This window comes from Muntiacus reevesi, chromosome 5, assembly GCF_963930625.1.
Source record: "Muntiacus reevesi chromosome 5, mMunRee1.1, whole genome shotgun sequence".
Taxonomy (NCBI): Eukaryota; Metazoa; Chordata; class Mammalia; order Artiodactyla; family Cervidae; genus Muntiacus; species Muntiacus reevesi.
Window position 1 is genome coordinate 25,944,864 of NC_089253.1, and position 72,089 is coordinate 26,016,952.

Genomic DNA, 72,089 nt, shown 5'->3' on the forward strand with positions numbered 1-72,089 from the left:
AAGAGAAGTAGGAATTTTTTACAGTGTGAAGTGAGGAAGAGATGATGCTTGTAATTTAATGCAAAATATTGTTGAGATCAAGATTGTTATTATTTTTTGAGCAATGACTTACCAACATGGGAGAAACAAGGTTCTCTGCTCTTAGCAAAGCCCATGAAAATGATCTTATCTCCAGACAATGTGGCTTGAGCTACAATAAAGCTATATTTTTCAAATAAGAGGATAAATAACATAGGTTTATCTTAATCACCTATACGGATATCAGAACTTGAAAAATGGAAATTTTTGCTGTACTAGTGGGATTCCACTATGAGAATACATCAGATTTAGATGAGATAAAGTATGAGAATTTTGTCAGGTGAATTGCAAGGTAACCTGAGATAGGAGTATCAATGAAAGGTATCAGTGTTTGACTTGTCTGTTCATGTAATAGCAACTTAGTCCCTCTTCATAGGTCCTTATTACAGACAGTATATATATATATATATATATATATATATACATATATATATATATATATGTATATATATATGTATTTATGTTGTATATATAGTTGACTTTTGAACAATGCATGGCTTAGTGGCATCAACTTCTCACTCAGCTTCTTCACAGTCAAAAATCCATATATAACTTTTTTACTCCCCAGAAACTTCTCTACTAACAGCCTACTGTTGACCAGAAGCCTTATAGATAACATAGCTGTCAGTTAACACGTATTTTGTATATTTTATGCATTATATACTATATTCTTATAATAGAGTAAGCTAAACAAAAGAATATGTTATAAAGAAAATCATAAGGATGAGAAAATACACTTACTGTACTGTGTTTATGGGGACTGTATGTGCATGTCAACTGTTTACAAAGAGAATCATCTGTGTGTCACCATGTACATCAACATTGTCTTATAGAATAGAACGCACTGTAGATGTTATACATATTACTAACGCTAGATCTCAAAAATGAAAAGATAAAGTGAAAAGATTCATATTTATTTACAGCTATAACAACTCATGACTTCCCTCGTGGCTCCACAGTAAAGAATCCACCTGCTAATGCAGGGGATGTGAGTTCAATCACCAGGTTGGGAAGATCCCCTGGAGGAGGAAATGGCAACCCACTCCAGTGTTCTTGCCTGGAAAATCTCATGGACAGAGGAGCCTGGCAGGCTACAGTCCATGGGGTTATAAAGGAGTAAGACTCAACTTAGTGACTAAAACAACAAACAAAACAGTTACAATTCATGCATTAATAAGAAAGAAGCAGCTATATGATTGCTTCAAGGTAGCCTGGCCCATATATTAATGAATGGATTCTTAGAAAATTCTTGTCATACAGTATTATAGTTATATCCCTTACACAGTATTAAAAACATTATTACTTCTTTTTTTTTTAAACCCCTTATCTGTGATGATAGGCTAATATAGTTTCTTCCATGATGATGGAAAGAGGCATTCTGTATGGTAATGTAAGTCTTTGAAAACAAAGTTATGATATGGTTCAAAAACTAACAGGCTTCCACGATGTTAGCTTTATATTAAATATCTCTCACCTTATGCCTTTTCCCACCTTATATGAAAAGTGAAATATCTTTCACTTATATTATATTTCACTAAATATCTTTCACCTTATATGAAAATGAAAGTAAAAGTGTTAATCGCTCAGTTGTGTCTGATTCTTTGCAATCCCTCAGACTATAGTCCACCAAGCTCCTCTGTCCGTGGTATTCTCTAGGCTACAATACTGGAGTGGGTTGCCATCCCTTCTCCAGGGGATCTTCCTGACCCAGGAATTGAACCTGAGTCTCCCACATTGCAGGCAGATTCTTTACCATTGAGCCACCAGTGTATGCCTGTATATGAATATCTACATATAATTTATGCATTTATAACATGCCTGTATACAAATATTTACATATAATTTATGCATTTGTAACATATCTTTTTCTTATTTTTTTCAATGTTTCTAGGCTATACTACTTGTGATTTTTTTTTAATTGTTGAAAAGCTCCAAAAATATTTCCAATATATTTATTGGAAAAGTCTGCATGTAAGTAGATCACAGTGTTCAAACCTGTGTTATCGAAATGTCGACTATATATATATACATAAGAGAGAGAGAGACTTGATAGATGTATTTAGGTGGAAATATAACAATTCCCAAGTAACTTATCTCTGAATGAAAGTTTAAGAAGGAAAATAAGGGGAAGCAAGAGAAATCTACCTTTCTAAGAAATTACCTTCCAGTATGTGATGTCTTTCAACATAAAACTCATGTCCCTTTTTAGTTCTTTTTTAACCAAAATTTTAAGCTTTCTATATGCTATGTTGAGGTATTTGTTTGCAGGTTACTAATAAAAGAACAGGTACTGTTCTGTCTACTTGGTGAGAGAGTGGTTACTCTCTGTTCAAGGCCCCAACTAGTTTATGTGCAGAGAATGGAAACTAACACAGCTAGATGAGTGGGAGGTTAACTTGATTTAGTGTCTCAGGGGATAGAATTACTCTTGGGTCTTCAGGTTCCCCTGATGAGAAGAAAAACAAAAGAAACAGATTAATAAAAGGTTTTTAATAATCATACTTTTATTTCCTATGTGTTTGTTATTTGAACTCTCTTGAGAAGAGTTCATGTCATTCTGGAACTAATATTTATATCTAATAAGAAAGGTGATGCAAGTAGACTCATAACAGATTCCTCTCAACTTAAAATGGCCCAGCATCTATAATATTCATTGTCAGGGGACGTTCAACTTTAAGGGATCAAATATGTTTTCTTCCTTTGTGTGCCATTTCTCAAGGAGTCTCTATTCCTTATCAGTTCCTGGAAAACAGGAACGAGCAGAGCTGCATGCAGTTCTCAGGACTGAGATCGTGGGAAAGAGCAGCTGCTTGGATTCCTTTCAGTGACCTCCTTCAGTGATTCCCTTCAGTGACCTTTTACTTAAGGTAATCTATTCGGTTATGCCCCTCTTACTCAGGATATGGAATGCTTTCTGGCCCTTTGAAGATTGTTATCTGTTTGACTTTGTTTTTGCTCAAGTTTTTTACTGCCTAAAACTGCCTTGTGTGAAGATATAGAAACACGCATTTCTGCAAATAAAGCACCCTTGTTTCACTCGAGACTTGGGTCCCCTGCATCCCTCTTCTCATCGACTCCAGTCCCCAGGTCTACAAAGACTGCGACAATTCATCACCAGCTGGCACCCTCCATCTCACTGTCACTCTCTTCCACCATCTTCAGGTGTTTCAAAACATCTTCCAAATTTCTTTTTTTAATATATAGAATTTTAGTTTGGCTTTTCCTAAAGAAACCTAAAGAAGCATAATTATTTCCAAGTTTACAATTAATAATCAGATTCTATTTCTGTCATTTCATTGCTTTTACAAGCACGACTAAAACACGTGATACTCTTTAAGTGTATCTTATTTTGCAAATTAGCTTTTCATGAATTTTCTTTTAGAGTAATAATCATTTTATTAATTCATCTGAACTTTTTCAAATTAAAAGTATTAATTCAAGTTTTAAATATCAATATCTTACTGACTTAGATGAAAGAAACGTTTCATCTGGCATCTGTTTGTAGGTTATTCTTTGGAAAAAATATGATGATGATTTTCAAATTTAAATATATTTATATACACTCTCAAATCCAGTAATTCCACACCAGAAATCTATCTCATGAAAACAAAAGCAGTAGTACATAAGTAGATATATTCAAACTCCCGTCTTAACACATGATTTATGATGACAAGACAACTGAAAATCTAGTGAATATTCCCAAAGAGAAATGGGTGAATAAAATATGGTACTGCTACATCATGAAATATAAAGCAGTTATTTAAAATACTGAAATATACTTATAGCAGTTAACTTTTAGTGGTTTTCAGGAGATACCATGATATTTTCTTTGGGGAGGGGATGTGATGTACAGAAGTGGAGTTAGCATTGTGCCATGTTTGTGAAGCAAGAAAGACAATTTGTGTGTTGTCGAAGCATAGAGAAAGAAGCATAAGGATATATTATTTGCTTTATTGGAATATAGTTTCTTTATAATGTTGTTTGAGTTTCTGCTGTTAAGCAAAGTGAATTAGCTATACGTATACATATATCCCCTCTTCCTTGGATTTTCTTCCCATTTAGATCACCACAGAGTGTTGAGTACAGTTCCCTAAGTAAGAACTGACTAGTTATCTATTTTATACACAGTGTTGATAGTGTATATATCAACTGAGTGTATATATCAATTGAGTTAATCCCAATCTCCCAATTCTTTACACTCTCCCTTCTCCCCTTGGTATCCACATGTTTGTTCTCTATGTCAGGAGCAGAAGGATATAAATGACCTTGTTAAACTAATCTGGGGTTGAGGTTGTGTGAGTGATTAAAAACAGTTTAAACATACAAAAATAATAATATAATATTAATGAGATAATTACTTTTACATCATGTGCATTGTTGTGTGCATAAAGAAATCAGAAAATATAAGAATTGTTGTATATTGATCTACTGATTTGGAGGGTAGTCCATGATACAGAATTTAAGTGAAAAAAGTAAACTAAACAAAATCTCATATTTCAGTTAAAACATACTCTTTCACACACACAGACACCCACATAACAAACAAAACAATTCGGAAAAGCCAAAGACCAAACTTGTAAAAGGAAAAGGAATCAGGTAGAATTATTGCAAAATCACCCCTAATGAATATCTGGTGAGGGTCCACCGCTGTCTCTGTGCGGCTCAGCCCCACAGAGGGCCACTGTCACCACAAACATAAATCCCCTAAAGCCCTGTTGTCATGAAGTCAGCCCTGCCTTTCAAAACTGTGTTGCCAATGCTGTCATTGCCGTCAGCTGATTTCATCCTCTCTTGGACTCCCAACCACTGGACCAGCAAGGAAGCACCTGTAGTTTTATTAATTTAGAATGTTGCCTTTGTGTTGTGTCATTTTATTCACTAAGACTGCTGTTTATGTTTCACTGAATTTTGAAAACACGGTAAAGTTTGTATATATTTTTTAAACTTTATACATTTAGAATCAAAATACTCAAGTCTCAGCTCTACCACTTATAAATTGTAATTTGGAACAAGCATGAACATCTCTGAGCCTCAGTTCATCATCCATGAGATGGGAACTAGGATCCCATTCCCTAATTCCCTCACTGTTCTTCCCTGAGGAACACACAGCCTGACAGACTCAACAGTACAGAGAAAACTGCAACATGACCTCTAAGAGCAATTGTGACACCCGGCAAGTTCGCTCTATTAATGTGTGAGATGGGTCTACTGAACCTCATGCCACAAGGGGACTTCAAACATCCCAGGTGATTCCACCGGTCTCCCACTTATTGAGGAAGAGGGAGTCTCTGCCTTAGAATGTATAACTTCTCTACTGAGTGAGCTTTTAATATTAAAGGTGTCTATTTTGATGGACTTGAGTTTGAGCAAGCTCTGGGTGTTGGTGATGGACAGGGAAGCCCGGCGTGCTGCAGTCCATGGGGTCACAAAGAGTTGGACATGACTAAGTGACTGAACTGAACTGAACTGACTTCATATGCCAAACCCAGCATGTAAAGCAGCAACTTCACCTGGTGCCAGGCTGACGATACAGGTAAATTGTGCCAGATTTGGGGAAACACTGTATCTGTCCTCAACAGGGACATCAATTCACCAGAGTCAAATTTCAGTTAATGGGTGCTTTGCTTGTTGTAGCTAGTGCACAATTAAATGCATGATTGAATCAATAGCCATTTCTTATTGTTGGAGTCAATGAATATTTCCTGCTCGGTCTTGCCCCTCAGGTGGTGAAACCAAGAACCATGTACTTGAATGTACTTGCAAAAATTAAAAGTGGGTTGTGTGTTCTCTTTGACATAAATCACAGCAAGATCCTCTTCGAGTAGTGAAAATAAAAACAAAAAAACAAATGGGACCTTGAAACGTAAAAGATTTTGTATAGCAAAGGAAACAATAAACAAGATTAAAAGATAACCCTTGAAATGGGGGAAAATACTTGCAAATGAAACAACCGATAACAGATTAATCTTCAAAATATAAGAGCAGCTCATATAGCTCAATAACAGAAAAAAAAATCAATCAAAAAATGGGAGAAACATATTTCTCCAAAGAAGACATAGAGATAGCTAATAAACATATGAAAAGAGGCTCAGCATCATTAATTATTGGAGAAACGTAAATCAAAACTACAATGAAGTATCACCTCACACCAGTCAGAATGGCCATCATCAAAACATCTACAAAAAATAAATGCTGGAGAGGATGTGGAGAGAAGGGAACTCTCTTGCACTGTTGGTGGGAATATAAATTAATACAGCCACTATGGAGAATAGTATGGAGGTTCCTTAAAAAACCAGGAATAAAGCTACCACCTGACTCAGCAACTGCACTACTGGGCATATATACTGAGGAAACCATAACTGAAAAAGACACAGGCCCCGATGTCCATAGCAGCACTCTTTACAATAGCCAGGATATGGAAGCAACCTAGGTGTACATCAAGAGATGAATGGATCAAGAAGATGTGGTCCATATAGACAATGGAGTATTAATCAGCCATAAAAAGAACAAATTTGAGTCAGTTCTAGTGAGGTGGATGAAACTAGAGCCTGTAATACAGAGTGAAGTAAGTCAGAAAGAGAAGAACAAATATTGTTTATTAATATGTATGTCTATGGAATCTAGAAAAATGGTGCTGATGAACCTTTTTGCAGGGCAGCAATGGAGATGCAGACATCGAGAACAGACTTGAGGGCACAGTGGTGGTAGCAGAGAGTGGGACGAATGGAGAAAGTAGTATGGACATGTGCACACTATCCTGTGTTAAACAGAGAGCAGGTGAGAAGTTGTCGTGTTACACAGGGAGCCCAGCCAGGAGCTCTGTGACGACCTACAGCGGTGGGGTAGGGAGGAGGGGGGAAGCTCGAGAGGGAGCGGATGTATATATGACTGATGTGTATTGTCATCTGGCAGAAACCAACACCACATTGTAAAGCAATTTTCCTCCAATTAAAATATAAGTTTTAATAAAGGGGAAAAAGTGGGCTGTGTGTCATGCAATTGAAGTTAGGCAGTGATCTAATAAAATATAAGGCTTGAGGACACTGTAAGTGTGTTTGTGTGTGTGTATGTGTGTGTTGGAAGGCAGAATAAGGAGGAGTGTATAATGGGGTTCCATACAGTCAGGGGTTCAGGAACTAAAGGGACACAGAACTCAGAATGCCTTTTACTTCTGGTTGTCTTCAGCCCTTAGCCACAGTGCACTCTGGTCATACTCATTCTAAAGCTGATCCTAACAACAACAGTAGCTCACTTAGACCTACTGAACATTAAACACATTCAGAATATCCTCGAGGAACTTTCTGGCCCTTAACGAGGAGGAAGACTTTGTTATGTCTTGAAAACCAGAGCTTTCTAATTGACCAGGCTGGTATATAGACACAGGAGGATCCTATGGCATAACTGTTTGATTCTCTGCTGTGCCAACTTTGACAGAATCATATTTTCCCTCATAGCTCCTTTTATCCCATTCCATAATAGAGCAAAAAAACCACAACCCTCTACAACTGACAATTCTATGCTGTGCATGTAAAACAACTGACCTATTTTTTCTAACACACCCCTCCCTTTTGAAAGAAGTCCAAATAGCCATATAGTAGTTATATGCACTAAAAAATCAAACTGTCTCTCTGAAACTTTGCCATCCCTTACCTTTTAATCTGTATGCATGTCTGTTATTCTGATTAATCTTATGCGAAATAATCCAAAATAATGAAACCTAATTTTAAAGAAAGGATTTTTTTTCTGAGATTAAACAGGGTTCATTTGTATTTTGAGCCTCATCAAATAAAAGATCAATGACAACTTCAACCCACACTTTGGGCCACTTCTAATACTAATGAAATATATGACAGGTTGAACACACTCTGTGATGTCTACCAAGGTTCCCAAACAGCACAGATACTGTTTGCTTATTGAGATTTATTTTTCTTTCAATTTGGAAAACAATTTTCTCAGAACAGTTACTAAAAGAAAAGCAAAAAGAAAAACTCCAACCAAGATCAACTATTTCATATACCTAGGACTAGTTAAGTGGAAATCAAGCATATTAATATTGGAGTCAGGGAATGAGATATGAGTGGTCATTTAGAACCCAAAGTCAAGGATTTAGCAGTGCTGAATATCTAAAAACAAGCAAGCAAGCCAACAATCCAGATATGCTAAATTTATAAATATCTAAATGTTGAGTGGAGACTAGAAAAACAGCAAAGTAATAAATGTTATTACGTTCTCTAGTTGTTCAGTTGTCAAGTCGTGTCTTACTCTTTGTGACCCCCATGGACTGCAGCAGGCCATGCTTCCCTATTCTTTACCATCTCCCAGAATTTGCTCAGGTGAAGTTGTTCAGTCATGTCTGGCTCTTTGCGACCCCATGGACTGTAGCCCACCAGGCTCCTTTGTCCATGGGATTTTCCAGGCAGGAATACTGGAGTGGGTTGCTATTTCCTTCTCCAAGGGATCTTCCTGACCCAGGGATCGAACCTGGGTCTCTTGCACTGCAGGCAAACTCTTTGCCATCTGAGCCGCCAGCAAAGACCTGGAGTTTGCACAAACTCATGTTCATTGGGTTGGTGATGCCATCCAACTGTCTCATTCCCTATTATCCCTTCTCCTGCTGCCCTCAATCTTTCCCAGCATTAGGATCTTTTCCAACGAGTCGGCTCTTCACATCAGGTGGCCAAAGTATTGGAGCTTCAGCTTTACACCCACCCTTCCAATGAAAATTCAGTGTTGTTTTCCTACATGTTTAAATTCTCTCTTGGTATCATAATAAGGATTTTTGAGTGATCATCTTTTTGCCTGTTTTCTCAAAAGAAAAAAAAACAACAACATCTAATTCTAAAAAAGATATGGTAATAATTAGCTTATTCATTAACTACTTCTTTCAAATTGCCTTTGCTCTTCCAGGTGCCATCTGTGGACTTTGTACTAAAAAAATCCATATAAGAGTAGCATAAAGAAGCCAACAAAACAAGGAGTGGTTTTGTTTGTTTTCCTGAAAGGAGTCCTTTCAGTTTAACTTTTTAATATTAAATAACTTAAGCTTTAATGACCCTCATAATATTTTGAGTATCTTCCAGAAAGAAGAGAGTCATAGAAAAAGTTTGTTTTTTCCTTACCATTTACATTTTATTCATTCCTCCTAATTTGAGTTTTGATTAACAGTAACTCTGTTATCTTTTTAAGAGGTCATCCTTTCTCTTCCTGGTTCCCCACGAATTGGTCTTCATTCTAAAATCACTGTTAATGTGTGGTCATTGTGTATTATAAGTTTTAATGGAATCTTTATGGATAGTGGAGGATAATTACAGTATTCTACAGCTCAAGATACAGATTCAGAATGAAATACAATTTCTAAATCTCATTGTCCATTCTCTTGAGGGACTTCTTACTTACTGACTGTGTCTCTTTGGACCATGGACAAATGACACATTCATGAAAAATTTTCCTCCCATGCTCTGTTGTATAAATTACAAGATCCTGAAAATATTTCATTTTTTATATAAAAAGTCAACTTTCAAAGGAAATGTTTTTTCATATGTGTTATGCAAAGAGTATAATAGAAAGAGTAGACTTAAAATATGAGACTTATAGTCTATTCTAGACTTTCTTTTATAATAAAACAGTTGTGTGGTTTTAACTAAATGAATAATATTTCTTTCAGTATTCTATCCATATGTTAAATATATATTGAAAATCTGTTGTGCTTCTTTGACTGTAGAAGGTAAGTATGAAATCTCTGAGGTAAATATGAAACCAGGTTAATGAATGATGTTCACAGCTACAAAGTGGGGTATATTACATAGTTTTTATGGAACCTGCTATAATTGTGAAACTGGCATTTGAGTCATAGTCCTGACCACAGTAGGGAGAAAGAAAAGAGGACAGATTATCTGATTCATGCTTCCAGTGGCACTAGTGGCATTTAAGAAATCCCCCAATGTGCAAGGTGTTACTTTATTGATCATTCAAAATCAGGCTTTAAACAGACTTTAAACTCACACTAGTGCTACTTTATTGATTGTTAGCAGTACCGTTCATCTTCCAAGTGAAAAAATCCATAATGATAATTTTAAAATAAAAGAGAATAATTTATTTCTTAATGCTTCTCTTAAATGAAAAACATAAAGAAAACATAAGAAAATTGTGAAAATGGCGACGAAAAGACCTAAAAATTGGAACAATTTGAGAGAAGACTCAGATTTCCTTCTCCGTGGTGAGAAATAGGATGAGAAAGCTGCCACTAAAACTGTTAAAAATAAACACATGGAATCTCCTGTCCTATGACAACCTGCACAGAGACATTGATTCTAATCAAAATTTTCTCCTTCCCAGGGTTTTCCTCAGAGCAAGTTTAACATCTTTGTTCCTCAAGCTGTAGATTAAGGGATTCATCATGGGAACCACATTGGTGTAAAAGACAGAAGAGATTTTCCCCACATGCATGGACCCAGCAGATGATGGTTTAAGATACATGATTGCCCCTGAACCAAAAAACAGAGAAACAGCAATTATGTGGGAACTGCAGGTGCTGAAGGCTTTGGACCTGCCCTCTGTGGAGCATATTTGGATGATGTTGGAGAGGATGAGACCATAAGAGACAAAGATCATGAGACTGGGCACAATAATATTGATACCCACCACAATGAAAACCACCAGTTCATTCACGTAAGTACTTGTGCAGGAGAGCTGGAGCAGTGGGAGGATGTCACAGAAATAGTGGTTGATGGAGTTTGCATCACAGAAGGTCAGTCTCAGCATGCATCCAGTGTGAGCCATGGCACCAGAAAATGCCATCAAGTATGAACCAAACATAAGGCTGGAACACACTTTAGGGGACATGGCAACATTATACAAAAGTGGCTTACAGATGGCCACATAGCGGTCATAGGCCATTGATGTCAACACATAGCATTCAGAAACGACAAAAAAACAGAAAAAGTAGAGCTGAGTCATGCACTCCATATAAGAGATCATATTCTTCTTTGACAAAAAATCTACCAGCATTTTGGGTGTAAATACAGAAGAATAACACAGGTCTATGAAGGACAAGTTAAAGAGGAAAAAGTACATGGCAGTGTGTAGGTGTGAACTCAGCACAATTAGTGTTAACAAGCCAAAATTTCCCAACACAGTGACCATGTATATTACTAGAAACAGGAAGAACAAGAGAAGTTGAAGATCTGGTTGGTCTGTTAACCCCACCAGAATGAATTCAGCCACAAAAGAACCATTTCCAGGAGCCATTCTTCGCTAAGGGAATCTGTGGACACAGGAGAAAAGGGTAACATTAGAGAACAACTCAGGCCTTCTGACAATTATCTCATCTTACATGAAAGTGTATATACTGAGCATGTCTGAGACTAGCCAACCTGGACCCATAGAATCTGCCTTTACCGTTATCATGATAATCAGTGACATAGACATTCCCTCACCAGAGGCTTGAGATGTAAATTACACAAAGAACATCGCAAACAGCCTACAGAGAGAGTGAAGTGCTGCCATATGCAAAATATGCCAGAGAAAACTAAAGAGAAGAGACACGGATGTGCCAGGACAGAATCTTCCTTCTCACATCTCATCGTTTCTTCATTCACTTAAGCCCTCCCCTCACCAGTAAAATTACACCTGATCTTAGCCAAAAGGCCAAGAAGCGATCGCCAGTAAAATTAGAAGGCAGATACCCTAGCTCCCTGGTGCTGACCTCTAATACATTATAGACATGGTGGAGTGGGAACCACGGTGTCTCTAAACAAAAACTAAGGAACAAAAGGCTAGAGGAGGTTAAGTTAGTGTTCCATTTCACAGAATAAAATCCATAAATGTAGAAAAGTGAGAGTCCATTCAGGTAGAAGGAACTTACTGACTGAGATACTGCATTTTCTGAGCCTCTTAATCTCTGAACCCTCTTTGATCGCCTGTGAACATACTCCCCTGACAGTTTCACTTAAATCTCAGGACTGCACACAAGGGAAATGAAAGTGGCAGATCTTGTACCTCTGGTCTTCCATCTCAAAACAGGACAGACATTAAATCAACAGAATTCAGAAACTCACCCTCTTTGGTGCTAACTCTGTAGTTCTGGAAAAGCAGTTTCAGGTTTGAGGGTCCTTAAATTCTAAAAGGATGCAGCGCAGACTGAATTTCAGATATGCCCTGGAAATCTTTCTGACCTACACACAACACACACAAATGTTAATTTCAGATTATGACTTCAAGTCTTCTTAAGAAGCAGGGGAAAATTAACAGCATTGTTATCAGGTTTGCTACTTGATAAGACACAGAAGACTGTGATTTAATGATGCAGCATGCTTGATTATAAACAGGGTGGAAGCTTACTCAGTCTCTCCCCAGGGAATACAGTCTATGTGTGTGCAAAGAAATAAGGGAGTTGGGTTTACAGTTTGGACCATGTTCTCTGTTTAGTTCTCTAGGGACCCAGTATTTGAATCCAGTTTACACATCACTCCAGGGACTGTACATTCCCCAAGGCAGAGATAAAAGTAGACTCCCATCTTCCTATCATCTTCATCACTTTAGAAAAATCTATTTACAGTTTCTTACTCTGTGTCTTTCCACATCCTAAGTGGAAAATTTCCAGAGAGTACTTATAGGTTTCTTCATATCTTTACTATAAATTTTGCAAAGACCCTAGTAACTGATTTCTGTTACTATCTTTCAAGAGTTATCTCAAAATTTTTTGAGTTACTTTCTCCATTCTAAAGTTTTTATGTTTAAACCCCTACTGGAAATTTCTAACTGAGGATCTAGCTGAGTCCTTAAATGTATTGTTATTTCATTAACTGAGGTCATCAATTCCTTCTCATCATATGGCTTTGAGTCCTACCACCATGCTTACTAACTTGGGCACAGTGCTTAAACTGCATGCCTCAAGTTCATGATTTCTAAAATAATGATGATAATGATAGCATCTTTTTCATTGTACTCTCTTGATGATGAAATTAAAAACTGTACAAAAATTGGTTATAATAGTACCAGTCAAGTGGTATATAGTCAAACAATATCAGCTATTATAATATATGTTGTCAAAACTTCCAATAGGTCCTCTGTCATAACACTCACCAGGCATTCATTTTCCCCTTTAATTCCTGTGTCCCCCTAGACACTATAAGATCTATAAGGACAAACATGTCTTCTGTCTTATTACTTTTCTCACAGTGCTGTGTATAGTGCAGAGTCCATAGCAGGCCCTGCATAAATAACTCTGTAAGTTACATTGTTCTTTGGTGAAAGCCTTCTGAGTATTTCTCACATTTCTCACATGCTCAGCATTAGGGTCTACAGCCACACTGACTTTAGTTTTTTATTGAACTATTGAACTACATGCTGAAATATGGTGTCCCCAGCTCTAGGTTTTCCCACAAACTCCCTCTTATTTGGCTATGGACGCAGATGTTAGAATAAGTTCTGAAAGCACAGATCTGTTCCTTCCTAGTTTAAAATGTTCCATGATCTTAAGCTACCCAATGGGCAGTTGAAATACTGTAATAAAGGCACACTGGAACACTGCAATAAAAACACAACTATCAAAACTATGATTCAGTTTTGGATAAAAGTAAAGAAAAAGTCAAGTGAGATACTATAAAGTCAAGTGAGAAGGTTTCCTTCTTAGTCTGAAAGTGCCAGTCTCTTTAACTTTTCACACTGCTCAAAATATGAGTGCCTCCAAAACACATCATCAAGATGGTTAAAAAAAAAAAAGACAAAAACAACAGCAAATAGAATGAGAGAAATATGTTTGATAAGGACCTAGTATCCAAATGGGCTTCCCTGGTAGTTTAGTTGATAAAGAATCTGCCTGCAGTGCAGGAGACCTGGGTTCGATCCCTGGGTCAGGAAGATCCCCTGGAGAGGGGAATGGCAACTCACTCCAGTATTACTGCTTGGAAAGTCTTATTGACAAAGGGACCTGGTGGGCTACAGTCCATGAGGTCACAAGAGTTGGACACGACTTAGTTACTAAACCACCACGATATCCAAAATACTTCGGCAGGCAAATTCTTTACCTCTACTGTCACCTGGGAAACACTTTTTTTTTTTTTTTTTTTTTTAAAGCAGACACAGGTTCAATCTCTGGGACATGAAGAGCCCCTGGAGGAGAAAATGGCATCCCCTTCAAGTATTCCTGCCTGGAGAATCCCATGAACAGAGGAGCCTGGCGGGCTGTAGTCTATGGGGTTGCAAAGAGTGGGACACAACTGGGCAGGCATGCACATGTTTTTAGCATCCAAAATGCATAGACCACTCTTTCACTCAATAATAAAAAAATACAATAGTCCAAAGAATGCATAGTTCCATGGATTGAAATACAGAGTCCAGAAATAGACGCACATACATCAGAAACAATAATTTTGACAAAAAGACAAAGGCAATCTAAAGAAGTAATGACAGGCTTTTTACACAGTGAAGCAGGAATAATTAGATACACAAAAAGCAAATAAATACACAAAGAAACTCAATGTGTACCTCACAACATTAACAAAATTGTCACAAAATGAGTCATAGGTACTCATGTAAAATATAAAATTAAGAAGTTTAAAATAGAAAAAAGGACAAGATGGTGACAGAGTGTCCACTGACAGACAAATGAATAAATATTGGTATGGAGTACTGCAGCGTCGCTTAGTCATAAAAAAGAATGAAATATTGCCGTTTATGTTATGGATACCTCTAATTGAAATAAGTCAGAGAAAGACAATAATGTATGATCTCATATGTGAACGCTAAAAAACAAAACAAAAATTAGACTCACACATACAGAGAACAAATGAGCAGTTGCCAGAGGAGATGGTGTGGGGGATGAGAGAAATAGGTGAAGGGAATTAAGAGGTGCAAACATCCAATTATAAAATAAATGTCATGGGAATATACAACATAAGAAAAACGGTCAATAAAACTATAATAATTTTGTATGAGGACAGATGGTAACCAGACTGATCATGGTGACACTTTCATAATGTGTTCAAATATTGAATCACTATGCTGTACACCAGAAAATAACATAATATTTACATCAAGTATATTTCAACAAAACAAAACAGCAACAACAACAACAAAATCTTAAAGAAGCCAAGGGCGAGAAGTGTTTTACCCATAAGGATCAGAGACAAGAATTACAGAGGGACTCTCACGGGAAACTATGCAGTCAAAAAGAATGGAGTGAAACATTTAAAGTGTTGAAAAAATCACCAATCTGTAATTTTAAATCCAATAATATTATCCTTCAACTGGAAAGTGAAATGATGACCTTCTCAGACAAACAAAATCTGAGAGAGTCTGTTGTCAACAGAACTACCTTGCAGAAAATACTAAAATAAGTTTTTTAGGCAAATGAAAAGGAATATATGTCAGAAGCTTGAACTGACATTTAAAAAAGAGCATCAGAGGGAAAAAGTAGTCTTAAAAAGTTTATCTTATTCTTCTTAATTTATCTAACAGATAATTGTGTGTTTAAAATAACAGTAGCAACAATGCATTAGTAATTACAACATGGTTCTGTGAAATGAATAACCTCAATGTCATAGGAGCACAGAGGGAAATAAGTAGAAACCGTCCAAGCTCCCTGCACTACAGATGATGTTGTATAGAGTTATTAGAAAGTGGATTCGATTAAATTAAAACATGTATTGTAAACTTTAGGATAACCAGTGTAAATATTTTAAAAGAAGGATAATTGATATATTAGGATAGGAGATAAAATGGAATAACAGAAGATACTCAATTAAATCTGGAGAATAAGAAAACAAAGGGGAAGATTAAGAAACAAAGAACGCATCATGTGCACAAGTAGGAAACACTTATAAGCATGATATTAACTCAGGTTTATTAATGCAGATGGTCCCCGACTTAGGACTGTTTGATTTACGATTTTTCAACTTCACCATGGGTCTAAAGCAAATATGGGTCAAATGCCACAAGCTGCAATTCTCCATCAATCATTCGACCATGAGGGTAAACAATCCATACTCTTCCAATTGCAAAGCCTTTGACTTTCAGCACAGTATTCAATAAATTACATGAGCTATGCAACACTTTATTATAAATAGCTTTTTTTCTTTGCATATTTTAATCAAAACAACATTCTAGCTTTATGTTAGATGATTTTGCCCAACTGTAGGCTAATGTAAGTATGCTGAACACATTGAAGGGAGGCTAGGCTAAGCCATGACACAGACCCAGAACCCCATCGTGAGTTGAGAAAGCTTTGCAGTCACTTTAAATGTATGTCGTACAGATACACCGATAAAAAGGCAAATTTCCATAGTGGATAATGAAAGAAACACCAAATATGCACTGTCTAGAAGAAACTCATTTTAAATGTAAAGATTTAAGTTAAGAGTAAGAAGATGGAGAAATACATACCATGGTAACACTCGAAAGAAATCTGGGGTCGCTATATTAATTTCAGAAAACATACTTTAAGGACATAGGAAGCTTACCAGGGACATTTAATCTTTAATAAAGAAGAGGCATTACAGAATGATAATAATTAAGCAGGTAGAAACACTGTAAGGATCCAATTGAAATTGGGAGATGAAATAGCATCCGGCAACAGTAGTATGTACATTTTTCTCAAGCTCACATTGAACAATGAACGGGTTTCTCTTTCACCCACAGCCTGGATGCTTGTGGTAGCTAAGAACAGCAGAAAGAGGAAAGCAGTTGCTGCAGCCTGCTGGCTCTGAGACTGGCCTTCCTGCGACTTCCCCCCAGGAAATCGGGGGCAGAGAGGAGCTTGCCTCCTCCATCCTGACCTTTCCAAGACTTGTCCTATGACCTGAATTCCAGGAAAATTTGCTCTGAAAGTACTAACTGCACAAACATAAAACTATTCACTTCCTGACATTTTGATGAATATCATTTTTAATACAGTCTTGAAATTCAGTGAATTAATGAAGAAACTCAAGTAAAGAGAGCCTAGTCTTTCAGTAAAAGTAAGTTTGTTAGGGACGGCTTTTTGACCATTAAATTTGATGTGACTATATTTAGCATTAAAAAAAGATGTTTATATCATAAGCCCCAACTCTTTTAAAAATATTTCATAGTGTTCAGTAAATAGTCCATGCATTAGTTTGTTAGGGCTATTATAAAGAAATGCTATACTAGGCGGCTTAAAAAATAGGAATTTATTTGTCACAGTTCTGGAAGCTTTAAGTTCAGGATCAAGGTGTTGGCAGGTTTGTTTTCTCCTTGGCCTGCAGATAACCACTCTGTCCCAGTGTCCCCATGTGGATTTTCCCCTGTGAAGAATATTCTTATCTCTCTGTGTGTCCAATTTTCCTCTTCTCAGTTAAAATGTCTTCTTCTCAGAAAAATCCTTCCTGAACACCCAGTCTGCAGTAACCATGGTTACTTCCTGTACCATCTCCTTAATTCAAGTCTTTGCGTGTCCTTTCCCATCTATACAGGTGTATCTGTTTATTTGCTCATAATCTGACTCCTCCTGCTGCCCGCTTGCACCCCACCTCCACCTTCCCGTAGACAATTAGCCTTACGGGAGCACAAACATTGCCTTGTTCACAGTGGTATCTCTGCTGTTTAAAAACACAAACTGAGACAGAATAGGTGCTCAGTTTCAATTTGTTGATTAAGTAAACTATATTATTTGTACCTGATGTCCCCGGGGACACCTAAAGAGAAACTTTTGAAATCTTTATTTAAAATTTTATTTCATTTTATTTATTTTTTAAAATGGGAGTATAAATGCTTTACAATGTTGTGTTAGCTTCTGCTGTACAATATCACAAATCAGCTATGTGTATACATATATCCCCTCCCTCTCGAGCCTCCCTTCCACCATATACCCCACCCCTCTAGGTCATCACAGAACATCAAGCTGAGCTCCCTGTGCCATACGGCAGCTTCCGACTAGCCATCCATTTTACACACAGTAGTGTATATATGTCAATGCCACTCTCTCAATTCTCCCTACCCTCTTCTTCTCTACCCCCCATGAGAAATCTGACAATCTTACCATTACTTGATATATTACCATTCAACTTTCTCAATTTAAAACCTTATAGGCTCTGAAAATAAGTTGAACAATGACAACTTCCCCTATTTCCTATGAAAGGATGAAGAGCTGATCCTCCTTTTCCTTATAGTGATTTTTCTTATGAAGTGATTTATATAATGAGCTTAATTTATGCTATGATTTAAATCATTTGCATTTCTACTTTAATTTCTATGTTTTCCATGTCTTTATACATTGTCTGTCCATACTAAGATGTGGCATCAATAACTAACAAAATTTTCATTCAGAATACTCTTTTCTTCAAGGTCTTTCTCAATGCAATTTGGACATCTTTGTTCCTCAAACTGTAGATGAAAGGATTCACCATTGGCCCCACAATGGTGTAAAAAATTGTGGACACTTTATCTTCATCCGGAGACCGAGCAGGAAAAGGCTTAAGATACATGAATGCAGATGATCCGAAGAAAAGAGAAACCACAATTATGTGGGAGCTGCAGGTACTGAAGGCTTTGGACCTACCCTCTGCAGAACGGATATGAAGGATGTTCAAGAGGATCAAGGTGTAAGAAATGGAGATGGTGACACTGGGCACTATGACATTGAGACCCACCACAATGAAAATCTCCAACTCATTGATGGAGGTGGTTGTGCAGGAGAGCTGGAGGAGAGGAGGAATGTCACACATGTAGTGATTGATGATGTTTCCATCGCAGAAGGAGAGTCGCAGCATGCACCCAGTATTGGCCATGGCACCCACAAGCCCCATCGTGTATACACCCACCATCAGCATGAGGCAGACCTGATGGGACATGGAGACCTTGTAGAGCAGGGGCTTACAGATGGCCACGTATCGGTCATAGGCCATTGATGTCAAGATATAGCATTCATCAATAACAAAGAAGGAGAAGAAACACAGCTGAGTCATGCACTCTGCATAAGAGATGATGGTTTGGCTCACAAAACTCATCAGCATTTTAGGGGTAATGACAGAGGAGTGGCAGAGATCAATGAAGGAAAGGTTGAAGAGAAAGTAGTACATGGGAGTGTGTAGGTGAGGGTTCAGAGCAATAAGAATAATCAAGCCAACATTCCCCACCACAGTGACCACATAAATTGCTAAGAAAATGAAAAAGAGAGGCAGCTGGAGTTCTGGCTTCTGTGTTAAACCCAGCAGGATAAACTCAGTCACTGAAGAGTCATTCTCTGGGGCCATTCTTCCCTAGGGCACACCTGGAGAACAGGACAGAGGGTAACGTTAAAATGAGTACCCCGCTCTCTCCACCCAGCCCCACTCTAATGAGAGAGACCCAGAATGCGAGAAGGAACCCCAGCCCACCCTTCTGTGTGCCTTTGTTTTCTCCTCTGTATAAAGGCTGAGGAAACTTTTAAAGAAGTGTATCAAAAACACTAATGGGCAAGTTTTACAGGGATAAGATTCAGTGACCCTGAACCTCATGACAGCAGCCTCTCTGCTCTGCTTCTGCTCTGACAGTTACCAGGCCCACCAGATGATCAGTGGTCATCTCAGCAAAGAGGAAGCTGTCATTTCAGGGAATCCTTGGCTTCCACAGATGAGGTTTAGAAGATGAGTAACAGGACAGATAAAATTCAACACTCACCCTTCTGTATGGAGACTTCAGTGTTGGGACTTGCTACCTCTGCTTCCTTATTTTCAAGGAAGAGCAAGTGGCTCTGATGAATTTTAGAGATGAACATCCCAGAACATAAATTCTTCTTCTTTGCTATTGTTTCTGTTTTGAGTGCGTTTTGGACTGAGAGAGTCAGAGCACAGACCTCGGTACCTCAGGCTCTGAAGTGCCATGAGTTACAGGTCGTGGTTTCTGATGGTGGCTCTGCAGAGTGTCCACTCCAGTCTATCGGGTCGAAATAGCATCTGCTGGTGCCCTGGGAGCCACCTGCTAATATGACCCAGGGGTTATTGTGAATTGGGAAATCCTAGGGACCTGATTAAAACTTAAAAGTCTTAGGTTTTCATTGTGTTTTCCCTAGAGATCATGATTTGTAGCAAAGAGAAACTACCTACTCTGCATTTCAGCTGAGTTCACTATAACAGTGATGTATTGGAAGTAAACCATTTTGCGCACATTTTTGTTTGTTGACAAATGGGGCACATTCTTAAATAGAAAAGCAGGTGACCTTTCCTGAATGCACAGCACCTACCCATCTATGAAATACTAGTCACTTATTTGTTCAATTAGTTTGTTTTCTCACAACACATACACACACATTGATATGCTCAGGTGCATTGGAATCTAAGTTACATATGGGCAGTGATTTTGTCTATTTAGTTCAGTGCTATTTTTGTAACAACTTAGAGTAACACCAGGCATATACAGTAGGTATTGAATAAATATTTACTTAATAAACACTGAAGGAATGAAAATCCCTTTTCCCCGTGTTTCTTGGGACCAATTTTAGATGTTACAATAGAATTATTACCCCACAGGCAATTAAGTCAATGTTTTTCTTTGTAGACCTGAGTGTAGGGCAGGGAAAACATCAGTAAGTTATGCTCGGGGGCCTCAGTTCTTAGGGCCTACACTTTGGTGGGTTTCTGATAGGTACTATTTCAGATGCTGAGGAATTATTAGGGGACAATCCTATGCCTTCTAGGAGCTTATGGTTTAAGAAAAGTACACATATATAAAGAAACACTTTAGTATTTGTTACAAATAAGAAGCCTGAGTGTGGAAGAATTGATGCTTTCGAGTTGTGGTGCTGGAGAAGACTCTTGAGAGTCTCTTGGACTGCAAGAAGGTCAAATGAGTCAATCCTAAAGGAATTCAACCCTGAATATTCATTGGAAGAACTGATGCTGGAGCTGAAGCTCAATACTTTGGCTACCTGATGTGAAGAACCAACTCATTGGACAAGACCGTGATGCTGGGAAAGATTGAAGGCAAAAGGATAAGGAAGCAGCAGAAGATGAGATGGTTAGAGAGCGTCACTGACTCAATGGACATGAGTTTGAGCAAACTGTGGGAGATAGTGAAGTACAGGGTATCCTGGTGTGCTGCAGTCCATGGGGTTGCAAAGAGTCAGACACAACAGCAAATGAACAACAATAACACAGGTAGTTATCATATTGAACACACTCTCTGAAACAGCTGGTCTAGTCCTAAACACCCAAGAGAAACTCTAGCTCATGGTAAGAGAGAACTCATGGCACTTCATATAATAATATTCACATCAGCACTATTTTTAACAGAATAAAGAAAATAAGGCTGCCCTGGTGGCTCAGTGGTGAAGAATCTGCCTACCAATGCAGGAAACATGGGTTCAATTCCTGGGTCAGGAAGATCCCATAGAAAAGGGAATGGCAACCTACTCCAATATTCTTTCCTGGAGAATCCCATGGCTAGAGGAGACTGGTGGACTACCGTCCATGGGGTCACAAAAGAGTCGCATACAACTTAGCGACAAAACAACATCAAAAAAAACTGCTAGTTTTTCATCAACTGGAAAATGAGTATTTCACATTATATCCCTAAAGGGGAAAACTTAACAGTAGTCTGAATGGATGAAGTAGAACAAAACTTATCAATGAATCACAAAACCATAGAGTCAAGTGAAAAAAGCGAGTTGCTAAAAATGATCTGTACAGTACAATATTTAATGATCTTTGAATGCTTGCATAGCTACTCTCTACAATTTTTATAGATGCATAAAGTTGTAGGAAAGATGACATGAATGTAAAATTATCAACAATGCATCATTAAAGGTGTTTTACAGTAAAACAAATGAGGGAATTAAGATTAAAAAAACAATTAGGGGAATATCAGTTATGTCTATAATGTGAGAGTTGGGTGATGTATACACAGGTATTTATCATGTTGTTTTGTGTTTTTTCTGAAGGGTTGAAATATTTTACAATAAACTCAATGAGACTAAAGGTAATATACATTATTCCAAATCGTCGTGATATATAAAGTTAAAAATACAGCAAGTATCAGTTATATGATGATATTTATTATATTAGTAACAGATGCTATTAAATGGTGAGAACAAATAAAACCTGGTCAGGGTAAAACAATTTTTTAAAGAAGATCTTTAAAGATCTTGTGGATCTTCTTATAGACCCCAATCCAGTTATAGTCATTTACACAATTCCAAACCAGACCATACAGCTGGACCTTCACACACCACATATGCACAAGCTGTTGCCATTAAGATGCACATATACTAATAGATAAATTGTCAAATCATAGAGCCTAGGTTGCACAATGTGCTTGGACGTGTGGTCTTTTTGGAGAATCTTCTTTCATGTGGGCAGAATGTACCCGGACAATACTACGAGGCATTGCAGTACCTGCTGGTAATGAGACAACTTTGATAGAAACCCCATGTTGCTCCATAACTTGACTTTCTCTGGCAGATTTGCAGATGGTGATCAGGCTGTCAGAACCATTGATGGACTGCTTGTACTGTAAGAGAGAGAGGAATCCTGGGAAAAAGAGAAGCCAGGGGAGGGTGATGAAGGAACAATAGAAAAGTCACAGAAACACTTCCCTCCCTATGGGCCATGAAGCCCAGACCTAAAGCCTAATGGTTCCCTTTGAACTGGCCCAAGCCATTCAGGAGGCGGATGCTTTAGCAGGAGAGTGCTGGTGGCTCAGAGAGTAAAAGCATCTGCCTACAATGCGGGATACCCGGGTTCGATCCCTTCATCGGGAAGCTTCCCTTGAAAAGGAAATGGTAACTCACTCTAGTACTCTTGCCTGAAAATCTCATGGCCAGAGGAACCTGGCAGTCCATGGGGGCTTGGAAGAGCTGGACATGACTGAGTGCCTGAGCACACACAGGCAGTGCTCAACTCAACACAGTTGAGAATTCTTTCTGACAGAGGCCGTGCTTCTGAGTTAGGAAGTTTAATTCCAAGGGACACTTTAAAGGCTTCTTAGAAGAGTCCCTGGTGTTTGTAGGTGGTCACTGGGCACCAGACACTGATTCTGTCTACCCTCAGGCTGTCCTGGCCTGACACTATGCCCCCAGGGCCTCTACCTCCACATGAGTGAACATCCCTATCAGTTACTCTCTTTAGCCTTGAAGTTAGCAGTTATCTCCACTCTGAATGGGGCAGGTATGAAAGAAAAGGTGGAAAGGAAGGGTTCCCTTGGAGGCAAGCGAATTGAACATCTCACTCAGCCCACATCCTTGTAGGAACCATCCTCAGAGTGAGTCTAACTTTCCCACTGGCCCTTTAAAATGCAAAGGTTGGGAGACTTCCCTGGTAGCTCAGGCTGTAAAATGCAAAGGTTGGTAAAATTTCCCTCTATTTTCTTTCCCATCCTCTCACTCTCCCACCTATCAAAGATGGATTGGTTCTTAGCACCCATCAAGGGCCCTGAAGACACTCACCAGAGGTGAATAACAATAAAATGTTTAAGTACGCAGTGAAAATGATCCAGGAGACCTTGTAACTCGAATAATACGTGGATTCACCTTGATTTAGCATGTAGTGATACAGTAGGAGTGCACTGAGCAGAAGGATGCCTGATGTCCCGACAAAAGGAGAAAGAAAAATTCCTTCTGACGGACCCTGGCTCTCGTACGTAAGTCTTAACCCGAGATATGCTTGACTTCCAAACCCCAAGCACACACAACTGTACCTTGTCCAAAGGCCCATGCCACTTGAATGGTGGATCCAATTTGGCAGCTGTGTATCTAAGCCAAAGAACAGGGAGGGCTGAGTTAGTCAGAGACCACAGCCTGGACCTACAAACCAAGTATGCCTCCAATCCTATGTTAGGGAAGACAGGAAGTTACCTGTGACTGAAGACAGGAAGTTACCTGTGAGGAAAGCGAGGCAGGCAGTCATAATGAGAGTATATTTGGTTCGAGGAATCATATAGGTGAATGCAAAACCCAGGAGCAAGTTATGCATGAAAGAAAGGCTGAACACCACAATCAGAATGTTTCTGACCACTTCCAGGCCATCCATTGAAAAGAAGAAACTGTATTGAGAGGAGGACAGATATTTCTTCTAGGGTCATTTCTACTTGGGGCACACAAATCTCTAGGTAAACATGAATGAGGTGAAACATTTGATTAAATAATAAAGAGCAGAGATAGGGCAAGAAAGAGGTAGGAGTCTTAAGCTAAATGGGAGACGGAACCAAAAGAAACTGTTCTCTATCTTTGTATCTCTGTAAACTTCTTTCTCTTCTATTATTTCAAAATGCATTTTTTGCTGAACACTCTTTTCTTCTTCTAATGGCAATGTAACATGTTTTCTTTGCTGCCAGTCACCTTTCTTTTATATCCTCACATTCTAGATGTGCTAGATACCCTGTTGTTACTATCAGGGCTTCTCAGAGTTTCATCAATTAAGTCTGTGAGTTTCTAAACTTTTCTCCAAAATGTGCAAATGCTGAGCTTTTGGGGGTAGGCCTTGACTGTGTTGATTATGAAAGTGGGCACGCTGCAACCACAGGTGGTTGCACTAGAGGATAATGGTGAGATGAATGGAAGTCAAGGAAGGATGAACCCTCATTCTCTACCTATCTCTTTCCATATAATAGTTCTGACTGGATGGCCACAGGGAAGTACAACATATCCATGGATTGTGGCTTATCGTAGGGTTTTGGGGTCCCAACTTCAGTTCAGCTCATTCTTCTATGATGAGTCCTACCACCAAGAATACTAAGACCCAGGAGGAGAAGAATATGTTGGTGGCCTCGACCTTTCTGACCAGAATGTGCCCCATTGTGGTTGGAATTTTCAAGTGGAGACCATCACCAATATCTCACATGCTTCTTCTCAGATAGGATTAGTCACAAGAAATAGGGCAAAATCTTTTAGTGACTGCTGATGCAATGGCAGTGGCAGAAGCTGAAATAGCCTGTGGAATAGAGAAGATAAATGGTACTGTTTCCCACTCTTCCATTTGGGCTAGTCTGTTTTCACGGCTGCCAACTGCCATGGAATCATCTTGGTCTGACCCTTGACTCCGAGACCTACTAGAGTGGAATCACCAGGTGGCCTAGAGGCCCTGAAAGAGGAACCAGATACAGAAGGAGGTATGATGTCACACACAGAGAACACTATCAGCTATAGGAGCAACTAGAGGTCCTGAAAGAGGTTAGACATATATGATGGAAGACATTAGGATTATATGTTCCAGGACTGATGAACATTAGATAGGGATCAATGAGATGAAGAAGGGAATTGGATCACTATGTGAGATGTCAGCTAGCTAGCATCACAAAAGAGAATGCCCTCTCATAATCTGGGGTGTTTTGAAGATAGGTGAGGGATTAGTGAGACACAGGTCAGAGAAGAAATGATATATATAGTTAGGAAAAACAGGAGTCGAGTTTTTACCTCAATTATTTCCCTTTCCAATTAATTTTTTATCCCTCAAATTTCTTAAAACAGTTAAACTTCTTTAATATGCCAGGATTTAAGGGGACCCATGTTTATCTGTGCACAGAGTTTGCTATATCTCATATAATTTTTCCTATTTAAACAAGTTTAAGAAAATAATATTTTAAAAAGCAGTTATGTTTTTCCAGCAAAGCTAAGCAGAAGATGCAGAGATTTTTCATATACTCACTGTACATTCCACACAGGGACAGCCTTCCTTGTTCTCATCATCCCCACCAAAGAGGTACATTTGTTACATTTATAAAACTACAATGATGTATTATTATTGTCGAAAGTCCATGGTTTATGTTTGGGTTCACTCCTGACTTCTGTCTCATGTATTTCCACACTAGACAGTTCTTAATGTTAATTTTGACTTCACCATTGAAATCTATTTGGGACTGTGTTCACATGTACAAATGTTTCCCACTTGAACGTATCTTGGAAAGTAGGAACTATAGTATTGTAGCATTCATGATTGCAAGATTCACTAGTAAATAATGAACATAGTCCTATCTGGGACAATTAAAGCTTTTCCTGGGACTTAACCTGGTGGTACAGTGATTAAGAATCCACCTGCTGATGCAGGGGACATGGGTTTGATCCCTGATCTGGGAAGATCCCACATGCTGAGGAGCAACTAAGCCTGTGAGCCACAACTCCTGAGGCTGCCCTCGAGAGCCTGTGAGCTGCAAGTACTGAGTCAATGCAGTGCATCCACTGAAGCCCGTGTACCCAGAGCCCTTGCTCTGAAGCAAGAGAAGCCATTTCAATGAGAAGCTCGTCCACTGCAATGAAGAGTAGCCCCCATTCGCCGCAACTAGAGGAAGCCCGCATGCAGCAACAAAGACCCAGCACAGCCATAAATAAATGAATTATTTTTAAAAAAGAAAGAAAGAAACCAGCTCCTCTCACACACCTGAGGGCAGGAATGAATGCAGGTTCTCAGCGGCACAGGAAGGTCAGTGCCCAGACCACCTGGGCCTGCCTTCTCTGCCCATCTCTGCGTCCCTCGCCCCCACCTCCCTGGAGCCCAGCTCCCCTCCCACTTCCCCTCAAAAAACAGAATCTTTTCCTAAACACCAGGAACACTGGAGACCAAAAAGAAAAATGGAATAATTATTCATCTAAAGCAGTGTCTGTGTCACTTATCAGCTTGATTAAGTTCCTCTCTGAGCCAAACAATTTTAAGACAAGAGTATCCTCTAAGACTCTGTCCCCCGGGTTGGGGTACCATGGACAAGTTTAGGACTGTGTTGTTTCTGGGTCTCTCTCATGGATACTTATTTTCCTTTACTTCTAAATGAAAGTATGATAGCTACCTTCCTCTACTCTACTTGGAATACCCTTCAGCTTAGGAGTGAGAGACCACAGGCTAACAGTCCTCACTACCTGAGACCTGGATGGTCTGATTCCTGCCCGTGGGATATGTATTCTAGGCAACTGAATATATAGCTCTTTATCATGATCCCTGTAGCTGAAATAGCTCTTCTTGGTATCTTCTTGAAGAGAAAGGCATAGAGGGTCAACCTGAACCCTGGGGCTCACATATATACGCAGAAGATCCCCTTCTGCCTGTTGGAAATTAGCGAAGGTGATGGCTGCAGTGTTTATGGGTGGGGAGTCTCTATACAGCGTGTCTATGGTCTATGTCTGTACTTCTACTCAGACACTTTTCACGTCATTCGGCTTCCCTATCCCCTTCTTCATCAGATGTCTTTCTGAGGTGTGGACTTTTGACATTCAGGACAGATTTTGATCTGCAGAACTGGGCGGTGGCATTTCGCTACATTCTAGTCCAGGGTTTCTTGGTTATGTACCTCTCTGGAATGCTGAGATGGTTGGATAGCATCACCGACTCAATGGACACGAGTTTGGGTAAACTCCGGGAGTTGGTGATTGACAGAGAGGCCTGGCATGCTTCGGTCCATGGTGTCTCAAAGAGTCGGACACGACTGAGTGACTGAACTGAATTGGAATGCTACTGAAATTAAAAATTTCATTTTCCAACCCCAGATTTGCATAATCAGACAACTGGGGTTAGAAGGAGCCACTTTAGCTTTATCTCCCCTCCAACAGGTAAAACCTGAGCACAGTGTGAAGCTCTCACTGAGATTGGACCCTGGATCATTTCCTTTTTTTCATTTTCATAGTATCTGAGGGATCTAAAAACCCACATTTGATTTTGGCAGAAATCTCTACAAGATGTTGCTTTACATTACCATTTGTTGGATAAACACCAGCAAAGCATAACAGTCATGCAGACCAAGGGTAAGAACATGCCTTCACTCCACCGACCACGGCTCCCTTCAGGCTAAAGCAGCCGTGTCTGGTGGAGCAGCAGCAAGCCCAGGGTGCCCATGGGGTGCCAGGCACTGTGGGTGGTGGTGGAGCGGGGACTCTCCCCGGTGGCTTATACTTAGGACAATGAGAGCAGGGTTTGGAGGGAGCAGTGGTTCCTTCCAAACCTGAACGCCCCAACAGAAAGCTTCAGAAGGTCATAGCTTAAAAAGAGCTAAAAAATTAAAAAACAAGATGAGAAGACAAAAATCATCTCTCTAGTGTCCAGGCTTTTCACTAGCTCACATGACTTTAAATATTCTTCTTTCCTGTATCTTGAGAGAGCACCTAAACCATGGCTTTTGGATAAAGGAAAAGAGGAAGAAGAGAGATGGCAGCCAAGTCATTCTCTGTTTACTCTTAATGCTTGTCTCTCTGTGTAACTTCTTGATCTCTGTTTTATTCCACTTCAGAAACTTTCCCCATGGATGCAAAGGAGAGTGACAGGTATAAAGTCAATAAAATCTTCTATATTGATATCCCCAAAGCAGCAGATGAACTGATTTTCACGTGTTATTTCACGTAATCCTAATAACCCAAGTCCTATGTTATTTTCTGTCTAAGGATTAAAGAAAAATATCTCCTAGAGGTACATGTACACCTTAGTATTTTTTTGGATGACTGCACCATGCCAGTGGTGGAATATGTGCTTAGTCGCTCAGTCGTGTCTGACTTTTTGCAACCCCATGCACTGTAGCCCGCTAGGTTCCTCTGTCCATGGAGATTCTCCAGGCGAGAATATTGGAGTGTGTTGCCATGCCCTCCTCCAGAAGAATTTCCAACTGTGATGGAAACTTATTGATTTATTTCCAAAATAAATTACATAATTATCTGTATGAGAATAAGATCAATGATTTGCTTTGCCCCACAGAGAAGGATTTGATATATTTGAAATAATTATTCTGAGTCAAATAACACATTAATGATTAAGTATAGGGACTCAGCTCACCTTTAATTCAACAAACATAAGTTAGAACACAGAACGAGTCACCTAGATTATCTCCTTCCACATTGGGAGGGATGCCTGGCATAACTGTGAAGACATTGCTTTAGCTCATTTAACTCTGACTTATCCACATTACAAAAAGAATATGAGATAGTTTGAACACTTCTCCTTGCCTCTGAATTATATTTATTGTTTTTTGCAATCTGGTATCACCCCTCAAGATAATTTTGCAGCAAATTACAAATAATTTTTAGTTCCAAACAAGCTACTTGCATGGTGAGACAGTGACAAATACATACACACACACTCACAGGATCATAATGGTCTGATTTGAGGTTTATTTTACTAAACACTATTCACAATATGCGTGATTCGTGGACTGGTAGAGGGCTCATATATGTCTTGGGTATGCTTGAAACTTTCAGTTTAAAATACTTAACTCCAAAATTTTTTTTTATAAAAATAAAAAATAAAATATTGACTCCAGTAGACCTTATGCAATAATTTTGCTAGAACATATATAAGAACAGATGTTTATCTGTAATACTTTATTTTAAGGATAAGCAAGAATACTGTATCAAATATCTACTCTTCTAGTACCATAAACCATATCTTTGAGGACTCATTTCCTTTCATTAAGAGCTGATCTCTTAGCCAAATTCAAGTATACAAAATAGTATTAGGAATAAGATTCACATGCTGTACATCAGATTCCAGGAATTTATCTTATAACTGAAAATTTTTAAAACAGTCACCATATAAGGTAGTTGATGTGTTAATGTGATAATCATCTCAAAATATATCAAATCATCAATTTTTATACCTTAAGTATGTATGTGTGTGTGTACTCAATTGCCCTGTCGTGTCTGACCTTCTGAGATCCCATGGACCATAGCCCACCAGGCTCCACTGTCCATGAAATTTTCCAGGCAAGAATACTGAAGTGGGTTACCATTTCCTTTTCCAGGGGATCTTCCCAACCTGTAGATTGAACCCTTGACTCTTGCATCTCTTGCATTGGTATGTGGATACTTTTACACTAGGGCCACCTGGGAAGCTTACACTTTAAGCATACACAATATTTATTTGTCAGTTGCATGTCAGTAAATCTGGGGGACGCACCCAATCTCATTTTGTGATTTTTCTAGGAAATGAAAAACTTCTTGTATAAAGTAGTGTATCTTACCTCTTTTTCAGGCCATGGATCTCTATGCTGGAGAAAAAACAAAGTATTCTGATTGAATTAGGTATCTGGGGGTGATTAGCTTATCTTACATCTGAATAGCCCTTTGTGTCCTTCAGCCTAAGTGAATTCTCCCTACTTCTGAAGACAGTTTAAAACCTACCCTTCCCTAAAGACTGCTATTATCGCTATAGAGACAGTAGTGTTCTGCCTCATCTCTGAAAGTCAACCAGTTCCTACCGCTTTTTATAATGACTTGCTGGTCTCCTCAGGGATGGGCTTGATATATGAGGAGTGACGGTTCTAAGCCAAAGAGAGCACTGGATATGGTGCTTCATTCATTCAGCAGTTGGTCAGGATGAGGAAAGCGTTGGCCCGTTCGCTCCTCACTCGTCTGCAAGGCAGTGAAAGGACTGATGCTGCGTCATCTTTCCGTGTGCTCATCTGCAGCAGAAACCCTCAGTACTTATGCCCATGATCTGTGACCTGTGGGATCTCAGTTCCTCAACCAGGGATTGAAACCAAAAGTCATAGCAGTAAAAGCCCTGAGTGCTAATCACTGGATTGTGAAGGAACTCCCCAAATAATAAATAAACTTAAAAGATTCCATCATTTTTCACTTAAAGTTATACGACCGAATTTTTTCCATTCCTGGACATATATTCAGGAAAGACAAAAACTAATTTGAAAAGATTCATGCACCCTCATGCTCATAGCAGTACTATTAAAAATAGCCAAGACGTGGCTCAGTGGTAAAGATTTCGACTGCCAAGTAGGAGATGTGAGTTCGATTCCTGGGTCAGAAAGATCCCCTGGAGGCAGAAACGACAACCCGTTCTAGAATTCCTGCCTGGGAAATGCCATGTATAGAGGAGCCTGGCAGGTTACAGTCCATGGGGTCACAAAAAAGTCGGACATGATTTAGTGACTAAACAACAACAATGAAAAGACATGGAAGTAACTTAAATTTCCATTGTCAGATGAATATATGAAGAAGATGTGGTATATATAATATATACAATGGAATATTGCTCATTCTTTAAAAAAGAATGAAAAATACCATTTGCAGCAACAAGGATGGTCTTAGAGATAATTACACTAAGTGAAGTAAGTCAGATAGAAAAAGACAAATATGATATCAGTTATACGTGAAATCTAAAAAAACTGCACAAATGAACTTATTTACAAAAGAGAAATAGGCAGAGAAAACAAATTTATGGTTACCAAAGGTTTGAAAAGGGAGGGAGGGATAAATTAGGATTTTGGGATTAACAGCTACCCAATACTACATATAAAAATAGATAAACAACAAGGACCTACCATATAACACAGGGAACTATATTCAATATTCAATATCTTGTAATAATTTATAAAGGAAAAGAATCTGATAATGAATACATATATACAGACATATATATATAACTGAATAACTTTACTGTACACTTGAAACTGATACAACATTGCAAATCAACTACATGTCAAAAATTTTTAAGGGAGAAAGAGTAGTTATATAATTTTGGGGTAGGAATAAATTTATGGAATATTTGAATTATTCTTATATTTTTTAAATTAAAACTTAACCCATGTCTTAATTAAAACTATGACTGGAAATCTACTACTATAGTTTAAAACGCTTCTTAAGAGAATATTACATGCTTTCCTTTACACATTCTATTTCTTCATCATTGTGTTCTAAATATGTATCTGATATTAGGGTATATTAATTGCACTGTTCTGAAAATATGATATTACACAGGTTTCCACTTGTAAAAAGAATATTATAGGATATATTCTTACAAATATTCAGGCCACTAAACCCCAAAGATCAGAATCCCTTGAGGGACACTTGCTTTTATCTTTCTCGGCATAAAATACTTGAACTGAGAACAGAAGTCACATTCATTTAAGCTTGCTTCTTCTTAGTGTAAAGATGAAAAGGAATAACTAACATCTTTCCTCTTAAAGTGATGAGAATAGGGAAAGAAAAGATACTCAGCTAGTTTCAGAGGAGGAAGGTGAGTTTCACAGTCATGATGTTCGTGTTGTATAGGAATGAAAACAAATGGGTTCTAAATTGACTCCTGATTTTCCCGTAAGCTAGAGGTGCTGCTGTTTGCAGGCCACTGAGCCTCAGGAGTGGAGAGAGGAGCCTGTGGACGCCTATCGTAGACTCCGATGTGTGGTGTCCACTTATGCTTAGTCAAGTCACACACTGTCTAATGTGTGAATTAGTCTGACATCATCAGCCTCTAAAATAGGAATTTTAATACTAGAAATACTTTTATACACAATGGACAATGCACAAAATGTCTTGTTTAATTTGTATGGCAAGTTTTAGAAGTATTCATTACTTTTGTTTACAGGTTAAAACATGAGCTCAGAGAGCCTCTCTGATAGATCAGATGGTACCCCTGTTAGAGCTGGCACTGAAACAACATGTATTTGACTCGTGATTTGGTGCTGTTTCTGCCACTTTTGTGTTAACGGTTCCTTTCTTTAAAAGGGGGCAATTATCTGACAATCAACTTTGATTTTTAAAAAATTATATTCTAGACCTGTGCTGTCCGATATTATAGCCACTGACTAGCCATGTGTGGTCACCAAGCATTTGCAATGTAGTATGATTTGAGGTGTAGTGTAAATATAAATACATTATTAATTTCAAAAATTTGTACAAAAAATGCAAGATGCTTCATAAGGAGTTTTGTATTATTATATGTTAAAATATGTTTTTGCATATACCAAATTAAATACAGTATTAAATTGATTTCAGCTACTTTTTTGTGTGTTTGCTTTTAAAAAATGGGGTTCTAGGACATTATAATCACTCATGTGACTGTATTATCTTTCCTTTTCTAAAATTTTTTTTTCCTTTTAGTTTTTTGGCAATGTGGTATGTGGGATCTTTGTTCCCCGACCAGGGTTTACACCTGTACCCCTTAACACTGGAAGGGTGGTGTCTTAACCACTAGACCACCAGGAAAGACCCTGCATTATCTTTCTATTGAACAATGCTGATCTAGATTTCACTTTTAAAAAATACTTTCAATTCTCATAGTTTTAATAGTAGTATGTAGAACAGGGAACTATTTAAAAGCGTAGCTTTGAAATTGCTAAATTGCTTTTGAATTCCAAAATGCACCTAAGGCCTGAGTGAGCACAAATATTCTCAGTTATTTGCACTGTTAGCCCCCAACATTTGATTTTATAGTCAGAATGAAAAACCTACAAGTGATTCAAGACTGGAAGACTTGGTCTGTGGGTGCCTTTTCCTTGGCTCCTCATTTCCCCCACATACAGTACGAGGGGATACAATCTTGGAACAAAGGACTCAAATGCAAAATAAATCAATGATATAAAGCCAATAGAGTTCGGGGCTTAGTACAGTAAGAATGAAGAAATGGTAATTCAGTCTATTACAAAAACATGCAATTTTTGATGTTAATGTAGCTCCTTACAGTGTTTTCATAAAAAAATAAAAAAATTCCCTTCCCTTTGCCTCTCCTCTGATTGTTCCTTAACTGAGACCAGACAAAGGGGAAAAAAAGCAAACGTTCTAGGGTTGAGGACTTGAAGCAGAGAGAAGAGAAAGTTTCGATACTCCGTGTTAGAATTTTCCGTCGATCCCTTAGTCTCGTAGTCGCTACCTTACATCCGGTCCTCGGGAGGGGGCGTGGCTTCCTGGACAATCTGTCTGCAGTTCTTTTCTGCCTGCAGCGACGCAGAGTGCTGGGAACAGCTGGAGGTAAGTGACCGGGCTGCCCGCGTCTGGGCTGAATGGCACCCCTTGCTCCTGAGGACTGAGACCTGCCTCTTTCAACTCCCTTTCCCCATCTTTAAATCTTTCGGGACTCGTTTTAACTGCAAACCCAGGGTAGGGAACCTAGTCCTGGAGTGCGATGCCCCGAGGGTTTCTGCGGGTTGGGCAGTTCAGGGGAATCCTGCTGAATGTGGAAGGGGGATGTAGCCATTTCCGGGTAATCCCAAGACCCCTCCTTCTACTTCACTTCTCTTTTACTTCATTTTACTTTTGATCAACTTCTCTAGTTCGTTTTTCCTTCCTTCCTTTCCTGCGGACACTTGATGCTTTCTCAATTTTATGTGATTTTATGCTGGGGAAATGGAGCTTCAAGCCCTCTCCCTCCAAGTTCCCGCCCCCCCAACAACCCCCGCCCCAGTCGGACTGCAGCCCCTAAAGCTTTCTATATACAAATTCAGGACTGACTCAGATCCCTCCCGTTAGTATTTGGATGCTGAAATTTTAGGACTGAATAAGGGCTCGGTCACTCTCCGTTTCTAGAGGAGTTCCGCTTTCACCCACCCCTCCGGATTCCGGGTTCTCCACTTCTCCCCTGCAGCAGTCGGCAGGGGTGTGACCCACTGCGCCGCCGCCAGCTGCTCCTTCCCGCCCCCGCCGCCAGGGCTCCTGCATTCCTGAGGGTCCGCCTAGCGCCGAGGCCTCCCCTGAGTCACTCAGCCATCCTCTGCTCTCCCTGCTGCCTGGGATTCAAGGCTTTGACCTTGGCCAGCCGCTGTGGCCAGTCTGCCTACCTGTTGCTGGGTGTATTTCTGAAGTGCCTTCTTGAAGGAAGAACTAATTCTGACGCAGCTTCATTTGTTTGGGAAAGGGTGGGGGAGAGAGTCCAGGAAATCAAGTGTCCGGCATAGAGGGATTTGTTCTGGGGTCGTAATCAGGAAATAAGGTTGTTTTTTTATAGGAGACGCCCCTCTGCTTCTCTCACCCCATCTGAAAACCACCCTGGGTGAGTATTACCTAATTCTGGAGCATGGGTTGCCTGACACCTGACGCAGTTTCTTCAGCTGTTGTACCCAGTGTCCTTTAAGCTCCCTGCTGGTGTGGTTGGAAATTCCTCCTGCCCCCAGCTCCAGCCTGTTCAGGAGCTTAGGGAACTTAGCCCGTCAGGGGTCTGCATGCAAACCTCTCCTCCCCCACAGCTGCTACTGCCCTCTGATTCTCTGTCACTGTGCCATTTTGCCACACTCAGTTTTTACTCAGCTGCTCAAAATAAAAACAGACAGGGACGGAAGAGCTCTGATCTGTGAGGTGGGGCACTGTGATAAGAAACAGGATTGCCATCAGCTGGAGGAGCAATCAGGACTTTGTTCTGGATTGGGTGGAGTGTGTGATATGCTTTAAATGGTCATTGGGATGAGCATAGATGGCCTAGAATAGTTATAGACAATCTCACAAATGCTTGGGTTCAGAAAAGCCCCAGGGCATCTTCAAGGGTAGGACCAGCTCCACCTGTTACTTCTCCACATAAAGGAATCATAATGTAAATCATAATGTATGTACATACATTGATTTGTTAGCATGTCACATGAAATGGTTGTCTAAGGTTATAGTAAATCACACATAGGTGATTCCCGGGTGGCTCTGTTGTAGAGGATCCCCTATCAGTGCTGGAGATGCAGGAGACAAGGGTTTGATCCTTGAGTGGGGAGGATCCCCTGGAGAAGGAAATGGCACCCCACTCCAGTATTCTTGCTTGGAAAATTCCATGGACAGGAGCCTGGCGGGCTGCAGTCCAAAGAGCTCAACACACCTCTGGACACATACATGTGTACATACCACACACACATATATAAATATATCCTCAGCAGATGAATCCATCAGCAGTTTCAATTATGAGCCTCAAAAGAAGAGCTGCAAGGTAATTGCTCCAAATTGTAAGGGGGTCCATTTTGGATTTGGCAGGTTCCTACTTGCAGATGACTGAGTAGCATGATCCAAGTAACGGCAGAGGTCTATTTAATAATAGTAAAAGCAATAAGAGGAACAATACTCATGTCTATTAACATTGATTAACTGTTTCCTGTAAGTCAGGCACTGTTCTAGGAACTTCACATGTACTAATTCATATGTGCATATATGATATACAGGTAATATGGTTTTCATTTTAGCAAGAGAATACTGAGATTCAGAGGGGTTAAACTAATTACACTGATTCAATGTATCTAACAAGTGGTGTATTAAATATGCTTTAGAAAAAATAGGAGCCAGCCTTTGAACAAGCCTCAGGATTTTTCAGAGATTTCCTATTTAGTGTATACTTACTGAATCTTACAGCTTCCCCACCTGGGTCTGGCATTTAGAAGGAGCCTTACTACCGGGTCTTCTCCAGTGGCTTAGATGGTAGATAATCAGCCTGCAATGCAGAAGACTAGGGTTCCATCCCTAGGTCAGGAAGATCCCCTGGAGAAGGGAATGGCAACCCACTCCAGAAGGGGTTGCCTGAAAGGTTCCATAGACAGAGCAGCCTGGTGGGCTACAGTCCATGGGGTTGCAAAGAGTTGGACACAACTGAGCGACTGACTCTTCTTACTGCAGCTGTTGCTGCTAAGTTGCTTCAGTCATGTCCGACTCCTAGCGACCCCATGGACTGCAGTCTACCAGGCTCCCGCGTCCAAGGGATTCTCCAGGTAAGAGTACTGGAGTGGGTTGCCACTGCCTTCTCCGCTTTTCTTACTATTAGCAACTTTTTCACCTATCTGGTCTTTTTTTAGGTTCCTCCCTCCACCATTATGCCAGAGAGAAGCAAATAAAATGCTAGTACTTGAGTGGTTGGGCTTCTCTGATGGCCCATCTGGTAAAGAATCCACCTGCAATGCGGGAGATCTGGGTTCGATTCCTGGATTGGGAAGATCCCCTGGAGAAGGGAACAGCTATCCATTCCAGTATTCTGGCCTGGAGAATTCCATGGATTATATAGTCCGTGGGGTCGCAAAGAGTCAAAAATGACTGAGCGACTTTCACTTTCGTTTTCTGAGAGAATAGTTCCCAGCATGTTACTCTGTTCATTATGTATTTTTTCCACAGTAACCCTGTGTCACCATGGTGCACTTAGGAGGCCTCCTAACTCCCCAGGAGAAGTCAGGTAAGTCTGACTCATAACTCTTACTTGCCTTTATACCTAACCTGGCCTACAGGAGGCATTCAACTAAATTTTGTTGAACTCTTGTACTCTGGTCTGTCTCCAGTGCCACTGAAGAGCATCTCTGTGACCTTGTCCGTCTGTGAGTTTGTGGCTGGTGTGTCTTCAACCTTAAACTACAAGAATGAGGAGGAAGTTCCTTTGGAGGCTTTCTTTATATTCCCCATGGATGAAGACTCAGCTGTCTACAGCTTCGAGGCCATGGTGGATGGAAAGAAAATTAAAGCAGAATTACAGGACAAGATGACGGTACTGTGGATAAGTACATTACCTCCTTCCTCTTTTCACTAATGCATACTCTTCAGGATCTCTAGCAAATGCAACTTCACAAAAAAATGATGATGTTGAATGCTCTTTCCTCTACTCCCCTCAGACTGCTATTTTCCTAGAATCATTTGGAGGGAAAGTCAATCAGAGTCACTCAGAGTACAGCTGTGGGGGCTTCCCTGCTGGCACAGTGGATAACAATCTGCTTGCCAATGCAGGGTCATGGGTTCGATCCCTGGTCTGGGAAGATTGCACACACCACAGGGCAACTAAGCCCACAAGCTGTAAGTACTGAAGCCCACATGTGAGCCTGTGGTCCACAACAAGAGGAGCCACCACATTGAGAAGCCCAAGCACCCCAGTGAAGAGTAGTCCCTGCTCACCACAGTTAGAGAAAGCCCGAGCAGGCAGCAAAGACCCACTGAAACCAAAAATAGAAGCAGAGAGTAAAACTTAAAAACAAAGTACAGGTGTGAACTTGGCAATATCAGCCCCCGTTTCTCCCCGCTCATCTTTGTTCTCTGTACCCCGTGTACCCTCACCAACCGTGTCGGCTTGCTTTCTCTGTTCTCAGGCACACACCAGCTATGAGAATGCCATCATCCGTGGCCACCAAGCCTTTCTGTTAGAGGAGGACATGTGCTCCCGGGATGTGTTCTGTTGTAACGTGGGGAACCTCCTGCCCGGGTCGCAGGCGGAGGTCACCCTGAAGTACGTGCAGGAGCTGCCCCTGGAAGCAGATGGGGCTGTGCGCTACGTGCTCCCAGCTGTCCTGAATCCTCGGTACCAACTCTCTGGTCAGTCTCCTCTCCCTCCAAATACTACTTGGGGGGTTGGTATAATTGGGGAAGCCCCTTCAAAGCTGTTGGGTGCTAGAAAGTGCGGGAAGGGAGCACAGAACTAAAATAGCTTTTTGTAGGGTGTTCTAAGGACAGTTGCCTTAATACGAAGACTCCTGTAGTCTCCTTGGAGGACCTGCCCTACACAATCAGCTTGGTGGCCACCATCAGTTCCCAGCATGGCATTGACAGGATTCAATCCAACTGCTCCCTGAGTCCTATTGAGTACCTTGGAGATAATAAGACTTCTGCTCAGGTAATTCACAAGAGAGCATTATCATTGCTGGTACCCTTTTCCTTTAGATGCTGACCTTGGTCCTCACTCAATTCTTCCTCCTTATTTTTTCTTATTAACCCAGAGGGGATCACACTGCGCTCCCTCCTCATCCCCCCTTTAATCTCCCCAGCCTTCTCTCTGTTCCTGCTACTGCTCTTGGCTATTCTCCCTCGTGGAAGAAGCCTGTAGCCCTCAATTCTGACCTCAGCCCTGGGCAGAGGCAGCGATAGCTCTAACATGGCTTCTTTGTTCCCAACTCAGGTCTCCTTGGCCGATGGACACAAGTTTGATCGGGATGTAGAATTCCTGATTTACTATAGTGCAGTCCACACCCCTAGTGTAGTCGTGGAGATGGGAGAACCTACAACAAAGCCAGGTATTGTCTTTCTCCCTCTAGGTTACCTCCTGAGGAGTAACTTTCTGACTTGGAATTATCTTCAAATTATCCTCAGTCTTATTTCCTTCTATCCAGTAGTGGGTAAAACATTGAAACAGCGTACATTATGATGTAAAAGAAATGGTTAAGTTCAATGAATATCTTGTGGTTATATCCTTTAGGCAACTCTAAGTGCACCGGTAGATAATTGAACCAAGGACATGAACAAATAATTCACAAGAGGAAACACTAGTTTACAAACATGTGACAATGATCAGTCTCTACAAAGGCAAATAAAAATAAAATTAATAATGTGACATTTTCACTTTTCAAGTTATCAGAGATTTCCAAATCATGCTTTAAAAGGTGTGGTGAATTTGGTACTCAGAGATTGCCTGAACCAAAATAATTTGGTATCAAGCTTTTGAGGGGAAATGTGGCCATATGCGTCAAAATAAATGTTTATTTTGGTAATTCTAGGCTTGGGATTTTACATATGAAAATAAATCTATTAAATATAAGTAAAAGTATGGATTGAAAAATTCTCTTCTCTTTCAGTTTAATCGTATCAAAGCCTGGTAAGCAATCAAAATGTCTTACAGTGGTTAAATTCACTATGCTAGGTATATTTGATTAGTTACCATGTAACTACTAAAATAACATACATTAACAGATTGAAATAATATGGGGAAAAGGTTTCCAAAGATTGTTAAAGTAAAAATGAGTTGTAGAAGTAGATTACTGCTAGGAAATAATCTATGCATTGGGAAAAACCATTTTAAAACAGAGAAAGTATGCAAGAAGTAATTGTGATTAGTTTAAAAGTAAGTTTACTTTTTAGATCTAACAATTTCTATTGGTTTTGATTCATGTGCCCTCACATAATCTCACCTGGAATTCTTTTTTTTGTGGTAAATTTAAATACATCAGCTTTACCTTTGTAACTATTTTTAAGTATAAAATCCCATTGCCTTGCATGCATTCACCTTGCTGTTCAACCATCACCACCATCTGTCTGCAGATATTTTTCATCTTGTCCTAGTTACTTAATTTCTGAGACTATGTTTAGTTTCTTAATGCTTAGCTTATTATTATTATATTATAATATATTATAATAATATATACAAATTATTATTGTAATTTCTTTGACAAGTCTTTTTTGGGGGACTTCCTTGGTGGTCTAGTGATTAAGACTTTGCCTACGAATGTAGGGGGTGTGGGTTTGACCCCTTGTCAGGGAGCTAAGATCCGACATGCCTTGTGCCCAAAAAACAAAAATATGAAACAGAATCTATGTTGTAACAAATTCAGTAAAGTCTTTAAAATGGTCCACATAAAAAAAAAATCTTTAAAAAATATTAATAGCAATTTATCTTATTTTCTAAATTTTTCTTGATATGTGTGTACTTTTCCTTATAATTATAACTGATATAACCCATGTCCATCTCTTGTTCTGTGGGGCCTTCTTGGGCTGCCAGGCCACACTGGCTTGCAGGGACCTCAAAGGGGTCTACAACAGCTCCTCTTCCAGAAAGCCCTGTGCTCTGTCTTTGTACATTAGTTGCCTGGCTGTGTCCTTTCCTTTTGGGGAGTTCCCCACGAGTGCCCCTGAAATTCTCCTGCAACAGTGACCTGGTCTTTGTGTGAGTGTGTGTGTGCTCATATGCTCAGTCGTGTCTGACTCTTTTCAACCCCAGAGACTGTAGCCCACCAGGCTCCTCTATTCATGGGATTTCCCAGGCAAGAATACTGGGAAATTCATTTGCTTCTTCAGGCAATCTTCCTGACCCAGGGATTGAACCCACCCATGACTCCTTCGTTGGCAGAGGGATTCTTTACCAATGAGCCACCTGGGAAGCTGGACCTGGTCTTTACTCAGTTATTTTAATCCGCTGGAGGAAGTTCTATGATGTTGAATCTCAAGTGGTAAGGATTGAGATGTCAAGCCCTCTTCTTGCAAGCTCTATTAGCCGTAGGAGGACTTCAGAGAACTCTTTACACATCTAGAGAATCCCTTCCAGTAGCGCCACTCACATCTTGCTTTCTATATTATGTATTTGATCAAGATGACTTGCTATTTCCATCCATACCAAGAAGCAAATGACAACTGACTGCTTGACTCACTAAAACAGTTTGTAGTTTGATCAAATGAAGCATACCACTACATGACAGAAATGCATAGTCTGTCTTTCAAAAACTTAGACTGTACTTTCCATATTAAGAACATGATATTTTAAAAAAATAGTATGTATAATAAAAATAATCATATAAAACAATTTATAAATAATTTTATAAAACTATTCTTAATCTAAGTTGAGCCATAGACTGAGTTCCTTAAGGGTATTATATCAAACTTCCTTCACTTAACTCTTAAAATAATATTTAAAAAAAATTTTTATTGGAGTATAATTGATTTATACTGTTGTGTTTCAGGTATATGGCAAAGTGAGTCAGTTACACATATACATATATTCACTCTTTTTTTGGATTCTTTTCCCATATAGGCCATTGCAGAGTATTGAGTACATTTCCCTGTGCTATACGGCAGGTTCTTGTTAGCTGTCTGTTTTATGTATGGTAGTATGTGTGTGTCAATCCGAGTCTCCCAGTTTATCCATCTCCCCCACCTTATCCCCTGGTAGACATTTGTTTTCTACAGCCATGACTCTACTTCTGTTTCTTAAAATAATCTTGAGGCGGGTATTAATACTTTGATTTCACAGGAAAAGGCTAGCAACAGAGGAACTAAGGTTTGAAATTCCTCATTTAAAAAAGAGGAAGTTGAGACTCTGGAGATGAAAATAGTTTGAGCCATGACAAAAGAATAATGGCAAATGACACATATATAGTGTTTCCTATGTGTCTGGCATTGTTTTAAAGTTTAGCCATATTATATATTAACTCATGTCATTGTTGTGTCAACCTCTCTGACCTCTTAATACAGTGCCAGTCCCACTATAACGAGTTGTCCCTCAGAATGGAAAGTAATCTACCTTGCTCATTTAAAAAAAAAAAAAAAAAAAGCTACTCCTTTATATCCAGAGATCCTGGATTGTATAAAAGTTATTTTTGAATCAATGTTCTATCAAATATTTGCTGAGCCACACCCATTTTATTTGGAAGCCATTTTGGTTATTGAGATATCTCAGAGGTAAGAGGTTAAACTGAAGCAGATCTTAGTTATCATTCTGAATCCCAGGGGTAGTGATAATTTAAAACTATAATCCTAGAATCACTTTATAAAAATAGGATATTGGTATTTAATTCTGTGTCTTTTATATTCTCTGAACAGTCAAGATAGAGTTGATATAACCCAGTCATTCTTATTTCATCTCCTATGTCTGTTTTCACTTGTTCCTCAAAATAGAATCACAGCTCTGGCTTTTGCAACTTGGTAACATAGGCTAGACACCCATGATCTCTTCCATACTATTATTTGGATGATGCTAGTGTTAGAGTGCAACACACATTTAAGTACTTCTCTTTCTTTGTTCTGGAGAGTATCAGAAGTGCTTCGTACCCAAATAAAGCACAGATGGATTCCTTGTCCTGTTTGACACTCATTACACTCTCAGCTCTTATAAATTGTCAGCATAAAAATTATCCACACAGTCATCTTTTTTTTTTCAAAGTTGTAATTAAGAATTAAGAACAGGCTATCCTGGGGCCTCAGATGGGGAAGATCCCCAACCAGGAAATGAGAAGACAACCCACTCCAGTACTCTTGCCTGGAGAATTCCACGGACAGAGAAGCCTGGCAAGTTACAGTCCTTGGGGTTGCAAGGAGTCGGACACAACTCAGCGACAAACGGCTTCTTTTCCCTGGTGGCTCAATGATAGAATCGACCTGCCAATGCAGAGGATGCCAGTTTGATCCCTGGTCCAGGAAGATCCCACAAGCCATAAAGCAACTAAGCCTATGTGCCACAGCTGTTGACCTTGTGCTTCAGAGCCTGGTAACTGCAGCTGCTGGGCCTGCACACCCTAGAGCCCTGCTCTGCAACAAGAGAAGCCACTGCAATATGTCCACGCGCAACTAGAGGGTGGCCCCTGCTCACCACAACTAGGGAAAGCCCAGGTGCAGCAGCCAAGGCCCATCACGGCCAAAAATAAACAAAAAGTTACTTAGAAAAAATAGAATTAAGGACCCAATGTAAATACATTTCCCTTTGATTTGATGCGAAGATATCACATAAATTAGCTTGATTCCTCTGGCAAATGCTGGCACATTTTAACGATGTATTTCACTCCCAACTGCTAGGAGATTAACATCCAGATATAGTATTTTAATATTGCTTGTATATAGTAAATTCTACCCTCTTTCTTCTCCTTCATATCTGTAATACATCTGTATCTATCTTTTATATGTTTGTAACTCACCTCAAATTCTGTGTCAGCAGATATGGTATAAAGATTAAGCTGTTTTAGATTTGTGTTTTCCCAGCTCCTTAGGTAACTCACTACAATTGATTCTTGAGTTCCCTTTTTCTTACCACGTCTTTATTCTTTCTGAGTAGATGGTGTGTTGGGAGATCCAGCTGCAATGGTGACTTTCTACCCGAATATCCCAGAAGCTCAGCCATCAATTGCCTGTGGAGAATTTATCTTCCTCATGGACTGCTCAGGAAGCATGCAGAGCCCCATGAATAAACAGAGGAAATCTCCGCTGCGCATAGAGGTAGCCAAGGTAAAAGTAGTTTCTTTCTTTTCCTGGCCACTTACTCAAGTGGAAATGAATCTTGGGGATTAAATTAGGGTCCATTGGAGCTGTAGGTCTGTTCCCCATCTGAGTTACAGTTAACATGACTGCTCTGAGCCTTGGAATAGAAGGGCCTGGGGGATTGAAGGGGTGAAGACCCATTCCTGAGTTAGATTAGCAGGGTCATGTGATTGAGAGCATCCTTTCTCACTGTCTTCTCACATGGTCTTCCTTCAGGAAACACTGACTTTGCTTCTGAAGAGTTTGCCTCTAGGCTGTTATTTCAACATCTATGAATTTGGATCTACTTATGAGGCATTCTTTCCGTAAGTTTCTGGACAATCCATAGAGAATTTAAAAAGCTACTTTATACAATGAAATATTACTCAGTCATGAAAAGGGACAGATTTGAGTCAGTTGTCGTGACTCCTCCCTCCTCTCTCCCCTACAGAGTAAAGTAAGTCAGATAAACTAGTATCATATGGAATCTAGAAAAATGATACTGATGAACCTAGTAGGGAATAGACTTGTGGACACAGCGAGGGAAGGTGCGGATGGGATGAATCGAGAAAGTAGCATTGACAGTATATGCAGCATCGTGTAAGATAGATAGTTAGTGGGAAGTTTCTGTGCAACACAAGGAGCCCAGCCTGGCCCTCTGTGATGATCTAAATGGGTGCTTTGGAGACAGGCGAGGGTGGGTTAAGAGGGAGGAGGTATATATATATATATATATATATATATATGTATAAAACTATGACTGATTCATGTCGTATGTTGGAAACCAACACAATACTGTAACACAATTTTCCATCAATTAAAAAATAAATAAAAATTTTTAAAAGGCTACTTTAAAGAAAGGACTAGATTATTAAAGGGGTTGCTGCAGAATTGACTTTGGCATTGGAGATTTCAAGTTAAAGCTGTTTACAGTTCAGGGACTTAATACTAGACTATGTCTAGTAGCCTTCATTTCACTGGAGAGTGTTTGTTTTTCTCAGGAATAGTGTGGAGTATGCTCAGAGTACCATGGAGGAGGCACTGCGGAGAGTTAAGCTTATGAGGGCTAACCTAGGGGGTACGGAAATCTTGACACCACTCCAACACATTTACAAGCAGCCTTCTGTCCCAGGCCACCCCCTGCAGGTAAGAATTGAAACAGAGCTCAAAAAGGGACGGAATGGAACCCTTGTTGAAGAATCCATAGCTCTGGGCTTCATCACAGGATTGTGGTAGTAATCCACAATCCACATTGAAATGTGGTAGTAATTTAGCCGTGGGCTTCCTAGGTGAAGTGGTATAGAATCATTGGTGGTATAGTCTCAGTGGTATAGAATCCGCCTGTTAATGCAGGAGACTCAGGCTCAATCTCTGGGTCAGGAAGATGTCCTGAAGAAGGAATTGGCAACCCACTCCCGTATCCTTGCCTGAGAAATCCTGTAGACAGAGGAGCCTGGCAGTCTATAATCCTTGGGGTCACAAAACAGTTGGACATGACTTAACAACTGAACAACAGCAACAAATTTAGCTTTATGTCCTATAATAAAGAGACTAAGACGAGGCATTTGATGGCATTCCTCTCCCTTAGCTCCATGCTATGGAGCAGGGATGAAGGAAGCTCTTTTGGGAGGTGCCACAGAAGTCCTGCATGAAATTAGCAGAGGAGATGCTGAATATTCTCAGGGTTCTGATCAGACCATTTGAGAGAGGTGAACATTAGAAACCTCATGCCTGTCTGAAGAGACATGAGTCTCTGAAATGAAATAGTTGGGGTTTTTCAAGGGCAAGTTCTGGTGTCTTTAAATATACTTCAGAGACTTGATGGATGTTTTCTTTCTGCAGATTTTTGTCTTTACAGACGGAGAAGTTACTGATACATTTACTGTCGCTAGAGAAGTTAAGAGCCACTATCTAAGGCACAGGTGAGTTAATGTGCCTGGATCCACATAATGTCACATGCAATCTCGTGCCACCTGATTACAGTATTCATATTCCTTTCAGACAACAGAATGATTCAAGTATTTTAGTTTTAATACTGAAAATATTTTTCTATATATCTCCACTTCGTACTAAAAGAAAAAAGTAATTTTCTAAATAGTATCAACAACACAATGAAATCATTATCTCCTGGTGTCTCTAAACCACAATGGAAACAAAAACTGAACAGTAAGAATTTTTCTTTACTATAAACATTGCGATCAAAATAATACAGAAAACTACAAAATTTTAAATGTATAGCTGGGTGAATTATCAGAGTGACACACATGTGTGATTACTACACAAGTCTAGAACCAGAATGTTTCTGACTTCTTCATCTCTATCCATTTCTGTCACATCCCAGTTTTAATCTCTACTCAGTTTTTTCCTCTCCAAAGAGGAAATAAAATAACACTGTGGGTTATTTTTGCTTGTTTTTGAATGAAAATAAATGAGTTATGCAGTATGTTCTTGTTTCTGTGTATCTGGCTTTGTTCCCTCAGCTATATGTTGAGTGAGATTCATGCATATTTTGCATGGAGCTGTAATTTTCATTGGTATATAGTATTCCACAGGGTGATTATACCATAATTTATTTATTGATTCTACAGATGATAGTCTTTGGTTTAGTTGCTAAAAATTATACTTCTGTGAACATTCTTGCATTCTTGTACATGCATTTTTTGGACATGAACATGTTTATACATATATATGAATACATACATACATATCCATGCTCATATAATATAGAATTCAAACACACTGACATAATTGTGAAAATTTGGGGGTATACCAAATAGTTTTCCAAGTTATTGTGCTAATATAATACATACCAGCATTGTATCAGGGTTCCAGTTGCCACGTTACTTATCCAAAATTTGGCATTATTTGTCTGTTAAAACTATAACAGATTTTGTGGGTACATGTAGTACTATCTCATCATGGTTTTAATTTACATTTTCCTAATTAATGAAGTTGAGCACATTTTCATATTTATTGACTTGGATATCCTTTTGTGATCTTCAAGTCTCTTTCCAATTTTTTTCCATTAGGTTTTCTTTTTTTTAAACTGATCTATAGTTCATTCTATGGTCTAGGTACAAACACTTTTGGATATGTTGTAGAAATATAGTTTTCTGTTCTATGGCTTTCCTTTTCACCCTCAAGATGGTATCTTTTGATTAATAATTGTTCTTAATTTGATATAGGTTTCTCTTTTAGACATTGGCTTTATGGTTAGTATTTTTTGTATTCTGTTAAAAAGTCTTCCATTATCCAAGGTCTTCAAGCTACTTGCCTTTGTCATTTTCTAGAAGATTTATTGTATTTTCTTTCACAGTTAGAATCACAGTTGCTCTGAAATTTGTTTTTGTGAATTGTATGAGTTAGGGGTCAGGGTTCTTTTCTCTCTTTCTCTCTCTCTGTCTCTTTTTTTTTTTTTTTCATGTGGATATCGTGTTGACCTTTTATCTTTTATTTAAAGTTTGTCCTTTCCTCAGTGATGTACAGAGCCATTTGGAGACAAATAAGCATCTATACACGTGTGGTTTGTTTCTGGATCCTCTGTTGCATTCTGTTGATCTGTTTATCCTGGACATGTGCTGGCAATACTCTGTATAAATTAGTGTTACTTTCTGATAAATTTTCATTTCCAGTAGAGTAAGTCCTCAGCTTTGTTCTTTTTTCAAGACTTAGTCATTCTTGGACTTTTTGTATTCTATAATTAGCTTGTCAGTTTTTACCAAAAGAGGAAACATGTTTGGATATTGACTAGAATTTTATTCTCTTTATGTCAGTTTTGAGAAAACTTTAGTATTTGTTGTATGAAACATTTCTATCTACATAATATGTCCTTCCTTTCATTTGGGTCTTTCTTCACTTTTTCTAAATATGTGTTTCCTATATATTGCTTTGAAAGATTTACCAAACCTAGCAAATAGTTGCAAGAATAAAGCAATAGATGTTCATATACCATTCACCCACGCCCACCAGTTTTCAACGTTTTAACATATTGATTTCACTTAATTTTTTTGGTCTGAAATAGTTGAAAGCAAGCCACAGATGCCATGACCTTTCATATGCATATCATTTTGCGTTCATCTTCTAAGAACTGAGAATATCTGACAAATAGTCAGAATAAAACTACTTGGGCTTCCTTGGTGGCTCAGAGGTAAAGAATACCCCTGCCAATGCAGGAAACATGGGTTCAGTCCCTGATCCAGGAAGATCCCACATGCCACAGAGCAACTAAGCCCATGGGCCACAACTATTGAGCCTATGCTCCAGAGCCTGGGCTCTAGAGCTGCAACTACTGCACGCACATGCTGCAACTCCTGAAGCCCGTGTGCCCTAGGGCCTGTGCTCCCCAAGAGAAGCCACCCCAATGAGGAGCCCACGCACCGCGGCTGGAGGGTAGCCCCCTCTCGCTGCAACTAGAGGAAAGTACACACAGCAGCAAAGACAGCACAGCCAAAAATAAATTAGTAAATAAAAAAACCAGCTACTCAATTCAGGATATTTAATTTTTATATAAAACATTATTTAAATATAGGTCATTTTGCCAATTTTTAAATAATGTCATATAGAATTTTGTTTGTTTTTGATTTTTGTTCAGGAGGAAATTCAATAATAAGTATTTTATTTAGTTATTATGCCTCTTTAATCTCTTTTCCTCTAGAGTAGTTTCTTGGTTTTTCACTGTCTTTAATGACACTGACATTTTAAAAGAGTACTAGCTACTTATTTTTGGAAAATTTCAATTATGTTTGTTTGGCTGTTTACGTTTATGTTTAGATTAATATTAAATATTTTTGTAAAAAATATTCCAAAGTGAATTTGGGCCTGGCTGTGAATTTTGTCACTTAGTTAAAGGTGGTATCTGACATATAACTTTGACATTTTTGTAAACATCTTGTTTTCGGCCAATGTTTACCCAGTAGTTTTAGCATTCACTAATGATTATTGCCCAGATTGCTGTTAGTGGTTACAAAATGGTGATTTTTTTCAATTCTGTCAACTTTTCCATATTTATTACTTGGCATCCTACTGTAAAGAAGAATTTTCTCTTCCTGACTACCTCTGTGCCCCTCCCCCCACCTTTTTTGTTGTATCAATGTGTACTTTTGGATTCTTCTATTAGTTTTCATTTTTTAAAGATTGATTGCTCTCATTATCTATTTAGATTCTCAGAATTTCTAGGTTTGGTCAGTGGAAGCCCTTTTAACTTGCTCCTGTGTCTTTTTTCACACATCTCTGGTTTATGAATGTTCTTTCTTTCTTACAAAAAAACCCAAAAAACAATTTAGAGATCTTGTTGAGAATTTGAAGAGGATAATACCAGTATGCTGGCAGGCTGTGGTCTCCGGAGGGCTTAATCACAGTTAGGTTCCTGTAGTTGGATGTCGGGTTCTTAGCTCTCCATGTTTAGAGCATTAATCCTGAGGCTGATATCACTAGATATGGGGATGATGACTCACGTTAACCCAATAAAAACGAGATGGATATGTAGGCCAAAATTGCAGTGTATTATTTTCATATAATGAAAACTATTTTTGTCATGCTTGTATTTGTATTATCTCTGTTTATAGACAGTCTTATTTGGGAATCTGTTTGTGGTTTAGAAGCTATTTGGTGCACATCGACAAGGGTGGGGAGAGGACCCTCCAGTTAGAAGAGCAGGAGGCACTTTTGTTCTGGTGGCTCAGATGGTAAAGAATCTGCCTGCAATGCAGGAGACCAGGGTTTGATCCCTGAATCAGGAGGATCTCCTGGAGAAGGGAATGGCAACCCACTCCAGTATTCTTGCCTGGAGAATTCCATGGACAGAGGAGCCTGGCGGGCTATGGTCCATGGGGTTGCAAAGAGTCAGACATGACTAAACAACTGACATTTGCACTTTTTGTAAGACTAGCCTTTTGAGGGCAGATGTGGTTTTGGTACAGTGCTAGTCAAACACTGATGGCAGTGTCTGTTTTTCCTAACTTCTCATTTCTGATTAATTCTTTGGATTGATTATTAAAATAATTGATGAGGATGCAGTCCTGTTAGTTTGGTTTTTTTCTGCTTCTAGAATCAGTGTAACATACAATGGTTTGCCAGGGGCATCTTATGGTCAGACTAGTGCTCAAATGTAATTTCTGCTTTTTTGTAGATATGTGATCTTGGACATATTTTTTTAAGTTCTTTGGGCCTTAGCTCCTTACCTGCGAAAATGAGATATTATCCTATCTCTTAGGAACCTTGTGATGATTAAATTGCATCATTGATTTAAGGCATCTGGTCCCCTGAAATATGCTCAATAAATGGTATCTCTTACTTTTGGTCAAGGAAGAAAACTATCTTTTTATGTACTTTTGATCATTTTCTGTTAATTTTGTAAATTCACTTTTTAGTGCCTGTCTCTAACTTCTTCTTTTATAATTCCAGATGTTTTTCATTTGGTATTGGTGAAGGAGTCTCCACCAGCCTAATAAAAAGCATTGCCCGGGTGTCACGGGGCACTTCAGAATTTATCACAGGCAAGGAGAGAATGCAGGCCAAGGTGAGGGACAGGCCTTGTGTCTTGAGGTGGCAATATAAGAGAGTGTGGAGCAGAGTGGGGCAACAACTCCCTGCCAGCATTCGTTTACTTATATCCCCAAGGACTTGGGCTTTATACGTAATGGAACTACTTTCATCCTTATGCAGAAGGAGCCCAGTATGTAGTTTTGGAAGAAATGGCATCTGGTTCTAGTAGTTGGAAGCCCAGAGCCAAGATGCTGGATTAGGTTAGGGCTTTGGGTTTAAGACCCGAAACAGAGAAACTGAATTTTGAATGTCATGATTGAGATTCTTGGTGTTTGCTTTAGGGCCTCTTTTGGTACTGTACCTCATCCTCTGTGCAAATACTACAAAGTGAAGATGAAGGCACAGCAATAATAGGTCTGGTAGATCGGAAGAGGTGGTAGATTGATGGTCCATTTGCTTCATATACAGAAGGGAAGGCATCTTCCACCTCTGGTTATATTTCTAAATTCCTCTTTCCCAGATCTCTTATCTAATTCCTACCTCTCCTGGGTCTCCTTTCCCAGACATTTCCTTCCTTCCTTCATAATTATGTCATTCAATCTCTCAATGTTAGTTTCCTCATTTGTAAAGCAAGAGTAATAATGCCCATGTCCTGGTGTAGATAGCATTAAGGAATAGGTGTACCATATATTACATTGCATAACACTTGGTATGTGTTATTCAGTTAGTAGTGATATTGTTGCTGTTACTGTTTTGTGCTTATTCTGGTCTTTATCCTTCACCAGGCACTTAGAGCCCTGAAGCGTTCTCTGCAGCCCGTGGTAGACGATGTTTCTCTGAGATGGGATTTGCCTGATGGTCTGTCTGCTAAAATGCTTTCCCCAGAACAGACTGTCCTCTTTAGGGGTCAGAGATTAATCCTCTATGCCCAGTTGACTGGGACAATGCCGGTGAGTTCTCATTCTTGTCTGTTCCTCTAGTCAGAGTAGCTATTGTCCTAAACTCTGCTCTGGGCAATTCCATGAAAGCTAGTAGAGTCTCATCAAGAGATTTCTCTTACCAGGTTAGAGTCAGCCCGGCCCTTCTCTATCATTTCAAGTCTCTGATTTCTTGAGTTGCCTGGTTCCCTGTCAGAAATTTAATGGGTTGGGTTGGGGAGCTGCCCCAGTTCTATCCTTTCTTTTGGTAATCTCTTCCTCTGTCATTTTTACCCTTCTCTAATTTGTAGCCAGCAGAGGCAACAGGAGAAGTTTGCCTCAAGTACACACTCCAAGGAGAGAGCCTGGAGAATAAAGTGACATTTTCCCTACAACCCAAGCTCGATGCCAAGTGAGAATTCAGTGTTCCTTTGCTATTTTCTTTCTTCCTTGTTTGGTCTCTGCCATCCTTCAGGGTGATTTCCTTCTCTTATTCTGTGGTTCAGTAGTGGCCCTACCATCACTTCTCCTTTCTAACCTATTTATCTCTTTTTCTTCCCCCTAATCTTTTTTTCCCCTCCTTTTCATCCTTAACTTTTGAAGGTCCTGTATAACTGACTTTTGCGTGCTTGTCCCTAAATCACAGAATCTTTTTTTCTTTTAGCCTCACCATTCACCGACTTGCAGCCAAGTCCTTTCTCCAGATCAAGGACATGGGCCTCAGGGAGACTACAGCAGGTGATAAAAAAGATGTGGTGAAAGTCAGCATGGAGTCTGGAGTCATAAGCTCCCACACAGCTTTCATTGCTGTCAACAAAGATCTCAACAGGCCGATTCAGGGGCCACTGTCTCCTCGGGATGTTCCAAGGCCACTGCTGCTGCGTGCTGCTCCAGTGGTGCAATCCTTCCCCCAACAGAAGTGTGGACAATGGAGTAAGTTTTACCTCATTCAAACTCATGCAAAAGAAGGGCCTCTGGACATCCGAACACAGCATTTAAAGAAAAAGTTTGTGAAAGGTCCTTGTTGTTGTTCATCACTGAGACATGTCTGATTCTTTGCAATCCTATGGACTAGGTATCCCAAGTATCTAGGGAATAGATGGTAGAGGATTTTCCAAATGATATTAAGAGGAAATGAAGTGGGAAGACAATAAGTGAATGGGTATTCAAAACAAAGGATATTCAGATGGGATCATCAAAATATTAGATACTGTAGAAAAGTCAAGGTAAAAACTGAAAAACAGCTACTGGATAAATATCAAAGACGCCCTTGCCCATCTAATGAAAAACAGTTTTATTGGCTTGGATCAGGAAACAGTCCATATTACAGGGTGACAAAAGGTATAAGTGAGGCTCCTCTGATGACTCAGTGGTTCAGAATCCACTTGCCAGTGTATGAAACCCAGGTTTGATCCCAGGTCCAGGAAGATCACACACACTGTGAAGCAGCTAAGCCTGTGAGCCACAACTACTGAACCTGTACTCTAGAACTCAGGAGCTGCAACTACTGAGCCCAGGTGCTGAGCCCTCCTCATCCTGGAATCCACAAGAGAAACCACTGCAATGAGAAGCCTGCTTGCTGCAGCTAGAGAAAACCTGCACATAGCAATGAAGACCCAGCACAGTGTTGAAAGTCCAGTTTAGTTTTAATTCCTTGACTTTTGTAGTGGAACCGAACTACTAAAAGGAATCAGGGAGCTTTGGTATAAGTATAAGAATGAAGCAGGTAGAGTGTTGGCTTAATACTGAGGTGGGGGTTTTGTCAGATGGGTGTGATGAAAAGGAAATTAGGGACATAGAGTTGATATTGATAAGAGTGGTATAGTGTTGGATCTGAGATTTAGGCTAAATAGGGAAGAAAGTAAAGATGGAAGGAAGTTGTTACATAGGAAAAAAAAAATAGAGGAAACAGATTTAGAATCCAGATGAGGTCAAAGACATAGAGCCTGTCATACAGAGTGGAGTAAGTCAGAAAAACAGATATCACTATGTTAATGCATATATGTGGAATCTAGAAAAATGGTACTGATGGACCTATATGCAGGGCAGGAATAGAGACGCAGACGTAGAGAATGGACGTGTGGACACAGGAAGGGAAGGAGAGTGTGGATCCAATTGAGAGAGTAGCATTGCCATATATACACTACCATGTGTAAAATAGCCAGCTGCTGCCTAGCACAGGGAACCCAGCCTGGTGCTGTGATGACCTAGAGGGGTGGAATAGTGGGTGAGGGAGGCTCCAGATGTAGGAGATATACACATATACACACACAGTTACAACTGAATTGAATTGTTGTACAACAGGAACCAACATATCATTGTAAAGCAATTATCCTCCAATTAAAAAAACACAATAAAAAAGAAAAGAAACTGGAAGAAGTGGATCCTGTATTTTAAAAGTAGAATATTTTAAAAGTTTATTTTGTATAGGTGGAACAATTTGCTTGATAATAAGATTCTGACTTGGGAGGGAGTGGTGAAGTAGAGGGGGTGCGGAAGCCATTTAATTGAAGAAGCCAAGAAGTTTTACATTAGGGTGTTGGACAGGTTATCTGCATAGGTGTTGACAACTTTCTAGATGATGCAGCCTGCAATGAAGTGCAAGTCTGTGATCTTTCAGACTCTCCAGTGGGTGACGGGAAGTGACAGAGAAGTTGGAGGTTGACAGCAGCAAGGATATGAGGAGGGTAACCCAGGTGAGACTGGCAGACTGGTGACCTGGCTGCAGCGATTGGGACTGAAGTGGTTTCCGTCCACACCTCCCAAACCTGGGGACTTGGGATGTGGCACCTCGAGCAACTTGAGGGGGTAGGGCAAGCACAGGTTTTTTAACAGTTTTGAGTTAAGATAAAGAGTCGGAAGAAGCCTCTTGTGATGAAACTCAACATGCCGAAGAGGTCATTGTCCTGTGTCAAGAGTTCCGGAAGACAAAGTACAAAGCGCTCAGAGGGTGACATTGTGTGCTGGAAGTGGGCTCATCGTAGAAGAAAAAAATGCACAATAGAGACAGTGGCTGAACTGATCTGGATAGGAGGGTCTCAAATTATCCAGGGCCTTTGGCTCCACACGAGCATAGAGGGCGCCTTGGTCTCTATCTCTACGCTGGTGGTTTTCAGCTCATTCAGAGGACTTGTCCCACTTCCGTCCTCCTTCTCGGCTCCCTGATGATCACTTATTACTGAGGGGTGTCCCACCAGCCAAATAGTCGTGATCCTGATCCTTTTAAGCCTGTGATTAAACAGAGCTCTCTATGTGAGCATCTTTCCAGGGACTTTTTCTGACCAGTGTTTGTCTACCACCTGTATAGGACTAAGACGTCACAGACGAGAGAAGAAATGCACATCCTTATCAGAGGGCTGCCCTGAGAAGCCAAAGCTTTGTGGTTCTGCCAAAAAGACCAGTGTGGAAACTCACGGTCCAGGTGAGATGGGCCTCAGTCTTATCCTCTTCTCTATGGGAACTGAAGAACTGATCTTCAATTCTCTGCTATCTTGTGGCTTTCTTTGTCGTTATTGTTTAGTCGCTCAGTTGTGTCTGACTCTTTGTGATCCCTTGCACTGTACCCTGCCGGGCTCCTCTGTCCATGGGATTTCCCAGGCAAGAATTCTAGAGCAGGTTGCCATTTCCTTTTCCAGGGAATCTTCCCGACCCAGGGATTGAACCTGTGTTGCCTGCATTGGCAGGCGGATTCTTTACCCCTGAACCACCAGGGGAACCCTGTGACTTTTTCTACCCAGGAAGTTGCCTATTTGAAAAGCAGCAGGCAGAGGTTGAGATTTGTCCAGTCCCTGTATTTGCCGGGATCAGCTTATGACCCTGAAGCCTGCCCAGTAGAGTCTGAGTTGAGCCCTAGATAAATAAAGCACGTTGCCATCTCTGCTCACACGCCTTGCCTATGGGCTGGGGCCCTCCTCCTGCGCAGCTCACCATGTGTGGGCCCCTGCTACACTGCCGTTCTTGTACAGGCTGGGTTTGCAAATGGGTCTTCCTGATACTGTCTGATGATCGTCTGTCCCCAAAGAGTGTTCCTTGGTCACTGCCTTTTGTTTCAAGTAGCTGGCTTTTCATGTGCATAACAAATGGAATCTAAGTACATTTCACCATGAAGGCATGTCTTTTCTATTAAAATAGACTTGCAGGACATTTCTTTCTAGTCTCTCCAGTTTCGTAGCCAGAGTTTGTGCTGTACAATTATTTCATTGTTTAAAATCTTATTTGGCACTCATTCTCATTAGATTATACAGCTTCAGGGTCTAAGGTAGATTCAGAGCTCTGTACTCCCAGCTGCTGTGGAGTTTTAGGCAAATTAGTTCACTTATTAGCACCTTAGCTCGCTCATCTGCACAGCTCCTCGCCTCCTTGGGCTGTCAAAAGAACCTTCTTGGGTTGTCCAAAAAGTTCATTCTGGTTTTTCCATAAGATGTTATGGAAAACTTTTTGGACAAACCAATAGTTTGTGTTGGTTGTCGATAGAGTCCTACTACCTCAGTAACTTAGAATATCCCCACTCTAAGCTTTTTCACTTATGAATCCTTTTACCAAAGTAGAAAGAAAAATTACCCAGGAGAATAAGCTACTGGTTTTTATGAATTAATTAGCAATTACTACTTGTAGAGAGCTAATTAGTGGCCTTCCAAGTACTTTACATTCTTTGTCGTGTGTTAGGCTCTATTGTCTTGAATTTACAGAGAAGGCTGAGATTCCTGTTAAAGAACAGTTGCATTTTGAGTGTTAACAGTGCTGAGATTCCAACTAAGACTGTTGAAATCAGACCCGTAGGTATTCCCCACCCCCCGCCAATTGGGGTGGAACTGTTTCTCTGGTTACAGTTTTTCTTGCCTACTAATTTTCTAAGTTGCTCTAAGTACATCATCTCATAGGATTGAGATAGCCAGATGCGAGATACTTTCTATGAAAATTTTGTGGCCTTTAAGCAATTTTCATACCACCAGGATTGGACACTAGGCCATTCTTTGAGATAGACTGTTGACAGCTTCCATTATATCTGCTTTCTTTGGAAATTTTGATAATTGAAACCCAAGTTATATTTGTCTACAATTTTTTTAATATACCTAAACTTTTAAGGCCCATTTAAACATGACTGATGCTGTGTACAAAATAGATAACTAGTGAGAACCAAATGTATAGCCCAGGGAACTCTAGTCAATGCTCTGTGGTGACCTAAATGGGAAGGAAATTCAAAATTTTATTGTTTATTTTGCTGAAGAGTAGAAATTAACATGACATTGTAAAGCAACTAGACACTAATAAAAATTAACTTAAAAAATAAAAATAAAATACACAGGACTGGGTAAGACTTAAACAGCACCATCATGTGGGTTCTTTAGTGACCTGTATCTTTCCCTTGTTACTGAATGTTTCAGTGCAGTCCGTATGTCACCTGAGTGGCCTGCATTGTCACAGAGAGAGGGCATGTGTCCTAGGGGACAAGACTAAAATGAGGATCTTGTGGTATCTGTTTAGTGCTGGGCTGTCATTCCATCCTGTCTCTGAATTCAGACCTGTCTCTCAGGATGCTCAGGGGCCATTAGCACCATAATTTCCCATCCTCTCTTTGCTTCTGCCCCACAGTCGTTGAAGATAATCGTCTTGTAGAGTTGATTTCCCTTCAAAAGGCAGATGGTTCCTGGGATCTGAATGAAGGTCTGGCCTTGGTCCTGGGTATGAAGTTGGAAGACATACAGGCTGCACTTCCTGACAAGGTGAGATTCAGAGAAGAAAGGAGAGTGTGTAAATTTTTGTGAGGTTGAGGTGAGTGATGAGAATTAGGGTGAATCATGACTCACCTGAGAAAGAATACAAGAGGTCATGGACTGAATTAATTTCTGATAAATAGAAGTTGATGATCTTTCTGGCTGTGTTGGAGCAGAAAGAACAAGAAATTAGTCTGCTAGTAGAAGTTGATGGTTAGAGTTGATGGATGACAGAGGGAAAGCAAAAATCCTCTTTAACTACATTTTCTGCCACTCATCTTAGTTATAATTACTTATATTTGTTGAGCAATTACTCTGTGCCAGCCACTGTGCATTGCACTTCCCTCATGACCTTATTTATTCATCAATCAATTAAATATGGTAAATCCTACTCATGCTGTGCTTAATAGATGAATAAACCAGGGTTCAAAGAATATGATAATATCTTTGAGTGTACTCAGCTAGTCAGTGACAAAGCTGGATTCAGTCTAGGACTGTCTGTCTTCAGAATCTATGTTCTTTCTCCTAAACAGGGTAGTCCAGAAATTAACAGAATTTCACCAAAGTTAGGATAGGTGAAGTATCAATAGGGACAACTTAGTTATTTCAAATGTGTTCAAGTATGCTGATGAGGACAAATTACATTAAAGAATTTCAAGGTAACTTACTGAATTTTCTAATTGAGAAATTGTTGAATATTGAGATAGACACCAAATGAGACATATGAGACAAATGTCAAAAACTTGAAGGACACCCATCATTCTGAATTTTCAAAATGTGGAAGATGATTAAATAAATTTTAAATATGCTATAATTGCCTCATCTAATATAGTATCCACTAGTCACCTGTGGCCTCTAAGAGCTTGAAATGTGACAAATGCAAGTGAGAAATTAAATTTTCCATTGAATTGAAATGTGCTATATTTGTGAAAGACAAACTGATTTCAAAGGCAACATAAAAATGTAAACCATTCTTGATAATTATTTTTAAATTGATTACATGTTAAAATAATATTTTGAATATATTAAGTTAAATGCAATATATTAAATAATTGTACTTCTTTATTTTTACATGTGACTGCTAGGGCATTTAAAGTTATATATGTGCCTAGCATTATATTTCTGTTGAAATAATTATTCTAAAACAAATAATTAAAGGGATAATTTATACATAAGTGGAAGAAGATATGAGAATCATAAAGTTCTAACTTGGTTTCCTTGAGAACAAGACATGCCCGACTAACATTTCCTTCCTTTCGTGGTAACTGGATCAATAAGTCAGGGGAATGAAGAGTCCTTCAATAAGGAATCTGAATTTTTAAAAAATATTTATTTGTTTGACTGTGTCGGGTCTTAGTTGCATTATGAGGGACCTTTCGTTGCAGTTCACAGACCCTGGCTGCAGTGTGCGCGGGCTTAGTTGCCCTGCAGCACGTGGGATCTTAGTTCCCTGACCAGGAATCGAACCCAAATCCCTGCATTGGCAGGCAGATTCTTAACCACTGGGCCACGAGGGGAGTCCCTGAACTTAACCTGGGGGCCTCAGGGAAGTCTCTCTGTGGTACAGGATGCGAATTCTTCAAGCTGGGCCACAGTCCTGGCGGTGCTCTGGCTGCATGACCACGCTAAGGACATGGAATGTGAGTGGGAGCTTCTGGAAAGGAAGGCAGTGGCCTGGATTCGCATCCACGCAGGTAGGAACCCAGGCCTAAGACCCCATCTTTCCCCGTGTTTAGGAAGCTAGCCATCATCCTAGGCATTGAGCCTCCAAGCCTGATAGAGGGTTACCAAGATAGGGTTCCCATATCTCCTCCCCGACCATCCTGGTTCAGACCTTTCCTGATGCCCCAACTGGTTGGATGAGGGTGCAATCTGAAATTGGGGGAGTGGAGGAGGTGGGTGTAGAGGGAAGGGGACATGGGTGGGGAGTGTGAGCTGTGAGAAGGACATGAAGTGAAAATGTGCTGTACTGAGTGTAGGACGGGACGTGGAGCCCTGATTCCTTGGGTATTTATCGTTTCACAGCTGCTGAATATTTCTGGGGCTGGAGAAGATTAAAGGGAGCCTGGGCAGTAGGGAGAAAAAAGTCTGGGGTATTGAAGACAGCTAAGTAGGGCTCAGGGAAGATGCTGAAGAGTTTCGTGGAGCCTGGGAGGAGAGCCTATCCTCTCATCACTGTCCCTCAGCCTTCATTTTTGTTTCCTCCTTCTACCAGGGTCCGTCAGGCATGAGCTTGTGAAAGCTGCAATTGCTTTCATGAAATCGTCTGTGGATCCTGCCATCTTTGGCCCCTGAAGAGACCGTCCAGAAGAACAAGTGCCTCTGCCATGCTACGGTCCTTGCCTTCACCCTCTCTTCTGCTCTGATGTTTCTGTAGTTTATGCCTATCCTGTCAGCTTCTTATTGTATGTGCAGTGGGCGCCCACACTCTCTAGCCTCTCGGTGCCAGCTTCTCTTCAAATGTGCTTTTCCTTCCCCAGCTCCTACCCTCAGCCAAGTGTCACGGGTCCCGGAATCTGTTTCCTTTCTTGGAGGAATTCAAAGCATTCCCAGGCTATAATGTTCCTCCTCAATTTTCCAGAATGACCACATGAAACACAGGTGATGTGGACTCCAGACTAAAGATTGTAGCGTTGATGTTCAGGGAATGCTTGAATTAGAGAATTCTCTGCACTTTTTTTCTGTTTGTTTTTGTTCTTAGGTACTTATCAGGACCAGACTGGTGAACTGTGCACTTTTCTATTTTTAGATAGGAAAAAGAGCTGGAGGGGAGGTAGAAAGCCAACACTGGGATGAATATAAGCTTACGATCACAAGAGGGAGACTCAGGGGTCCACTGTGAGGTCTGGCACTTGGGGAGCTTCTTTCTTTTAAAAATGTTGTTTTTTTAAATTTGGAGAATAATTGCTTTACAGTGTTGTGTTGGTTTCTGTCATATAGCGACGTGAATCAGCCATAAGTATACATGTGGCCCCTCCCTCTTGAATCTCCTTTCTACCCTCCACCCCATCCCACCCCTCTAGCTTATCCCAGAGTACCGGGGTGAGCTGCATGCGTTGTTCAGCAACTTCCCACTAGCTATCGGTTTTACACGTGGTAATATGTATATTTCAATGCTCCTCTCCCAATTCATCCCACGCTTTATTTCTTGGGGACTTTCTTGATTGATCCTGCTTGGGCTTTGCTGGCCTCTGCTACATGCTTTTCCTCCCAGTGCCTTGGTGACTTAGGTTGAGTTATGTCTGATAGAGACCTGTTTTCCCTTAATCCTTAAACATCTTAGTAAGAAAGCACTAAAGACTCCTTAGTCCTAGTCTGAACTCATGAGGCTTCTAAGTCCAGATCTGACCTCATATAATATAGGAAAAAACAAGTTGAAGGGCAATTTCCCCTGAGACCTCAACCTAGACCGCTCACCTCATGAGAAAGAAAGGAGCTCCTCGTGTTTCTGAAACTTATGTCCCATATACTCTATCCTGGTAGAAATGACCCTTTTTGATGTGTTGCCTCCTGAAATGATATCATATCAATATTAAAATGGCCATCTCTACCCTGCACTTTGTTGTATTTGGTCTTTATTTATAGAGGTACTCACTGAATCTGCATCAGTTTTTATTATCCCTTGTTTTTCCCAGCCAACTTTTCTGGTACCTCTACTGTTCACACTGTGTCCTTTCCTCCTATTTTCTGTTGTAGGCTGGTTTTCTGTCCTTTTTTTAATGAGATATATATATATATATATATATATGTATGTATTTCTTTTTTTTTTGGTTGCATTGGGTCTTAGTTGTGGTATGCAGGTCTTTACTGTGTCATGTGTAATCATGGACTTTTTAGTTGTGGGGTGTGGGCTCAGTTGCCCTGAGGCATATGGGATCTTAGTTCTCTGACCAGGGATTGAACCTGTGTCCCCTGCACCACAAGTGGATTCTTAACCACTGGACCACCAGGGAAGCTCCTGGCTTCCTATCTTATATGAAGCAGGTAAAGAGCGCTGGCCAGAAAACCACTGTTGGAATCCTGACCATACATTTAAATAGTCATGTGAGGAGGGACAAATGATTTTACCTTCAGGATCTTAGAATTCCCATCCTACAACTAAGGGATTACACTAGAATTCTATTATTACTTTCAACTTGAATATTCAAGCATTCTGAGCAAGACCACAATATCTGTTCACTTAGGTGGAGAATTGCCCAGAGCTGAGTCCTGCTTGGCTCTTGCATGAACTGGCATTGGGAAGATTTGCCCGACTTACACAGGGTGACTCACCTCCCAAGACTTTCTTCCAAGTTTACTACAGCTGAGTGCAACCCATGCAGTATGGCTCTGACATCACCGAGAAGCTTGCTAGAGATGCAGAATTTTAGGCAACCCCAGAAACTACAGTATCAAAATCTGCATTTTCACAAGTTCACCAGGTGATTTGTACACACATTGAACTTAAGAGAAATAAGGGCTTAGTCTTTTCATAAAATAGGCTTGCATTCAAGTTTGTCATCTAGATCAGAGGTCCCCCAACTTTTGGGCACCAGGGACCAGTTTTGTGGAAGAATTTTTCCATGGACCTGGGGTGATGGGGATGGGGATCGTTGGTTTCAGGATAATTCAAGCACATTTATTGTGTACTTTATTTCTATTATTATTATATCAGCCCCATCTCATATCATCAAGCATTAGATCCCAGAAGCTGGAGACCCCTGATCTAGATAGTCTCTATCAATGTAATGACAGAAAAGACAGGTTCTTAAGGACCATGACACTTGCACAATTACTCTCTTCCACAAAATGACAGTCCTTTACATTTATCGTGCAGGATGTTGACTATTCCATTCATTGTTCATCTCTCCTTTGCTCACCCTCAGCATCCAGACTTGAGACTTAGGAACTTCTAAAACAAAAAACAGGAAAGGAAATGGCAACTCACTCCAATATTCTTGAGCCTGGTGGGCTATATATAGTCCATGGGGTTACAAAGAGTCAGTCAGGACTGAGCAACTGAGCAAAAACCAAAAAAACAAAACAAAGGACAATTTTACTTATGTTTTCTTTAAATTGCAGAATCAACCCCCATTTTAAAGTATAAACTATAAACGCCCATGCTTTTATTTTTCTAGTTGTGCTCTTGTGTTATAGAATGTTGTCCCAACTATAAATTCCTCAGATCCAAACAACAATTCCTCAGATCTTCAGAACCAACAAAGATATTTTATCACCTGTAGTGAAACCCACTTTCAAGTCTGGTGCTTCATGTTTTAGAAAAATGTCAAACACCATCTGTGCTTTCAGGAACTGATGATCTGGGCAAGGAGCCTGGGAAGGAAGCTGCTCTCATATTGGTTTTCCTCGCCCTCTTCCTGTAGTTGTTTCCGGGCTGCTGCAGACTTGGCCAGAAGGAAGGCAGATAACACGGCCTCAAGAGACTCCCACTCAGACTGAGCCCAGAGCCTCCAGGGCAGGGTATGCTGTTCTACAGAGACGGCTTAGTCAACCCATTTCTATTTTCACCAAGGGCTTCCCTGGTGGCTCAGATGGTAAAGAATCCTCCTGCCGATGCAGGAGACCCGGGATGGATCCCTGGGTCAGGAAGATCCTCTTGGAGAAGGAAATGGCAACCCACTCCAGTACTGCCTGGAAAATCCCATGGACAGAGGAGCCTGGTGGGCTGCAGTTCATGGGGTCACAAGGAGCTGGACATGACTGAAGTGACTTAGCATGTGGCATGTTTTCCTCAAGGCTAACACAGTCATGTTGGAGATTATTTAGCATCTGCTGTTTCTCTCCCAACTCAGCCATGGCTCCCTTAAAATCAGTCCATCTGCTTGACGTACCTGATTGACGAGAAGAAAAAGTCCATGCAATGCCCCATATATTGTTTTTCCTTTCAGTTCTATCAGTTTTTACCTCATGCATTTTGATGTTCTCTTATTAGGCACATACACATTTTAGATTTTATCATTATGTAGTATGCACCCTTTATCATTATGTAATGATGTATGTTATGTACATAATGATACATAATGATTATGTTGTAATAAGCACCTTTATATCTGATTATTTTCCTTTTTCTGAAATCTGCTTTGTCTAAAATGAATATAGTTGGTCCAGCTTTCTTTTGATTAATGTTAGCCGGATATATAACTTTCTCTATTCCTTTACTTTTAGCATAAGTCTTTATAATTAAATTGGGTTTCTAGTGGTACACACACACACACACACTTTTTCTTTTAGCCACACTGTATGGCATGAAGGATCTTAGTATCCCAACTAGGGATTGAACCTGTGCCCTCGGCATTAAGAGCATGGAGTCTTAACCACTGGCAACCCACTCCAGTATTCTTGCCTGGAAAATCTCATGGACAGAGGAGTCTGGTGGGCTACAGTCCATGGGGTCGCAAAGAGTCAGACAAGACTGAGCGACTTCACTTCACTTGTGTTTTTAGCTACTCTGACCATCTTTGAGTTTTAGTTAGCACATTTTGTAATCAGTGATTTAATTGGCTTAATATTTACTAAGTTTGCTTTCTATTTCTTACATCTGTTTTTAAACATTTTCCTTTTCGGTTTTAATTAAGCAGTATATGTGATTTCATTTTATCTCTACTCTCAACATATCAATTATATTTCTTTATATGTATTTTTTAGTTGTTTCCCTAGAATTTGCAATATATATTAAAACGAATCATGTCCACCTTCAAATAGCATTATCTTACTTTACATGTAGTTCAGGTACCTTGATGAGTTAGAGAGTTTTCATAATTCTTTCATCCCATTCATTGTGGCATTGTTCATTTCTTTATAATTATCCAATGTATTAGTATTACTTTAAAATTTTATCTTTTAGATTAAGAAAAATAAAATATTTATTTTACCTTTATTTATTCCTTCTCTGACACTCTTTGTTTATGTATATCTGAGTTTCTGACCTATATTATTTTCCTTCTTTCTGAAGAACTCCTTTTAGCATTTCTTGCAGAATATTTCTCCTGGAAATAGATTTCCTCAGATTTTGTTTGTCTGAGAGTATTTATTTCTCCTTCACTTCTGAAGGATAATTTCACTGGCTATTGAATTAAATATGCTGTGCTTGATTATTTCAACACTTTAAACATCTCATGCCACTTTTTCCTTGGTTATATAATTTTTATCAAGAAATGTGTTGTAATTCTTATCCTTTATCCTTCGTGGATAAAGTGTGTTGCTTGACTCTTACTTTTTTCAAGATTTTCTCTGTTTTTGTTTTTTGTAGCGTTTTATTTACTAAGCTAGAAATAGTTGTGGGAAAGCTTGGAATGGAAAAACAAGAGTGCCTCTTTGGTTACAGTGAGTTTGAGATGCCTAACATCCAGACCCCTACATGGAGATATTGAGTAACAAGTCTATAATTCAAGGGGGGACATCTGGGCTAGAAATATAAATATGTGAGTGAAGACAGGATTTAATATTGTTAGAATGAATGAGAGCAAAACAGGAATGAATATAATCATAAAAAGCTTAGCAATTGAACCCTGAATATATATATAGTTACACACACACATATATATACTTACATATATGTGACACAAAGATGCATCTTTATTATACATTTTTTTTTTCTTTTGTAAGAATGCTCTACTGTATCTTTCAGGGTAGCTGTTGTTACTAAAAGTTTTGTTCTTTCTGAACCATGACCTACTTGTCTGCTTGTGCCATGGAAACTGGATACTGTAGTTTGCTTGACAGACTGGGCTATATCTCAAACCTGCTAGATCAGTCATCTTTCTGCTCCATCACACACAGGGGCTGTTTCAGTACTGTAGCCTGCTGAGGGTACTTGAACCATATCCCAGCAGTTGACCAGCTCTCATCATGGGAATGGGGACCACAAAGAAATGCGAGGAATCGCTTAGGAACTAGTAATAACTAAGGGTACCAAGCCACTCAAGAGAGTTTCCTAGGATTCAAGTCCCTGATATTTCTGTCATACCCATCTCTCCCCAACAAAAATGCAGAAAGTATGTTTCATTCCTATATTTATTAACTTAATTCCTCCATTAACTGGGTTCCACCTCTTCCATAGAATTGTTAAATTGTTAGGAAGCCCAGTAAAGCAGCTGAACACTTTCTTACCAGAAGGAAAAAGAGAGAAAGGGAGGGGGAAAACTGATTAAGAAATTTATGACCCAGTAAGTAGCCATATCCTACTCTTGCGTTTTGGCTCACTGTCCACTTCTTCACTGCTGAGTTTTTGCAGATGATAGAAGAAACCCTTACTTGGTTACTCATGCCAGACCCCAGCCCTACCAACAAACAATAAAGCACCTGTCACTGGACCAAGAACGCCTGGATTTAGCCCTGCTATTTATAATCAGAAAGTTCTGCTGAATGATTAGTTGAGAAATCAGTTGTTGCAAGAATATGCTAGTGACTTACTTGAATTTCAGAGTAGAGGAAAAAAGGCATTAAACAAGTCAGGGCCTTTTTTTCTGATTAAAACAAGAGTGATGCAAATAATGCAAAATTTCCTACAAATAAATTGTAGCAAGACAGCTCCCTTGAGAAATACCTACTGAAATTTCTGAGACTCAATTCCTATGAAACAAGACATATTCTGAACAGGTTCTCTTCTCTTTCTCTCTCTCATATAATCTTGCCATGGAATACACGATAAAAATGGTAAAAAGGCATACACTAAGGGCATACTCAACACTCCTCCAAAAACCTCAAGTGAATCTATTAATAATTCTCACACAGGGCCAGCTGCTTTCTGTATGGGGTCATTTTGGGAAGCAGTGATGATGTAGTGAAAGAGGGCTAAGCTTGGAGATGACTGCGTTCTGCTGTCTAACTTTAGGAAAGTCACAGTTGCTCTGAGTCCAATGGCTTTACCTGTAAAATGCAGTTAATAAGAACTACCTTACATAGTTGTTGAGAAAATTAACTTTAAAAACGTGAAATTGCATTGAAAAACTCACCCACCACAAATATAAGGTGATATTAGTTATAAAAATCAGAGTTGATGTTGTTCAGTCCCTCAGTCCTGTTCGACTCTCTGTGACCCCATGGACTGCAGCACGCGAGGAGATGGTGATGTCCGTCACCATCTCCCGGAGCTTGTTTCAGCTCATATCCATTGAGTTGGTGATGCCATCCAACCATCTCATCCTCTATCATCCCCTTCTCCTCCTGCCTTCAATCTTTTCCAGCATCAGGGTCTTTTCTAATGACTCAGCTCTTCACATCAGGTGGTCAAAGTACTGGAGCTTCAACAACATCAGTCCTTCCAGTGAATATTCAGGAAGGATTTCCTTTAGGATTGAATTATTTTTTTCTTTGTAACTCAAAGGGAAGAGTCATATCATTCTGGATCCGTTAATTGACTCGATTACATTAGGTAAGTTGCTTAAACTCTTTGAGACTAAATTTTCTACTAGAAATGAGGGAAATAATATTGCCTACTTAATGGAGAGCACTCAGCAGAATTCTGGCATATAGGAAATGCACAATAAATATTAGTTATTATTAAAACTGTCGTATATTCACAAAGGAATTAAAGAGCCTCGATAAGGGTGAAAGAGGAGAGTGAAAAGCTGGCTTAAAACTCAACATTCAGAAAACTAAGATCAGGGCCTCCAGTCCCATCACTTCATGACAAATAGAAGGGGAAAAGGTTGAAGCAGTGACAGATTTTCTTTCCTCGGGGTGTGGAAGCTACAAAATCATGGCTGGTGACAGAAGCAATGAAATTAGAAGATCATTGATTCTTGGAAGGAAAGCTATGGCAAACCTAGACAGCATATTAAAAAGCAGAGACATTATTTTGCTGATAAAAGTCCATATAGTCAAAGCTATGGTCTTTCCAGTAGTCATGTATGGATATGAGAATTGGATCATCAAGATGGCTGAGTGCCAAAGAATCGATGATTTTGAATTGTGGCTCTGGAGAAGACTCTTCAGAGTCCCTTGGACAGTAAGGAATTCAGACCAGTCCTTCCTAAAGGAAATCAACTCTTAATATTCATTGGAAGGATGGATTCTGAAATTGAAGCTCCAATACTTTGGCTACTGATGCGAAGAGTTGACTCACTGGAAAAGACCCTGATGCTGGGAAAGACTGAGACAAAAGGAGAAGAGGGTTGCAGAGGATGAGATGGTTAGATAACATCACCAATTCAATGGACATAAACTTTCCAGTATAAATAAAATAATTCCAAAATTAGTAAGAACTCGAACTCAAGTTATTCATTCAAACTGAGAAAAGCCTTAATAGCATACCTGAAAGATTATTTGTTTTACATTTTTCTTGGATATTTCCAGACAAGGAAATAACTATATCATAAGGATTACTTACTTCATTGATGTATAATTTCTAATAATTAAACTTTCTGCATTGAAAATAAATCTGTCTTTCTACCAGATATGCCCATGATTACTGAATCATCACATGGAAGAGTGCATACAAAGTTTATCTATCAGCCCTGGAAGCCTTTGAAAAATCACATTATATGTTTGGGTACAAAATTCAAATCTCATCATAGCATTGAGCTTAAAAACACTGGCTTTAAAATTACAGTCTCAAAATAAAATAAAATTACAGTCTCAGTGCAGTCAGTTTCTAGTTGTGTGATCAGTTATTTTATCTGCTTTTCGGTTTCTTTATATGGTTTATGGTTTCTTCAGGATATTAAATGTAATAATACATTTTAAGAATCAGCATAACACTTAGAATGTGTCAGAGCTTACATGATGGCTCAGACAGTAAATTTGCCTGTCAATGCAGGAGACGGGGTTCAATCCCTAGGTCAGGAAGACCTCCTGGAGAAGGCAATGGCAGCCCACTCCAGTCTTCTTGTCTAGAGAATTCCATGCACAGAGGAGCCTGGCAGGCTACAGTTCATGGGGTTGCAAAGAGTCAGACATGACTGAGCAGCTAACACTTTCACTTTTCTTTAGCATGTGGCAAATGTTTACTGTGAATTTTTAACTGAACATTAGCTATTTAGTCAATCATTTTCTTTTGGAGAAGGTTTGCAGCCAACCCCTTTATTTACACTGATCACCCTCCATGAATGTATATTTGTCTTTAGGAGTATTGACCTGAAGGACAAATAATGATAGTATATATAAAGCAAATAATAACTGATGAAGTTTCTACCTGGAAAAGTGATGTTTATTAGAGAGAACTGCGTAGTTGCATGGATGTATCGATAATTTCAAAAACAGTAGACAAAGGATATCATAAGGAAAAGTTTGAAGGTGTAGAAGACAACCAATAAAGAGATAGCATTGCAGGTGATCTAAGGTTAGAATTGGAACTTATGCTACCATGCAAATACTCTTGAAGGAACACAGCTATTTCCCACTTCAGAGCATTCCTTACTGATGATCTCACTACTATTATTTCATAGCTGGATGATGAATAAGGTCAACAAACTGATTGCTCCCTCAGAGCTATCACTCATTCCCAAATAGGGCTTCAGGGGATCTGAATCCACTTCCAAGGAAGCACTCCTGGAAGTAGGAGTGTGTACAGGTCTCAAATGCACAAACCCTAAGGGACTCAATTCTTTATAAGTAGGAGAATTAAGGGGTGTTTGGCTGGAGCACTCCATTCTCTGCTCAGCGGCAGCAAACATGAGGTCTTGTTATAACACTGGGAAATGTGACTGCGTTCTCAGGTGGACTGTGAGTGTTTCAAACTCTGCCCATGCCCGCATCTTATCATTAACTTCTGCCCCCCACACACTTGGGGCCACACAAAGGGACCTTCCTGGTCCTTGAGGCTTCTTTTTCCTGAGATGGATTTTAAAAATCAAACAATATTATAGAACCATAGGTTATCGTAGTATTTGGTACTCTACTTGCTACTATTCCTTCTTTTACTTAATATTCCAGAGTCACCTTAGGACTTAATACTTCTAAGTTCACTCAGAAAATGTTAAGAGGACCAGAAGAACCAGAGAAGCATCTCCTGATAGAGTTGGCGACATTGTACCTACCAAGTCTGGAAGGATGTAAGCTGAAGAGGATGTGATGTAAATCTATTTAATAATGCCATTTCATAAGACATGTATTTGCAAATAATTTTAGAATGCCAACATTGAAGAAAGGTATTTAAACACATATTTAAGAAACATAAAAATACGCTTTTCATTAGGATTTATGTTTTTCCCAGATACTTTCATAGAAATTTCTTTAACTTTACTATGACACCAGGATATCTTTGTTGTTGATGTTTTTGCTAAGGTAATTATTATTTTCATTTTGTGTATGACAAAACTATGTCTATGGAAGATATTGCATAAATTGTTTGAACTACTGTAGTTAATAAGTGGCAAGGCCAGAATTAATATTAAATGTTCTGATTCCTAACACAATTTTTTTCTGATTATTTTTCAGAGGGTAATGCATAGTGGGAGTTTGCTTCTCAAAGATATTGTGAGATTTCAAAATATAAATGTGCCTGAAAAGAGTGAGTCCATGGATTAAACAACTGTAAAGTGGTTTCTAACTTGACCTGAAAATGATTTGAATAGATCTCAAAACTTCTGGTCTTGTCATAAACAACCATCAGCCTCTCAAGACATTCCTTCCAAGAGATGGATAGACTGGCTGTAAAATATCCTTTTCTTAATACATGATATTTTTAATATAGAACATGCCATTCATAGGAAGGTGGGTTGTTGCTAGTTAAAAACACAGTCAATGTGCTCATTGGCAAAAAGCTTAATTATTTGATATTGGTGTTCAGACTTGAGTGTTCCCCTCCCTTATCAAGGTCAGACTTCATCACAGCTATGAGGAACGCCTCGGTGGTGACTGAGTTTATTCTGCTGGGCATCCCGCACACAGAGGACCTGGAGACCATGCTCTTTGTCCTGTTTCTGTCCTTCTACATCTTCACCCTTATGGGGAACCTGCTCATCCTACTGGCGATTGTCTCCTCCGCTCGGCTGCACACTCCCATGTACTTCTTCCTGTGTAAACTGTCTGTCTGTGACATATTTTTTCCCTCTGTGAGTTCCCCCAAGATGCTCTTCTACCTCTCAGGGAACAGCCGAACCATCTCCTACGCAGGTTGCGTGTCCCAGCTCTTCTTCTACCACTTCCTGGGTTGTACGGAGTGTTTCCTGTACACGGTAATGGCCTATGATCGCTTTGTTGCCATATGTTACCCTCTGCGCTATACAATAATCATGAGTCACAGAGCGTGTGCCATCCTGGCCATGGGCACCTCTTTTTTTGGCTGTATTCAGGCCACCTTTCTAACTACACTCACCTTCCAATTGCCCTACTGTGGCCCCAATGAGGTGGACTATTTCTTCTGCGATATCCCAGTCATGCTGAAGCTGGCTTGTGCAGACACCTCGGCCCTGGAGATGGTGGGGTTCATCAGTGTGGGTCTCATGCCACTCAGCTGCTTCCTTCTCATCCTCACCTCCTACAGCCGCATCATCTGTTCCATCTTGCAGATCCGCTCTGCAGCCGGCCGAAAGCACGCCTTCTCCACTTGCAGTGCCCACCTCACTGCCATCCTGCTTTTCTACATGCCAGTGGTCCTCATCTACCTACGGCCAACCCCAAGTCCCTGGATGGATGCAACTGTTCAGATCCTGAATAACCTGGTCACCCCCATGCTCAACCCCCTGATCTACAGCCTCAGGAATAAGGAGGTGAAGTCATCTCTGAGGAAGGTCCTATATCAGCTGGACTTCCTTCCTGAGCAGAGGTAGAGAAATCAGTAGCTACTACTTCAACTGCACTTCATAGTTTATGGAATATTACTCTACAGTAATATTCACAAACATCTTTGAGAGGACAGGTACTATTATGATTATGTCCATTTTGTGATGTGGGGACTAAGACTGGAAGAGATAAAATGGCTTGTTAATGACACATAGGGCTTCCAGGCAGCAGTAGTAGTAAAGAACCTGCCAGTCAATACAGGAGATATAAGAGATGAGAGTTCAATCCTTGGGTCAGGAAGATCTCCTGATGGAGGGCATGGCAACCCACTCAAGTATTCTTGCCTGGAGAATCCCATGGACAGAGGAGCTTGGTGGGTTGCAGCCCATGGGGTCGTAAAGAGTTGGACAAACTGAAGTGACTTAGCACGCATGCACGTATGCAAGGACACATAAAGAGTGATTGGCAGAAAGAAGACTTGAGGGCTGACTTTCTGACCTTGGGACATGTGTGTTATCATGCTGCTGATAAGGGAAGGAGAGAGGTCACTTTTTGTTGGAAATGTGTAGCATGTGAAGAGGAATGTGGGAAGGGCAGATGGGGAGAATCCACAGAGCCGTGACTGCGCTATGAAGCTGTTTCAGAAAATCTGAACTTGGTTTTGTATTCCTCAGCACAGCCAGGAGGCAATGTGACATCCTAGATGTCATCGTTTTGTACCTTTGACTTCTCTGTTTATGGAAAGCATTTGCGTTTGGTCCCCATGCCTACATTTCTTTTTGCTTTGGCTGAAATATGGGAAAGTTGAAAAATGTGCTATTTCAATACAGTTTGTTTTCACAGCTGAACTCGTTGAGCATTACTATCACACTTGGGGAATCTAGTGACTATGGCGTTTATTTTAACAGAAATGTAAAGATGAAAGGACACTGGAAAGAGGGTGATGGATGAGAAGGGGGTAGAGACAGAGACCAGTCTTTATTCCTGTCTCTGTACTTCTCATAATCAGAGCAGCCATGGAAACTTCCAGGCCAGACCAGCACAGTTGTGTCTGTACCTCCAGGCACTGGTGTGAGCTAGCAATCACTCCTGGATCAGAGACAGACTCTTGTTGGTCTCTTCTCTTAAACTCTTAAAAACCTTTTTATTTTTTTGTTGCTCAGTAAACAAGAGTCTAAAGGGGAAGCTTCAAATACACTTCAAATGACTCTAAATTGAATATATCCTAAATCTTTCCAGGTGGTGCAGTGGTAAACAATCTGCCTGCCAATGCAGGAGACATAAGAGATGTGGGTTCGATCCCTGGGTCAGGAAGATCCCCTGGAGGAGAAAGTGGCAACGCACTCCAGTATTCTTGTCTGGAGAATTCCATGGACAGTGGAGCCTGGTGGACTATAGTCCATACGATCACAGAGTTGGACATGACTAAGCACACACACATACATACACAAACCCTTCTAAACCTCTCTGAGTCTATATGATCTCTTCCCAATCTTCAGCTTCCTGGTTGTAAGAGCTCAGAGGGTCAACCTATATATAACCTCTCTGTTATAGACTGAATTGTGTTTTTCCCCCAGATTCACACGTTGGAGTCTTAACTGTCCCCCACCAGATCCCACACCTCAGATTGTGGCTGTAATTTGGAGATAGGACCTTTAAAGCGGCAATTAAATGAAAATGAGGCTCTTAGGGTGGACCCCAATTCAACATGACTGATGTCCTTATAAGAAAGGTAATCTTCAAACACAAAGAGACACCAGGGATACAGTCAGAGGAATGTTGGCATGAGGACGAGCACGAGGGTGACCGTCGGCAAGTCATCAAGGACAGAGCCTGAAATGGGCCCCTTGTCCTCCCAGAGGAAACCAACCCTTTTGTCTCCTTGATTTTAGACTCCTAGACTCCAGAACTGTGAGAAAATAAATGTCTGTTGTTTATGCCACCCAATCTGTGGTACAGTATTTTGTC

At 39.9% G+C, this 72,089-nt stretch overlaps 5 protein-coding genes across 6 annotated transcripts; 2 read left to right on the forward strand and 3 right to left on the reverse strand.

The window, feature by feature from the left end:
• Positions 1 to 10,392: 10,392 nt before the first annotated feature.
• On the reverse strand, positions 10,393 to 11,325 carry LOC136168858 (olfactory receptor 8B3-like). The gene has a single exon (XM_065936573.1). The coding sequence runs from the start codon at positions 11,323 to 11,325 to the stop codon at positions 10,393 to 10,395; it is 933 nt and encodes a 310-aa protein (XP_065792645.1).
• Positions 11,326 to 18,356: 7,031 nt separating this feature from the next.
• LOC136169513 (olfactory receptor 8B3-like) lies at positions 18,357 to 19,295 on the reverse strand. Its single transcript, XM_065937295.1, has one exon. The coding sequence runs from the start codon at positions 19,284 to 19,286 to the stop codon at positions 18,357 to 18,359; it is 930 nt and encodes a 309-aa protein (XP_065793367.1). The 5' UTR covers positions 19,287 to 19,295.
• Positions 19,296 to 22,305: 3,010 nt separating this feature from the next.
• LOC136169229 (transmembrane protein 225-like) lies at positions 22,306 to 24,800 on the reverse strand. The gene is given in 4 exon segments (XM_065937036.1): positions 22,306 to 22,538; positions 23,453 to 23,587; positions 23,885 to 24,033; positions 24,625 to 24,800. Coding segments are annotated over 4 exon segments (693 nt in total).
• Positions 24,801 to 33,623: 8,823 nt separating this feature from the next.
• VWA5A (von Willebrand factor A domain containing 5A) lies at positions 33,624 to 60,013 on the forward strand. 2 transcript variants are annotated; one of them, XM_065937293.1, is made up of 19 exons: positions 33,624 to 33,673; positions 34,647 to 34,691; positions 36,770 to 36,827; positions 36,931 to 37,133; positions 37,726 to 37,948; positions 38,071 to 38,246; positions 38,529 to 38,643; positions 43,161 to 43,330; positions 43,580 to 43,668; positions 44,344 to 44,488; positions 45,185 to 45,264; positions 49,745 to 49,859; positions 50,611 to 50,775; positions 51,054 to 51,154; positions 51,407 to 51,675; positions 54,050 to 54,163; positions 56,335 to 56,465; positions 58,024 to 58,150; positions 58,672 to 60,013. In XM_065937293.1, exons 3-19 carry the CDS (start codon positions 36,785 to 36,787, stop codon positions 58,749 to 58,751), a joined length of 2,346 nt encoding a protein of 781 aa, XP_065793365.1. In that variant the 5' UTR covers positions 33,624 to 33,673; positions 34,647 to 34,691; positions 36,770 to 36,784; the 3' UTR covers positions 58,752 to 60,013. The 2 variants fall into 2 exon arrangements, with proteins under 2 accessions (XP_065793365.1, XP_065793366.1); XM_065937294.1 differs by lacking the exon at positions 34,647 to 34,691 and having other exon boundaries at positions 33,625 to 33,673.
• A 9,219-nt stretch (positions 60,014 to 69,232) lies between these two features.
• Positions 69,233 to 70,168, forward strand: LOC136168985 (olfactory receptor 10D1B-like). The gene has a single exon (XM_065936734.1). It carries the CDS (start codon positions 69,233 to 69,235, stop codon positions 70,166 to 70,168), a length of 936 nt encoding a protein of 311 aa, XP_065792806.1.
• Positions 70,169 to 72,089: the final 1,921 nt, after the last annotated feature.

Excerpts from the sequence above, each read along its gene's own strand:
- LOC136168858 (XM_065936573.1), bottom strand. The coding sequence starts at position 11,325 with ATGGCTCCTGGAAATGGTTCTTTTGTGGCTGAATTCATTCTGGTGGGG.
- LOC136169513 (XM_065937295.1), bottom strand. The coding sequence starts at position 19,286 with ATGGCCCCAGAGAATGACTCTTCAGTGACTGAGTTTATCCTGCTGGGT.
- VWA5A (XM_065937293.1), top strand. The coding sequence starts at position 36,785 with ATGGTGCACTTAGGAGGCCTCCTAACTCCCCAGGAGAAGTCAG. Across the intron at positions 37,134-37,725 it reads AATTACAGGACAAGATGACG|GCACACACCAGCTATGAGAA; the intron begins GTACTGTGGATA and ends CTCTGTTCTCAG. Across the intron at positions 50,776-51,053 it reads AGTTGACTGGGACAATGCCG|CCAGCAGAGGCAACAGGAGA; the intron begins GTGAGTTCTCAT and ends TCTAATTTGTAG.
- LOC136168985 (XM_065936734.1), top strand. The coding sequence starts at position 69,233 with ATGAGGAACGCCTCGGTGGTGACTGAGTTTATTCTGCTGGGCATCCCG.